The 70,089-nt window shown below is 52.8% G+C and overlaps 1 protein-coding gene across 3 annotated transcripts; it reads right to left on the reverse strand.

Annotated features, from left to right (window-relative positions):
• Window positions 1–502: 502 nt before the first annotated feature.
• Window positions 503–30,342, reverse strand: MTCL2 (microtubule crosslinking factor 2). Of its 3 annotated transcripts, none has more exons than XM_077187213.1 (16): window positions 29,505–30,342; window positions 21,355–21,579; window positions 19,745–19,903; window positions 17,235–17,297; window positions 13,419–14,636; window positions 12,308–12,427; window positions 12,029–12,154; window positions 11,470–11,700; window positions 11,215–11,322; window positions 10,808–10,975; window positions 9,601–9,852; window positions 9,404–9,469; window positions 8,964–9,034; window positions 7,299–8,739; window positions 7,062–7,203; window positions 503–6,114 (listed from the first exon to the last, which is right to left on the reverse strand). In XM_077187213.1, the coding sequence occupies exons 1-16, from the start codon at window positions 30,228–30,230 to the stop codon at window positions 6,086–6,088; spliced, it is 5,145 nt and encodes a 1,714-aa protein (XP_077043328.1). In that variant the 5' UTR covers window positions 30,231–30,342; the 3' UTR covers window positions 503–6,085. The 3 variants fall into 3 exon arrangements, with proteins under 3 accessions (XP_077043328.1, XP_077043327.1, XP_054500617.2); XM_077187212.1 differs by having other exon boundaries at window positions 9,404–9,475; window positions 12,308–12,424; window positions 29,505–30,341; XM_054644642.2 differs by having other exon boundaries at window positions 9,404–9,475; window positions 29,505–30,338.
• Window positions 30,343–70,089: the final 39,747 nt, after the last annotated feature.

Below are 70,089 nucleotides of genomic sequence, written 5' to 3' on the forward strand. Positions count from 1 at the left end.
TGTCCCCAGGCTCCAGAGCCTGTCCTTTCACTGCCATAAACGTGGCTGCCTTCTTTTGTCCGTGTTTTATTGAGCAGGGAGGGATCGCTGGAGCTCTGGTCAGGCCCAGGTTGAGGTGGTGTGGACACAGGAGCACATCCCACACTCTGGCAGATTGGGAATCAGCACCAGTGGGGCTGGGAGGGTGATGCCAGCATCCAACAAAGCAGCTCTGCTCTTGCTTTGCTTCCTTCTGGCTTGGCCACATCCCACCCCACGCCATGTGCTGGCAGCAGGATGGGATCTGCTTTGACTGAGCTGCATTTAAGGTGTGCCGGCAGCCAGGCAGGGCTGGGAGCAAAGGGACAAGGAGGGAAGGGACACGATGGGAGCAGGGCCAGCACGGAGCTGCGGTCGGTGCTGACACCAGAGGGTGGTGTGGTCTCACGCTGGAAATTCACCGCTGGAGACACATCCCTGCTCTGGCACGTTTGTAAGGAGAGGACTTGGAGACAAGCTCACATTTATTTTTTCATAGAGATTTTTAATGTTTATTTTTTAACAGACTCGGTTTAAATTTTTGTTTTCTACAATAATTCAATGTAAAAATCCCAGTACAATATACAACAATTTGAACATTTGGAATAAGAAATCCAGCTTGGGGAGACACATAAGTTCAGCTAGTTCCTAACACAGGTAGCAAATTCCCTCCACCCTCCCCCAGATTTCCCAGCCAGGAAGGCATATGGGCAGGAATGCTTTACAAATGTCACACCCACCCTATAAAGACACTGGGTGCTGTGTCCCTGCAGTGGGACATCCCCTAGGAAAGGGCATTTTCCCCTCCATGGGATGGCTGGGAGCCTCCAGCATGGCAAGGCAGTTTTCAGTGAAGTGAGGCTGGCTGGGCCTTGTGCGTGAGTGATGTGGGATGCTCTGAGAAGGTCCTGCATGCAGGTCCTGCAGGGTTTGGAGCTCCCTTGGCATGGAGAGGAGACCTGTCCTCTCCTTGGCAGCACTGCCAGCAGCCTGGTGCCCTACTGCAGCTGTAAGGCTGTTGGAAGGGGATGGCCCTGCAGGGCCCAGCCCAAGGGGCAGAAAACAAGGATGATGAAAGATCCCTGGCTCTTGGGTCTGAAGGGACATCTCAGGGATCACTCACTGGCCTGGGAGCTGGCAGCTTTTTCAGGAGGCCTCTTTGGGTTGGTCCATGGTACTCAAGCAGCCTGGGAATGGTCCTGCTTGAACAGCCTGGAGTGGTCCTGCTCAAGTGACATGGAGTGGTCCTGCTTGGGCAACATGGGAAGGTTCTGCTCCAACTACATTGGATGATCCTGCCCAAGCAGCCTGGAGAGGTCCTGCTTGAGCAGTTTGGGGTGCTGCTGATCAAGCAGGGTGGGATGGTCCTGCTAGAACAGCATGGAATGGCCCTGCTCAGGCAGCATGGCATGGCCCTGCTTGAGCACAGTGGGATGGTCCTTGTGGAGCATGGGATGGTCCTGCTGGAGCAGCGTGTGTGGTGGGTCTGCTTGAGCACCATGGAGCAGCTGCAAGTGGCAGGGATAGTTCTTCATGTCCTACAGCATCCCAAGCAATGCATTCAAAGCCATTCCTGGCCTTTCCTGCCCCTCTTGGAAATCCTTCACTGCTGGAAGTGATCCTAGGGGAATCTAGTCAAGCTGCATGTTCCACATCAGTTATTGCTAATGTTAGATTGGGACATTGGTGACTTTATCTGGCTGAAACCTTTATCTGGTACTGAAACCTTCCAAGGGCAGAGGTCATCCCCTTTCCCCCCATGACCAGTTCCAGCTGCACTAGCCCTAGGGAGAAGTGTTTTCTGATGTCAGGAAGGGCCCTTCCTGAGTGCATCAGGGGTGGCTGAGCTGGTAGTGGCTTTCCTGGGTTGGTAAGGGATGGGATATAAGGCAGGAGAAGTGGGAAGAGAAGCAGAAAATTGTAGCTGGAGTCAGATGGGCTGGAAGTAAAAGAGTGCAGGGAGGAATGGGAGAGGTCAGAGTGGGAGAAGATTGGAAGTCAGGACAGAGGTAGGAGATGAAGGAGAATGTAAGGCCAGTTAGAGAGGGAGCTGTGAGGTAAGGAAGGATGGCTGGAGGTCAGGGAGGGGTGGGGAGGGAAATCTGTGAGGTTGGTGGGACACTTAGAGGATAAAGAGGGATAGGAAGGTGGGGAGAAGTGGAGGAGCATAAGGAGAAACAGGGACACTGTGGAAGGCAACTGACACAGGATGGTGAGATAGGCAGAGGGCACGTGTGAGAGGGACAGGGAAGAGGTGAAATTGCAGGACAAAGTATGGGGAACAATGGGAAGTGAAGGGTCACAGGAAGAACTGAGGTGGAGGAAGAAGTATGAGATGGAGGGTGAAGGAGATGGAAGATGGTGGAAAAGACAATGAATATGAAAAGTGAGGTTGGGGAGGATGAGGAGACTGGGCAGATGGTAGGAAGTGGAGGGTGAGGAAGGACAGGCAAATAGTGGGAGGTGTGGGGCATGGGGAAGGATGGAGGACAGTGGGAAGTGGAGGATGAAGAAGGTGGACAAAATCAAAGAGGAAAACAAGAAGAGTGGAGGAAAAGATGGTGGGGGGAGATAGAGAAGAGGAAGGATGAGGAAACACTGTGAGATGGACATGGATGACAGGAGGAACAGAGAAACACTGAGGGGACAGAAGAAGACAAAGACTGGAGGGCAGTGGAGGAGGATGAATGAGGAAATGGGAAATGGATAAGCACAAAGAGGGACTGGAAATGTGGAGGTGGAAAAGGTAAAATTGGGTGAATTAGCAGTTGAAAGGATGGTGAAATGGTGGGAGGGTGGATTTTGGGATGGGGAAGTGAAGGAGGTTGAGAGAGGAGATAGGAAGAGAGAAGAGGATGAAGAAATGTGGAGAAGATGAGGAGTGGAGGAGGTTGGGGTGAAGGTGGGAGCTAAGGGAGAATAAGCAGGGATAAACTGATGGTAAGATGTAGAGGGCAGTGGTGGGGGAGCTGAAGAAGACAGTGAAATGTTGACATGAATATGAAAGGAAAAGCTGGAGGCAAAGCAAGGATGGATGGGGGAGGGTGAAGGTGAAGAAGGAAAAACATGAGAAGAATGTGGTGGTGAATGCAGGTAAGGAACAGGATGTGGTAAATGGAGGAGCAGGTTAGAGGAATGGGATCGAAGTGTGGCAGGAAGACTGGAGGGTGGGATAGGTGGGATATGGAGGGCAGTGGAGGAACAAAGGAAGGAGGGATGGGAGGTGGTGGGTGATGGAGCAGAACAAGGAGGGATAGGGTGCAGTGTAGGATGCAGGAGCACAAGAGGGTGGGAGGGGACATGGTGGGTAATGGAGGAGCAGAGCATGGCAGGGAGGGATGGGACACAGCTGATGGCAGCACACTGTCAGGAAGGAGTGTGGAAGGAGGGATGGGATGTGAAGGGAGTGGGGAGAACAGGGTGGGATTGGAGGTGGTGAGTGACAGTGGACCCAAGAAAGGACAGGACATGAAGGAAGATGCAGGACATGAAGGAGGAACAGGATATGGTGGCTGATGGGTGAGCACAGAAAAGGGCAGGACCTGGTGGGTGATGGAGGAGGGTGTCAGGGAAGGATGGGACACAGTAGATTACTGCAAGGAAGGAGGGATGGGTGAACAACAGAGGAGCAGTGGAAAAAGGGTTGGGACATAAAAGATAAACAGGAGGGATGGGGTATGGTGGGAACAAGGGAAGGAGGAATGGGATGGAGTAGCACAGGAAGGAGGAAGGAGGGCTGGGTTGGATTAGGGTTGATGAAAGAGCACAATAAAGAGGGATGGAACAAGAGCAGGGATGAAAGAGATAGGACATGAAGGATGATGGAAGAGCCAAAGAAGGAGGGAGGGTTTTAGTGGGTGATGGAGGACCTCAGGGTGGGAGAGTTTAATGGAATGAACCTGAGGGGAGGCTGGGACCAGCAGGTGATCAGGGAATCACAGAATCATTAAGGTTGGAAATGATCTCTGAGAGCACCAAGTCCAACTGAAGGGCACAAGGGCAGGGGGCCATGGGCAGCAGAGGAAGGGGGATGTGGGTGTGTGTGCAGGCTGGGGTGAGCTGTGGGCAGGCTGGCATGGCACATGGCAGCTGTGACAAACACCAGCATCACAGGGACAATGCAGAGCTGAGGGCAGCCTGGTGTGGGGTGACAGTGCTGGCAGTGAGGACCTGTGGGAGCTGACAAGGAGCCCTGCTGGTGTGGCACAGCTGGGGTCAGCACATGGGGATGGTGCCAGGGACAGACAGGTGGGTGAGGAGAGCATGGGACACCATGTGTGGGCTGGGCAGCAGGCAGGATGGCAGGAACAGAGGCACGGGATCAGGTCACCCCACACCTCCCTCTGCAGCAGCACTGCCCCAGACAGGACAGGCAGCACAGTCCCCCCCACCACAGCATGGGAAGGCAGCACCAAGGGTGGGGGTGAGGGGTTGCAGGGCCTTTATTCATCACACAACAAGCAGGCATGACACAGGGGTGCAGGATGGGGTGGGCAGAGAGCCTGTCATCGGGGCAGGAGGTGCCCTTCATGTGACCTTGGCATGGGCTCGTGAGAGGAAGCAGGAGGACAGGGCAGGGGCCAACGGCTTTACCCAAAACACCTCAGGTTTCACCCCAGGCTGGGCACTGGCATGTGGGCAGGGGCAGAATCCATGGAGGGGCTGGAGTAGAATCAGCCAACTCCACACCTCAAGCAAATATTCCCCACAAATTCCTTGCCGGCTTCATCTCAGCCCCCCTGTGAAATGCCCAGCACCGCTATTGACAGAGTAAGACAGAACTGACCAATATTACAAATAATTAAAAGGCAGTTTTAAAAATGAGAAACCACATTCCAAAAAAGTAGAGAGAGTCTTTTAAAAAAACCAAACCAAACCAAAACCCCGATTATCCATGAAAATGCTAAAAACCACCCCAAAAATATCTATGTACAGCAGGAGATTGCCCGTGGCAGTGCTGGACCCAACTCCTCCGTGGCAGGCAGGGACACAGCCCGGCCCTGGCTGCTGGTGAGGGTGGGCAGCACCCAGCTGGGTGATGAGGATCCCCTGGGGGCTGGCTGGGTGCTGCAGGAGCAAAAGGCCATGGGTAGTGGGCCTGCTGGGCCCTGGCTGATGCTGGTGTGTCCGGGGACACCGGCAGTGAGCGGCTGTCACGGAGATGCTGACGGAGGCTGCGACGTGGCAGTGATGCAGCAGCTGCTGCGGGCAGGAGAGGGCAGCAGCCTTGGCAGCACCGGCAGTTCTTAGAGAAACTGTGAGATGACAATGTGCAGAGGCCCTGGGAGCGGTGTACAGAGCTCCAGAGTGATGCACAGAGCCCTTGGAGTGGTGTACAGAGCTCCAGAGCGATGCACAGAGCCTTGGAGTGGTGTACAGAGCTCCAGAGCGATGCACAGAGCCCTTGGAGTGGTGTACAGAGCTCCAGAGTGATGCACAGAGCCTTGGAGTGGTGTACAGAGCTCCAGAGCGATGCACAGAGCCTTGGAGTGGTGTACAGAGCTCCAGAGCGATGCACAGAGCCCTTGGAGTAGTGTACAGAGCTCCAGAGTGATGCACAGAGCCCTTGGAGTGGTGTACAGAGCTCCTGGAGCACTGTACAGGGTCCCAGAGCAATGCAGAGTCCTTGGAGCAGTGGATGGAGCCCCTGGGGCAATGCAGAGCCCTTGGAGCGGTGCACAGAGCCCCCAGAACAGGGCACACAGCCCCAGAGCAGTGTAGAGCCCCAGGCACCTGCAGGCAGCTCCATCTGGGTGAATCCCTGCCTGGCCCCTGGCAGGCGGCTGGAAAATAGGTCAGGCAGCTGCCTCAGAAATCTCTGTTCTCTCCTGGAGCTGCACAGGGGCACCAAGGCTGCTCTGTGTGGGACTGGGTAGCAGTCCCCCAGCCCCAGGAGCTCTGCAGTGCTGTGGGGGCTGTGGCTGCTGCCCCCTCCCTCCCTGGGTAAGGCTTTTTCTGGTGGTGACAGAGGGATGTGCGGCGCAGACCACGGGCCACGCTGCAGCCTCCCAAACCACAATCTCTTAATCCAATTGGTGCCTCTCCAAAGTAGCTCATTTTGGGATTTTTAAAATGCACTTGGTTTTACATTGCAGGCTGTCCGGAGTTGGGCAGGGCCAGAAGTGGAGATACAAAAAAAAAAAAAAAAAAAGAAAAGAAAAGAAAGAAAAACAAAAGAGAAATATGTATATTCAGCACTTGGAGAAGAAATAACTACAAGTGGCCCCAAGCAGGGAGGTGGGTGCCAGGCAGGGGTACCACAACCCCTTGGGAGCAGGGGATGTGCGCACATACACACAGAGGCACAGGCCACCTCTCCCCACGCTGTGCACCCAGTGATCCCAACCTGCAGCTGGAGGAGCCCGGGCACCACCCGGACCCCTGCCAGCAGCCAAGGGCTTCAGCAGCACCCCAAGAGCAGGAGGGTGACCGAAGAGGGCCCCCAGCCAGCCCAGCCCGGGTGAGCACAGGGAGCCTCCCTCCTCCTTCCTGCTGGGGAAGCACACTCAGCCCGCGGCTGATGCAACCGCGCAGCAATCGGGCAATGGGCCCGGGATGCCGGCAGGATGCTGGAGCCCAGGCAGGGCAGGGCGGGCAGCAGCCACAGCCAGCACCCTCCATCCGCGGGGTGGCTGCAGCATCACCCCTCGGCCGGTGCTTCCCTATAGCGGCCCAGCCCTCCCTATCGACAGCAGCAGCGCCTCCCATGGCTGCTCTCCCTTTCTCAGCCCTCGGCATAGCAGGGTCTCGCTGACACTCCCGGCGCGGTGGCACCGCCAGGACCCCCGGTGCCGGTGCCGACAGCGGGTCCCTGCGCAGGCAGGAGGTGATGCAGCCACCCTGCCAGGGTGTCCCCGCAGCCCGGGGCTACCTCCGGCTCCACATCTGCTTCGTAAGCGTCCCCGGGTTCGAGGGGACGTTTAGGAGACAGATGAGCCCGCGCCGCCTCCGCGAGGGGCCCCGCGGGCTCAGCGCGGGCGCTCTTCCGGCAGGACAGTGGATGGCAGCCATGCTGCGTCCCCCGGCCCCCCGTCCTCACTCACTCGAGGCCCCCGGCTTCTCCTCTGCCCTGGGGGGGTCCGCGGGGTGCAGTTTGCACTTGGAGGGGGAGTGGCGGACCGCGGAGCGGGATGGCCGGGCAAAGCACGAGGTGAGGGACTGGGAGCTGCAGTCACACGCCGTGTCCTGCAAAGATAGACAGGGCACAGCGGAGTTAGAGGGGTCAGGCACCCTGTCCCCCGCCACGGCGGGACACCCCGGGGGGCTCCGTGCCTCGTTACCTCGCTGGCTAGAGCCGAGATGAGGTCGGGGTCCCGCAGGGCTGCGTCCTTACTGCCCTGGCCAGGGGACGAGGGCTTGGGGTCCTCGCAGCTGCCCTGCTTGAGGACCTTCTTGTTCAAGACACGGGAGATGTTTTCGTGGTGGGTGGCGGGGCTGGGGTGCTCGGCTCTCTTGCTCTCCTCCCCGGTGGCCTCCTTCTTCTCCTGGGGGGCAGTGGGGCTCTGCGCCCGCCCGCAGACGTTCCTGAAGAACTCCTGCACGAGGCCATACTTGGGTGCTTCGGGCTTGGCCCGGCTGCTCTCAGGGCAGCCCGGCTTCCAGATGGACTCGGTGCTGCCCGCGTGCTCCACCACGCTGAACAGGCTGGACAGGCCATCGTTGATGTTGCTGAGGACGGGGCTGTCGCGGGTGGTGGTGGAGCGGGCCCAGGCAGAGCCGTTCTGCTTGCTCTGGTGCAAGTTCCACAGGCTCCTGTCCTTGGAGGCGTCCAGCTTGGAGGAAGACCTCCTCTGGAGCTTCGGAGAGCCGTATTTTGGGGAGCAGCACGGCCGCTCGATCCTGGAGTGGACCTTATCCAGGGAGGAGGAGATCTGCTTGCTGCGCACGGACACGAGGGAGGAGCTGCGCGGGGACCAGCTCTTGCCATGCATGCCAGCGCCACGGGGCAGGTCGGTCTGCAGGCCCACGCTCACCGTCTGGATGGTCTGTGTGCCCACGTGGGCCAGCCCCACTGTCTGGCTGGAGGTGCTTTTCACCTTCCTCTCGAGCGAGCTGGAGCGGATGGCCTGGCGCACGCAGTTGGTGATCTCCTTCATGTCGTCGCTCATGTTGCCGGAGATCTCCAGGTCGTGCAGCGAGGGCGGGAAGCGTGGCACCGGCGGCACCGCGCTCTCCCCCGCGCCGCCGTCCAGCAGCTCCTGCTGCTGCTTGGAGAAGTTGCACAGCCACTGGCTGTAGGTGCCCTCGGCGCTGGCCGACTCCTCCGGCTCCTTGGGCTTGGCCATGGTGAACAGGAATCCGGGCTCGATCATGATCTTGCCCTCCTTGTTGTGCACCAGAGGCGCCTCCAGCCGCCGCACCACTGGCGGGCTGTAGTAGATGCGGATCCCCGTCTTGTCGGGGGCCGTGTAGCTCCTCTGGATTTGTTTCTGAGCTGGGTCGTGCCCGGAGAGGCTGCTTGCCCGTGAGTAGTCCCAGGAGGAGATGCCCAACTTCTCCTTGGCCAGGCTGTCGGGGGCAGGTTGTTCGATATTCACATATGTACAGTTGGAGGGAGGAAGGCTGGCGCTGTCCCGGATCCCGTTGGGCAGTATCTGGGTGGTTGAGGATGACTTTTTGCACCGGGCATGGTCACCCAGCCCTGGCACCGTCTTTCCAGAGAGGTAGGGAGAACAGTCGAGCAAGCTTTCAAACTCTGACATGGAGGAAACAGACTTGGTCCTGTGGGAAGTGAGAGGATGGGGATCAAAAGGGGGCAGGGAAGGGGATTGGGGGACAGCTGAGGCACATCCCCAATGGGACCTTCCTGGGCACCCAGTCCTGCTCCTCACAGGGAGCGCTTTGCTTCCAGGACTACCCTGGAACAGGGTTGTATCTCCCCTGTGACTCTCAGGCATGTCAAGCCCTCTATGTTCCAGGGACTATGGAGGCATCAGCACACTCACCTTTTGAGGTTGGTTCCCTTGGCTTCTGCTTCAGAGATTGTCTCCTTGTCTGTGATTTTCTCATTGAGAGCCTAGGAGGGCACAGGAGAAAGCTCCAGGGTCAGCCAAGCACAGCACCAGAACACAGAGATGGGCTGGAGCTCAGGGGCTGCATCCTGCTCCTCTCCAGCACCACCAGCTTCCCCACACACTGAGGCACAGCAGTCCCAGGACTGCATGGGGCTTGCTGCAACCACATCTATTTAAAACAGCTTTTTATAACCCCACAGAAGCTCTTGGGGGTTCAGCCATTTCCTTCATGCTCTCATTCTCCTGGTGCAGTCCCTTGCAGCCTTATTTGCTGTTTAAGGGGGTGTTAATTGGGGTTCACACATCCTCCCACCTAACCCTTAGCACAGACCTAGGAGCATCCTGAGAGCACTCCACCTTCTCTTACCCACCTCTTTCCAGTTGCTGCCGTGCTTCTCCATTTCAGAGTCCTTCAATGCCCATGGATTGGATCCTTTCTGCAACTGGAAAATGTATTGGTCACTCAACAAGTGCAGCATAAGCCTCTCTGGGCAAAGCAAAAGCATGAAACATTCTCGGGGCAAGCAGCAGAGGCTGGAGGACACGTGCAGGATGGGAGACACCATACCTGGTTGAGTTTGTTCTGCAGGTCCTTTGCTTGCTGCTCTGCCTGCTGCTGCTCCTCCTTGAAGCGAGCCAGCAGCTCCACCTTCTCCTGGTTCCAGTTCTTCTCGCTGATCTGCAGCTGCTTGGTGAGGTCCATGACAGCGCTGTAGGACTCGGCCAGGAGATGCTGGTGCTCCTCACGCTCCCTCTTCAGTGCCACCTTCCAGTCTGGCAGCGCACGCTCTGCGATCCCTTTGCCTGCCTTTGACTCCAGCTGTGGGGACATGGTGGTGGCTGTGAGGGACCCAGGGCTCCAGTGTGGTGCTGGACATCTCCAGCCAACGGGCAGGGCTGCAGTGCCAGTCCCATGCTGCCAGGCTGGGCAATAAGCATGTCCCCAAGGACGTGACACGCACAACATGGCTTGCTCATGGCACAGCCAAGCCATGGCCAGCCCTGGCTTGCAGCCACATCATGCCAGCTGGCCAGCAGATGGTCACCCAGCAGGACACAGGCTGAATGTCCTGCCTGCCTGGTTGTGCTCCTGCCTGCAGGACATGGCTCCTGGAGAGGGGCACCATCACCTGAGCAGCCCCCAAGGATGCAGCACCAGTGGGGTGGTGCCACCATGGCTGCTCTGCTTGCTTTTGAGGAGGAGATAAGGGAACTGGGGACTCATGCTCTGCCAGGAGAAATCCTGCCTGGAAAGTGCTGGCACCTGTGCTGGGGAGCAGAGCTGATGTACAGCCATGGGCTGCTGCCAGCACAGCATGAGTGGAAACCTCTCAGCACTGGAAGGGCAGGGCTAGGGGACTGGTGGGACTCATCCTACAGGCAGGAGCTTCCCCCAGTGCCCAGGCAGCCCTCCCTCCACCTCCTGCCTTCCCTGCAGCCTTGCATCCCTTCTGCAGCATCCACAGGGATCCTGCACTGTGACTTGGGGTGGGGGAGAGGTGGGCTCTGATGCTGCTCTCAGTTGCCTGTCCTCAGGAGGGATGCTGAGCCTCTGTCCCATCCCACCCTCCCCAGACAGAGGAATAAAGAGCATCCTCTGCTGCTCCACAGGCAGATTTCCATGCCAGCCCCGTTGCCATGGAAACTCTCCTGCCTGAGTGGCTGCTAATTAAGATTCCCACAGTGCCACCCTGCTCCCAGCCCAATGCTTGGCACAGGGCACAGGCAGGCCCCCAGCCCCCCAGCAGGCACGGGGGGGCCCTGGCACTGCCCACCTGGGCGATGTGGCACTTGAGCTCAGCACGCTCCATCTCCCAGGCAGCCTTGGCCTTGGTGAACTGCTGCTGCAGCTCGCTGGCACCGCGCCGCTCCTCCCGCAGCTCCGTGCACAGCTCCTTCAGGGTCACCTTCATGTCTGCCAGAGTCTTGATGCACTCGTTGGGCTGCAGGAGAACAGGGGTGAGCACAGGCAGCACGAGGGGACCCAACAGGCTGGGACTCTGTGGGAGCTGTCCTCTCTGCATCCCAGCCCTGCAGGCTGCTGCCAAGGGGAGGGACAGGGGAAGGCACCATGGCAGGGGACCATCCCCACCCAGGCACACACCCCAAGAGGAGCCACCAGCCACAGCAGGGGCTGATCCTACCCTGATCCACCCCCTGGGCTTGTGGGGACCCTGCTCACCGTGTTGGGGGTCCAGGTGTCCCCGGCACACATCTTGTTGTCTGCCTGTTGCTGTGGGGCTAGCTCCTCCTCTTCCAGCAGCAGGTACAGCTCCTTCATGCTGTTCACCTGTGGGTCACACCATGGCTGGGGTGATATGGGGACCCACAGCCCCTGGGCAGGGATGGGGGACACCCAAACAGCCCTGGGCAGGACAAACAGGCGTGAGGGACACACCCAACAGTGTGGTCTCCCCTCCAGGACAGCCCACTGTACCTCCAAAAAGTCCTCGCCCTCACTGTGCACCACCTTGCCCTGGCGCCAGCGCTTGAGGAACCACTTGAGCTTCATGAAGAGCAGGAGGAAGCTCTGCCTGAACTGCTGTGACTCCTGCACCAGCAGGTTCTTTTCCTGGCTCCAGAACTTCTGCTCCAGCCGCCTCTGCAGGTTGAGGCTCTGCAGCTCAAACTCCCGTCGCAGCAGTGCTTTCTGGTGGTCCTCCTTCAGCTGGGGAGAGATGAGTGGCTCCAGGACAGGCACTGGTGGCAGCCGTGTGATGCTTCCCCCCCAGGGTCTGGGCTGAGCCTGGTGCCAGCCCCATATCCCCATCTGGGGAAGCTGCACCACTCTGGAGCACGCTGGGGACAGCAGGGCAACGGGGAAACCCTGCATGGCTCCATGTACAAGGAGGAGTGTGCTCAGCCTCGAAAATGGGACATGCTGTGTGTGCTCCCAGGTGACACCCAGGTCCCCACATGGGTCATAGGGCTGGAGGTGGCACTGCCATGGGTTGAGGACAGCTGTCTCCCAGGGGCAGAGGCTGTTCCCTACTCACCTGGCAGATCTTCTGTGAGAAGTTTTCCACCTCGTCCTTCCTCAGCTGCCTCTCCTGTGAGAGCTGCTCCTGCAGCCCCCGCAGGCTCTCGTTGGCCTCGGACAGCACCAGCTGCAGCTCCTTCATCTGTAACAGCCCCAGAAGGGGATGGCAAAGCTGGCCTGCACTTCCCCGTGTCCCTCCCTGAGCAGGCTCTGCAGCTTCCCCTGTCCCCAGCTCCCAAAAGGCTGTCCCACAGCCCTGTGGCCGAGGGGACACGGCTCCCAGGCTGTGCCATACCTCGGTGGCGTAGGAGTCGTTCTCCTCAGCCCGGCAGGGTTTGTAGCTCCGGGCGTGGGCGGGGTCCGTGTCCTTGGCGTGGGGGATGCGGAAAGGGTCGGCGTCCCTAAAATCAGGCTGCTGCATGCGTGGGCAAGTTAATGAGAACAAACCAAAAGAGCGGGAAGGGGAAAAAAAAAACAAAACAGAAAACAAAACAATGGGTCTCCGAAACAGTAAAGAACTACAAGACAACAAAAAGGATGAGGAGGAGAAGGAGCTTCATCACCATGGCGGGAGACAATGCGGAAACCAAAAGGAAACACAGGATGAGGAGACACGTGGCCTGGATTGTTTGGGGAAAGGGGAAAAAAGAGAGAAAGAGGGAAAAAATGTGCAAACACCAGTTACGGTGCCATGCAGTGACTGGGGGAGACTGGGACCTCGGGCTGGGGGGACCACATGCAGAACAATAGGACTCTGAACAAGCGAGTGTGCTCCAGAAAGGGGCTTGTGCCTGCAGCCCCAACCACCACTGACACCCCTGTCACGAGCTGGGACCTCTGAGGACAGTGGGACAGCAGGGCATGAACTGCTCTGCACTGCTCCAAAGGTGTTCTCCCTTGGATGCAGATTTGCCCTGAAGCCTTTGCTCTCCAAATTACCCTGCCTGGGTGCCTCTGGGGACGGAGGATTCCTGCAAGTGGAGTGCCTACAATTTGGGCTGCTTTCGGAGGCTGCAGGCTGCTCTCCTCCCACCCAGCTCATCCCCAACAAGCAAAGAGCTTCTGAGACACAATGTTGGGCTAAGCCAGGGAGAGCAGCCAAAACATCAGCCCCTGCTAAGGTGGGATTGCACCTGAGACCCCTTGGCCATGGGCAGGGCAGCCTTGGCACAACCAGCCTGTGCCAGGGTGCCCACTGCCTCCTGCACTGGGCACACTCTGTTGGAGCAGAGTCCTACCTTGTCCCCGGTGCCACTGGCATGCAGTGAGGTGTTAGTTTGGATTTTGCTCTGGAGAGGCAGGAGGGAGGTTACAGTGGGGATCAGGGTTTGCTCCATTAAAGCAGGAGGAAACGTGGTGGCAAATAAAGCGGCAGCTGCTGTGAGGGATGTGGGAAGAAGCCATACCTGGAAGTCAGAGGCATGCTCTTTGGTGACATCGTGGCTGCTGGGGCTGGAGAAGGGGAATGAGTCCGTGTGCTCCTTGAAGCCACCGGTGAGGTGGTCCACCTTCCTCACGAAGCAGCCCAGGTCCTGCTGGAGCACGCCCAGCCTCATCAGCAGCACATTCATCAGCTTGGCATCGCTGGGGCTGTCACCACCGCTGCCCACCGCCTCGCCCAGCAGCACCCCCGCACACTCGTTGTCCAAGCAAGCCTTCAGCCCCGAGGTGAACCCGTTGGCATCCGAAATCAAGACATCGATCGCTTTACTGACCAGCGTCGCCTGGTCCCGGATGCCCAGCAAGGTCTCCAGGTCCTTGGGCTTGAGCAGTTTGGCAGGGCCATCAGGCACCTTCCCAGTGCCCAGCCCCCTGTCCTGCCCGTCGGCCTCGCTGCTGCCCACTCCATCCCTCCAGCCGGCGGTGGGCACGCACTGCGCCGAGTCGCCGGCCTCGGCGTCGGTCTCCAGCATGGGCCGGGTGCTCTGGCAGGAGGCCAGGTCGCAGCGCTGCAGGTTGGAGAGCAGCACCCTGTTCTCGTACTGCAGCTTCTTCACCTTGCCGCTGAGCTCGCTGATCTGCACCTTGGCCGTGGCCAGCTCCTCCTGCGAGGGCTCGCTGACCACCGAGCAGCTGTCCTCGGACAGCGTCACGTCCAGCTCGTGCTCCGACTTGTACTTGCTCAGCTCGCTCAGGAGCAGCTTGTTCTGGTCCTCCAGCTCCAGCAGCGAGCGCCTCAGCAGCTCGGCCTCCTCCTCCACGAACTGCAGGTGCCGCCGCAGCTCGGCCACCGTGTCCCCCGCGTCCCCGCAGCCAGAGACGCTCGCCAGGAACCGCGCGTCCTGCCCCGGCAGCTCCCTGTCCCCCTGGCCCTTCATGTCGTCCATTTCCGCCCGCAGCCCGCGGTTCTCCACCTCCAGCTCCACTATCCTCCGGCTGAGGATGTTGGCTTCCTCCTCCACCAGCTTGAGGTGGACCTTCAGCTCAGCCTCGCGGGAATGGGGAGAGTCAGCCAGCTCCTCCACAGAGAGGGAGCTGTCCAGGTCCCCGTACAGGGACCTGTACTTCAGCAGCTCCTCCTTCATGCCGTCGTTCTCCTTGGCCAGCTTGGTCAGCTTCTTGCACATCAGGGCTGACTCCTCCTTGGCAAAATGCAGCTGGCACTTCAGGTCTGCGCTGTCCTCCTGGGGAGCCAGAGGGGGTGGGTATTAGACAGATGCTCCCAGGAACCATGGTGATTCCCAGAGAGCCCTGGGGACATGCCACCTTCCCCCTCCTGGCTCTGCTCCTGGAGGAGGAAAAGCTTTGAGATCCATCCTGCAGACTTTCAGGGTGAGCCTGGAGATGGGACACGATGCCCTGGATGAGGAGACCTTGGGGTCCTGCCCTAAGAAGGACATTGAGCCACCAGCAGGGATGTAAGGACCAAGTCCAGCCTGATCCACAACAGGGCAGAGGGGCAGGGAGAGCTCTCAAGACTCCACAGGGTTATTAAGGCTTCCTCCCTAGAACTGCCACTGAAATGCTCCTGTCAGGGCTCTGCTCCCCTCACTCAGGCCCCAACCTCATCACAGGGCAGAGAAGCTGCTGAGAACCTCTCAAAGTCCCAACCCCCAGCCTTGCTACTACCACCTTGCCAGGGCACTGAAAACCCGGGCAAAGCCTCAGCACCAGCTCACCAGTCCCTTCCCAAGCCCCTCTGCTTCTCAGAACCGTTTCTCCGTGTGTTCTTTTTTTATTCAGCAGTTAGGATCTTGGCTGTCTGCCCAGACAGACCGTTTCTCAGCTCTGGGAGCTTTTTGGATGGAGGACCAGGATTTCCTGACGTCCAGCTCACAGCTTCCCGTGCCCTGGGGTCACCTGAGTGCTCTGAGCTGTGTCGTGGTCACTGCCAGGAGGGGACCTGCTGGGCTGTGCCCCTCACCTCCCTGCACCCACTGCAGCTGGGCAGTGCTGGGGGTGGCCAAGCCCTTTGGCTGGGTGGCTGCTGGCCCTGGTTGCCCTCTGCCTGGCTGAACTCACCCCCTTTCCCCTTTCCTTGGCTGGAAAAAACAAGCTGTCCCCTTCTTTGGGTGCTCTGCACCCCGAGCCCCCCCAGCCACACCCATGCTCACCCCAAACCCCACAGCAGTATTTACTCTGCTGACTTCCTGCACTGCTCATAACAAGGCCAGGGGTGATGGAAAGGGGGTTCCCATGAGTTTGGGGTGCCATTTTAGTCCCTAAATGTCCTGCAGTGACCACAGGAACCACCCTGCTGCACTTCCATGCTTGTGCACTGGGACACGACCTCACTAAGGCGCATTAAAGCTGTGCCCCCCTAATTAGGTGAGGAGATTAGGGGAGGGCTGCTGTGGGCAGGGCAGACATGACCTCAGTTCCTGTTTTTCCAGGGGGAAAAAAAAAAGCAGCAACCCAGTGTGTCCCTCTATGGCATCAGCAAGGAGACACACACAGGTCCCCAAGACCATCTGGAGTGCTCCTGGGGCCTGGGGAGACCTCAGTGTTCAGTCTGTCCCCTCAGCTCCGTTTCTGGGGAGTGCTGAAGCTCAGCCAGCACGGCCAGGCAGGAAAGGGGCCCAGGAAGCCACAGATGAGTCACAGCATCTGAGCCACAGGGCCACCAGCCACAGCTGAGCAGGGACAGGGAGCCCATGGGGGCCACATGCAGGGGCATCTGCAGCCAGGGAAGCCCAGAGTTCCTGGAGCATTGGTCCCACCACAGAACCGAGCCCACCCTGACCCCAAGCTGAAGGGTCTCAGCTCCATGGGGAAGCAGAGGGGGCTGGGGTTGTTTCCTGCCTCAGGAGGAGGCAGATGAGGGGCTTCAGCCTCAGGAAAGGGGTGATGGAAGAGCCCCCTCAACTCAGGGCAGAGCTGGCTGTAAGAGCTCTCTGGGGAATTGAGGGGAAGGATGCTGGGACCATCAGCTGGCCAGAAAGGGCTCTGAAGAATGGAGTTAAAGGGAGGTGATAAATAAAGACTGAAAGGGAAAGTCCTTGAGGGCCTGGGTGTCTCTGTCCTGTGGCTGCACAAAAGGGCCTGTGCCAAGAAGGACACAGGTCACCCAAACCCCTTGGGCTGCTCAGGGTTCCTGTTGGGAGACACTGAGCAGCATGTCAGGAGTGTCCTTCCATGGTCTGCCTCTGTGTTCCAGCTTTTGGGGAGCAGATCTGTTCCCCAAAATAAACCCTTCAGGTCTTTTGCCTTTGAAAGAGGATTTTTCCTCTTGCCTTTCTATCCCTGCAACAGCAGCTCTGCCTCTCCAAGCCCTGGTAACAGCATTAGTGAGTCACAGCAGCTCAGCTCAACAGCAAGTGACAGCTGAAATCCTGCTGCCACTGGCAAATCCCCTGTGAGGGCAGGAGTGGTGTGGCCTCCAGCCATCCCCACAGGGACCCTCTGCTCCCCCCAGACCCTGTGAAGCTCCCAGAGCACCCTCAAGCACAGCTGGAGGGACACAGGCTGCAAGAGCCACAGGAGCAGAAGCAGCTTTGCAATGTAAAAGCCAAACTCCTTCAGCTCCTTACACAGGGAAAGGGTTAAAGCCACTGCTGCTCCATTGATAAATGAGACAAGGGAGCGAGTGAGGACAAAGAGGATGGCCCAGCACATCAATCCCTCCCTTATGCAGGCGCTCTGAGAGGCAGGAAAGCTCTGCAAAGCCCTGCAAGGAGGGGATGGCGCTGCCATGCCCGGATTTGCTCCTGGCCTGGGCTCAGTCTCCAGCTGGCATCATGAGCTGGGGGGTCACTGTGCCCTGGGTGCCCTGCTGCTGGTACCTGCACTGATGGCTTCTTCTCAGTCTTGCCCAAGGAGCGAGAGCCCCGCTTCTTCAGGGAGTTCTGCAGGAAGAACAGAGAGTTATGACCCACAGCGATGGCCCTGCACCCCAGCAGTGACAGACAGACAAATCAGTGTGGATGGACATTGGTGCCGACATTCCCAGATGCTCCTGGACCCCAGGAGAACACCCTAGCCCTGGTGGGCTGAGGGAGGCCCTTTGCTTTGAGGGAGCTGGACTGGCAAGCATCACATCATGAGGTTTGGCCAGAAATTCCCCCTGCAGGCAAAGGAGCAGTGCAAAAGCAGGAGTGAGCAGGAAATGAGCCATGGAGAGTGGAGAGGCTGAGTCACTGTCCCTGTCAGGGCTGGATGGGGCAGGGAATCCAACCCCCAGGGCAAGGGACAGCTCTCAGTGTGTGAGATTCCAGGACATTCCAGTGTGGGAGCAGCAGATGATGACATTCCCCATCACCTTCTCCCCAAGCAAGGGATATGTCCTGCTCCCTCAGCAGCATGATGCTGACTCTGCAGTCAAGGTCACAAGGGGACACAAGGGACAATGTCCAGGCTAGTGAGGACAGCTGGGAGGTGGGGAAGGCAGACAGAGCAATAAGGCAGACCAAAAGCATGGTAAAAATGGAGGTGCCCAGAGCAGAGCCAGTTATCTGGGGAAAGACCCTCAAGAACATCCACAGAGCCTCCCATGAGTGCTGGCTGATCCATGCAGCTGCCCTGGACCTCTTTCCAAGCTGGTGCTGAGGCCCACAGCCAGAGAAAGCAGCTGTGAAATGTAAGCTGCTGCCTGTGCCAAGGTGCAGGGCTCCAGGCTTTCCTATTAAGGCCACGACCATCCCTGGAGCTGCTGAGACTCTCCCAGGGGCTGCTTGTGCCACATCACATCCCGCTCACCTCCACCCTGCTGGGGACTGCAGCTGGCCAAGGGCAGCCCCAGCCCCAGAGAGCCCCAGGCACAGCACCCTGGGGCAATGTGGCTGTCACTGCTCCACCCTGGGAGCAGCCTTGGGGTCCCCTCAAGGCCAGGTTTGGTGTGGCAGGCTTGGCATGGGGTACCCAGATTGATGCCACTTTTTCTGACCCCTTTAGGAGACAGGAGAGGGGGGAAATGCCTGTGCCTTTGGGAATGATCCCCAGACAATTATCCAGTTATGGGAGAAACCTCTTGGAAGGGAGGAATAATCAGCCCCTAGGGGTGAGTGCAGCCCTGCACAGTCTCTGGCTCTGGCTGCTAACAAGCTCTGCCAGGCTCTGTGCCCTGCAGCAGCAGGGAGGAGGAGGGCTTTTAGCTCACTTTGTCTAATGTTTGCCTAATTAGCACTCTGCAATCAGCGAGTCACCCCAACGCCCTTGCTAGCCTGGGGATGTGCCATCCTGAGCTGGGGACCATCTCTGAGCCTGTGCCAGCCAGCAGTGTCCCCAAGGCTCTGGCAGCTGCAGGAGGGGCTGTGTCCCACCCCAGCCCCTTCAGCCAGGGCAAGGCAGTGCCTGCCTCTCAGAGCTCCCCACAGAACCATTTTCCCTGCCTGTTTTCCAAGTGAGGGAGAGCTCCAGCCCAGCTCCCACTGCTGCCATTTGTTATTCAGCCCGTGCTCCCAGCTGCAGGGAAACCCATTTCACGGCTGTTAGCAGGGCTGTGCAAGGCACCAGTGTGGGGGATGCTGCTGAGTGTCACCAGCACGGCCATGGCTGACAGGGGATGGCTGCAGCTGGATCCTGCAGCTTCCCAGGAGCTGGGCTCAGCAGAGATGCCGAGCTGCCTGTGCAGGAAGCACAGAGGGGGAAGTGAGAGCCTTCCCTCGGCTGGGCCTCCTCCCCCACACTGCCCTGATGGCTCAGCCAGAGATGCATCCCAGGCTCCCCGGGGACCAAAGGCATCCTGGGCAGTAGGGAAGTGGGTTACAAGGGCTGCAAGGGATCTCAAGTCCATGCTGTCACCAGGATGCCTTTCCTGTCACCGAGGTTGACACAGATCCCAGCCAGAAGCTGGTTCCAAACAGAGCATGACATGGAGTGCCCTGGACCTGTGCATATGGGTACATTTGTGACTGCCCAGGACACAGAGGGGATTGTGCACCCACCCAGCTCCACAGCACCACTGGGACACTGCGGGGACCTGCAGGATGTGGTCAGGATACAGCCAGCAGCAGGCACTGTGCCAGGGACAGGGACCCCACACATCACTTGGAGCTTTGCCCAGATGGAATTGGGCAGGGCCCAGGGGGCTGGGCAGAGCAAGTGGCCAGGGACATATAAAGTGTCCCCAGAGCAGTGGGGAAGTCCCACAGCCCCCCCTGGCTGGGGCAGAGCCAGCAGGGAGGGATGGAGCACGCTGAGGGCAGGTGCTGCTCGGGTTTCACAAGCATCTGTAGCACGGTTTGGGTTTCAGTGACTCAGGCAGGGCTGGGGGTTCCCATGATCCAGGGCCAGGACACCTGCTATGAGCAGAGCCTAGGGAACACCTCCTGGTCCCCTCCCATGTCCCACTCACCTCTCTGAGCTTGTCCATCTCGTTCTGCACCACCTGCTTGGCCAGCTCGGTCTCGATGAGCCGCTGGCGCAGCTCCTCGTTCTCCTCCTCCAGCCGGATCCTCTTCTTCTCCACCACCTCCAGCTCATTGTGGAGCCTCACAGAGACGTCCTTGGCCACCTGGGGACACGGCAGGGCTCTCCTCAGACTGGGACTGCAGCTCCTGGGCACCCACAGTCCTCATGAGGAGATCACCAGGCAGTTACTGAGACCCTCTGGAGGAGTCTCTGTCCCCTCAATCCTGTGCTGTGACTGTTCTTGTTCCTTCACCAGCTCCAAGGCTGCCCTGCATCCACATTCCCTGGCCAAATCCTGCCTTCCCCAGCCCTAGCATGATGCTGGGAGACATTATTCACCTTTTTCCCATACCACAAAGCTGGAGAAGCCCCCAGCAGGCTGGAAGAGCTGGTAGGCAGCAGCAGAGCAGGCAGCCTGTCACTGCAGGCAGCTGGCCAGGAGAAAGAGGAGCTGCTTCATCACATTACAGAAAAACCAGCAGCTGCCCCAGGGTGAAGGGTGCCTACATCCCCCCCAGAGCTCCCCCTCTCCAGATCCCTGCACAGGAGCACTCCCCAGCATAAAGGGAGCTTAGTAACACAAAACACACGCTCCTGCATTTGCAGGACAGCAAAAATTGTCCCAAATGCCACTGGTCTCCTGCACAGCCTGGGATATCAGCACTGTGGAGGCAGCAGCAAGCCCTGCTGCAGGATCTCAGGCCATGGGGCTGGGCTCCTGCTCCCCTGAGGATGGGCTGTGCTTTCTTTCCCAGAAAGGGAGAAGCTGGAGGGGGTGTTTTTGGCAGCAGCCACCCAAGCTGAGGGGGGAGCTGATGGGTGGTTTGGGGAGGGGATTGGGGCCCCAGCAGGGATGGGCAGTGAGGCGGGTTCACAGCCCAGCACTTGTGGCACGTCTTGGCTCCAGGACTGGCTGTTTTCTGCTCAAAAAACAAAGTTACTCCTCGAGCTGTTGCACATCCATCCCGAGCTGTCTCCGAGTGCCACTGCACCCCCTCTTGGCAGCAGGCTCGGTGGTGAGAGCCCTCAGCAAACACTCACCAGGCTCCTGGAGGGCGAAGCAACGTCACCCTGCAGAAATCCTCCTGTCCCTGCCCCAGCCCCACGTGCCACCATGCCTGGGGCTCTGCAAGGTTTTCCTGAAGGCCGAGAGAAGCAGCTCCCAAGCCTGCAGGGTCCCTGTGCTCCCTGCACACTCATGATGTTCTGTCCTGCAGTGGTGGCCCCATCACATCCCCACAGGAGCAGGCTAAGGGAGCTCAGCCCCAGGGCACAGGGCTGGGCTGGGCTCCAGCCTGCTCACATATGGCACATTCTCAGGCAGTGCTGGCCCTCTCCACCACCAGGACCCCCTCAGACCACCTGTGAGCTGAAAGCCCTGCTCCCCACTTCCCACATCAACACTGCTAGCAGGGAATTATAACACCTCCAACAAAACTGCACATCCTCACAGAGCTCCCTGTACCCCGACATCCCCTGCCACCCCCATGCCCACAACTCATCAGAGCCCCCTGTGGGGGCTGTCTGGGTGGGGAGGTGCCCTCCCAGGCTGACCTTGACGTCCTGCTCGAGGCTGTGGATGAGCTCGCCGTCCACCTGGCCGGTCTGTGCCACGCGCAGGCTGCGGCGCTCGGCCTTGCGCAGCCGGTACTGCAGGATGCGGCACGTCTTGCTGGCCTGGTCCAGCTGCTGCCTCAGCTCCTGCAGCTGGTACACGTCCTCCTCCATGTAGACATCCCGCATCTCCAGCATCTCGGCGCGCAGCTCCTCGATCTCATCCTGCAGCGAGATGTTGGGTTAGACCCTGCAGCTTGCTCTGCTCGCTTTCCACCTGTGATACATCCCTACCATGGCTCTCCATTCTCCATCCATCATCCATCCATCCATCATCCATCCATCATCCATCCATCATCCATCCATCCATCCATCCATCCATCCATCCATCCATCCATCCATCATCCATCCATCATCCATCCATCCATCCATTTATCTGTCCATCCATCATTCATCCATCATCCATCCATCATCCATCCATCATCCATCCATCCATCCATCTATCATCCATCCATCCATCATTCATCCATCATCCATCCCTCCATCCATCCATCATCCATCCATCCATCCATCCATCATCCATCCATCATCCATCCATCCATCCATCCATCCATCCATCCATCCATCATCCATCCATCCATCATCCATCCATCCCATGACCCATTTTCACAGGTCTCCAAGCCCTTGGGCCAAGCCCAATCCTTGCAGGAGCAGGCTCAGAGCCAGCTGGATGCCGTCACCCAGGGGTGAGCCAGTCACGTGGGGGGAACAGCCAACAAAAGTGCCTGAGAGTCTTTGTGGTAAAAGAAAGAGGAAGGTGGGGGAGGGAGAGGAGCTGCAGGAGCAGCTCAGGCAGCAGCCACAGGGAGAAAAAATTAGGTTATGTTTGGAAAAGATGTGTCAGGGAGGCAGGCGAGGGAAGGAGGAGATGGCAGGCGAGGACAGCTCTGAGGGGAGGCAATGTGGGGACATGAACCAGATGCCACCAGTGCTGGGGATTGTTTTGCCACCAAGCAGCAGTCCTTGGGCTGGGTCCTGTGTTCCACCTCTTCCCAGTCTCATCAGCTCTCCCAGCACAGCAGAGCCTCTGGCACAGAGCAATTGCATCACTGCCACAGCAGGGCCAAGGGTGACATCCCGCTGGCACCAACACTGGCCCAGAGCCTCCTCTGGGGATATGGCACACCACTACTGGGGGGTCCCCAGTGCCACCTCCTCATCCAGAACGGGACTGTGGTCATGGGGATGCTCAAGGACTGTCCCCTGTGGTCCCTGGGGACTGACCAAGCTCTGTCCATGTCACCATGAACATGGTGCCAGCCCAAATCCCCTAGGCAAACACTCCACCCACCACACCAGCTGTCCCTCCTCAACCAGACCCAGTGGGACCAGGGATCCCTCCTGGGAGGGATCAAGCATCTGCTGTCCTGCCAAAACCCCTGCCACTAAAGACCTCCTGACATTGCCAAATGCAACTGGCACTTGAGAGTGGCTCACACTGCCACTCTGCACCATGGCATGGCCAGGCAGGGAACAAAAGGATCTGGCAGAGGATTGGGGATGCTCAGCCCTGATTCCCCCTGGGCAGAGGGGACAGGGGACTGCCCCCACATTGCTGTGACAGTCCCTAGAGCCCGAGATGGCAGCTCTGTGCTGGCTCTGCCAGGCGCTGGCACAGTGGCTGCCACACTCACCCTGCCTGACAAAGCCCCAGCTGCAAGAACTCCCCGAAAGGAGAAGCCAAGCCTGGGGAAAGGGCCTGCAGCTGCAGGGACAAGTCACAGTCGCTCACTGTTGGCTTTAAACACTTTGTAACAAAGAAAGAACCTCAATTAGACAATCCCGGATTATCTCCTGGCCTGGGAGCCCGGTGGCACCACGGCCACCAGGGTCCTGTCACCCTCTGCTGCTCTGCTTCCACACAGGGGGTCCTGAGAACAGATCTGCTTCTGTTCTGTCTCAGAACAGAAACAGCCCTGAGGCTTTTAGATGAGCACAGGGGGTCCTGGGGACAGACAGGCTGTTCAGGGACAGCCAGAGACTGTCCTGTGAAGGGGCAGCACTGCAGACATGTTTGAGAAAACCTCCTGGACACGTCAGGTGTGAAACCCCCCAGGGACAAACCACACGTTCCTGCAAGGGCTGGGATGCACCATGGAGTGACAAACTCGGTGGGAACCCCCCACCAGCACTGCCACCTCCCACCCTGGCAGGGCCACAGCAAAACCCCCATAAACCAAACCAGCCTGGAGAGCTTGTTTGTAGCATCCATTCTTTGGGAGTTTTCACAGAAAAAAAGGCATTATGGATTGCAGGTGAGCAGGCACACTGCAGTGGGTGAGGAAAATCCTTCCTTTCATCACCAAGGAATCGTGGCTTGAATACAGCTGCAATCCTCCTTCAGTGCTGACCATTCCAGCTCTCACTTGCCATGTGGCTTTCCCAGGCAGCAGCTGAGCAGGGCAGCAAGCAGGGACCTTGGAAAAAACCCAACCACATCTTGCATTTGCTGGAAGAAAGCCTGGGCTTGCCCTGCTAAGAGCTCCTGCTTGTTTATGCTTTGGGTTGTAGCAACCGTTATTTTAGGGGGAGGCTGTGTCCAGCCTGGGCAAAGCCTGGAAATGCAGGCAGGGATTGGGGCTGGGGGGATTGCAGGAAAGCAGTGCCTGTCTTTGCTCCAGCTGCAGGAATTCACTCACATCCCATAACCTGATAAATTCTCTGCAGGCATCCACAGCCTGCCCCAGTTTGCCCCATGGAGGTAAAGCATGCTGCTAAGCCACGGTAAAGGGATTAGGATTGGAGAGTGGAAAAATGCCAGGGAGAAAGCTTGGAGGACAGAGCTGATCTGCTAAGGCAGCACATGAGGTGCACTGGGGTCCCCTCACAGCTTCAGGGGTCCCTGATGGTCACAGAGCCTCACCCTTTGCACATTTTCTGGAATTAATGCCCAACCCAGTAAAAAATCCGTTTGGATTAAGGTGAAAGCAGAACCAGGAGAGGGGAGGAACCCCACAGAAACATCCCATATTCAGGGGTGGCATTGAGCACTGTAAGGGATGTTAAATGAAGTGTGACACGGTGACAGGTGGGCAACACTGAGGAGGAGATAAATGACTTCTCTCCCCCACAAATGCCCTGGGGACTGCCCTGCTGGGCCACTCACCCTGTAAACAACAGAATGCCCAACCCTATGGGAGTCACAGCCTCCCAGCACCCATGGGCTGCTCCCCTGCTTGTCCTCCAGGGTCACCCAGTACTGCACCCTGCTCATCCCATCTCTGCAGCAGCAAAGGTTTCACAGGTTTTTCAAATTCCAAGTTTTTTTTTACACTAGAAATCTCCTGTCTCAGAAAAAAAACGCTGGGAAGCTGCAGTCCAGAGACACTCATTTGAATGGCCCAGGGATTGTGTGCAGAAGCAAACAGCCCATTTTGTGGCTGCAGGAGCCAGGTTATGCTCAGTGGAGGAGCTCAAGAGACAACCTACCTTCAACCTCCTCTGCACAAACCTCAGAGACACTGTCTCTCCCTGGGGAGATTATTAAGGAAACTAAGGAGTGGAAAGGTGGGATGCAAAGTGCCTGTTTCCAGCTCAGGAAAAAGAAACCATGCATTTTTAGAGAAAGAGGAGGCAACAGCTCTGTCCACACGTGCACTTGAAGGACATCAGCTCTTTCAGGAAGGGCTGAGCTTTGGGGTGATGACCCTGAGCAGTGGCAGGGCAGGAGAGGGACCAATGGAGATGGCAGAGCACACCTCAGAGTGCAGACCAGACCAGAAGCAGAATTAAACCCTCAGATCTCCTACCCAAGGGGAGTTACACGCTGACTTTGGCTCCTGCAGGAATGCAGCAAGCTCTGAGCAGAGCAGGGGGCACACACTGTGCAACCCAGCAGGACCTGCTGTCTCCAAGGAGCAAAAACAGCAAGGGACACAAAACAGACTCATGCAGCTCACCCACTGCTGGCTGTGGCAACCTTGGCACGCACAGCCAAGCAGCAGCAGCCTGCCCATGGAGGATGGGCAGCATTTTGGGGGGCACACCCTGCAGTTTCATCCCCAAACCTCAGCAGAGGAGGAGGAAGGCTGGGAGCAGGCTGGGTGTGTGGCAGAGGAGCCTTTGTGCAGAGCTGGGCTGTGCTGGCAGGGCTGTGCCTGCGGCTGGCCCCGTGCAAAGATGGGGATTACAGTGCAGGACAGCAACAAGCACGGCTTCCTCCCAGATTACAGCACAAAAGCAGCAGCTTTCAATTAACTCTGAGCAGGCAGCCCGGCAGGCAGCACAGGGAATTATGCCTGAATTTGTCAGGGGGGGGAAAAAAAAAGAAAAACCAGAGGGGATTTTTAAAGGAAACTGCCCAGGGTGCTCAGGCATGTGTCCTGCCAGCAAGGGGAATGCAGGAAATGCAGCACACCACAAGCCCATGGCAGGGTGCAGTGGGTGGAAGGATGGGCAAGGCACACCCATGTCACACACAGGGGCTTCTCTGGGTGCATTAACAGCAGCTCTGGCCAGCTCTGACAGCAAACACCGGCCATCCATGTCATGCAGGAGCTCAGTGTGTGCTGAGCCCTGCCCCTGGCTGGCATGGCAGCTCCCCCTTGGTAATGGGAGTGAGGGAAAAAATCAACATTTCTCAGCTTTACACCTGCCCCCATAAATTACCAGGCAAGCAGCTGGGGGCTCTCTGCAGCCCATCCCATGTTGTGCAGCATCCAAAAAGGCAAGAGGCTGCAAAACCCCTTCCAGGGTGGCTGCTTGACAGAGCTCTGCTCCCCAGCTCTGCAGGTGGCTCCTGGGGCTCCCAGGCATGGTCCCTGCCCCTGTGGCCAGGCAGAGCAGGGACTCAGTGCCAGCCAGGCTGCTCAGACACAGCCCCCATACCCTGTGGGGGCTCTCAGAGAGCCCTCGCTGGTGGCATGACTGCCTTGGGGGAAACAAGGCACCCAGCCACATTAAATCTTTCTCCACAGAGCTGGGAAATGCATGTGAGCCCCGGGGGATGTGGGATGACTCAGGGCAGGGAGCAGGAGGGGGACAGGCAGCAGGAAAGGGCACTCAGATCCCAGCGTTACACGGCTCTTGCTTAAACCCCTTCCCGAGGAGAGGAGAGGGAGAGGAGAGGGAGAGGGAGAGGAGAGGGAGAGGGAGAGGGAGAGGAGAGGGAGAGGAGAGGCTTTGCAGGCAGCCCCTCCCCTTGCTCCAAACCCTCCCGTGCCCACTCTTTGTCTGCCTGTCCCTCTGCAGCTGCTGCCGTATCACATCTCACATTTTCCAGCCTGCTGAGCAGGGCTGGGAGCTGCTCTCCATCACACAGCTCAGCAACAGTGAGCTGGGGCAAGGACACCAAGCCACCTCCTCCCTCGCCAGGCTGCCAGCCTGCCCGTGAAAACAGCCCTTTTTGGGGAAACACTCAGAATAACCCCTTCAGGGGCGTCACAGCAGGTGCAGAGACCTGAGAGCAGGGACAAGAGGAGACCCCAGCACACCCAGAGAGGGAGGAGGAAAGCAGAGCCTTGCACGAATGTGGGGTGCAAAGAGAAAGGGGTGAGATGTGCTTAAACAAGTGGGTTTTATCAGGGCAGCTGAGGGAGGATGGGACGTGAGCTGGCACTGCTGGAGCTCTGCTGGGAAGCTCCCAAGCCCAGCGTGCACCACACGGGTGTAGTAGCAGCACACACGTCTGGCTCGTGCCACAACGTCACCAAACCTTCCCTCCCGCCCCCAAAAATCCTCATCTCGCTCCAAATACGCACTGGTGCTGATGAATACGTGAGAAAAATATTCATCTGCAGCTTTTTGGGTGAGTCCTAGGAAATAAGTCACCTGGGATAAGTCTGATTCATCCACACCTGAGCTGCATGGCAAGATGGGCAGTGCCAATCCCTTGGGTCAGGGCTTTATTTTTGTTTTTAATCCTGAAATGCCTGAATTTTTAGCACAGATGGCACAAGCCAGCACTCTGCTGCAGCCCAGCCCAGTTTTCTGCTCCTTGCTGGAGAAACTAGGCAAATCTTCCAACATTTTTTGGAGCACAAGAGGTGTGTGCTCTGGGCTTCTGCCCAGCTGGAGCCAGGGTAGCACCCCAGCCACCTCCTGCTCCAGAGTCAGGAGAAGTGAGCTACAACATGGAAACACAGATAGAAGCAGGATGCACACGTCAGGGAGGGGACACAAGTGCTGGCAAAGAAGGGATGATGCCACCAGCATCCCCATGGTGCACACCTCCAGCAGCTCTGCCCTCTCCCACTGCCCCTGGCCAGGGGATTTCAGCTGCCAGCCCTCAGGGCAGGTAAATCACTCACTCCCTGCTGGCCTGCAGCTTGCCAGGAAGGACATCACGTGGGAATGGAGGAAGCAGGAATGGCAGCACTCGTTCTTGGAAACCCAGGGGCCTCATCTGTATTTTTCCAGCCCCCAGTAAATCAAAGCCTTTGAGCTGTTGCTGCTAATTTTGGCAGGAGTTGGGACACCAGCTGTGCACTGGGGCTTTGCTAATGGACAAAGGGCCTGATTGAGCATCTTCCAGTGCATCGCCCAATGCCCACCTTGAGGCTGGAATCCTGACACTTTCACAAACTTGGGCAGCAGCAGAGGAGAGCTGGCCTGACTTCCAGCCTACAACACCCAAAGAGCAGCTGGGGAGCCTTGGTACCCAGCCCTGAGCTTGCCAGCAGCTGACTGCCCAAACAGCTCAGCCACAGCTCCACCATGAAGGAGAGCAGAGGGCACAAAATGCCTGCAGCCAGCCCAGGATGTGGCTCCTGATGGGTGCTGGTGCCCACCAGGCTGGTGTGTGACCAGAGGTGGGACAGCTCTGTGTCCCTGTCCCCTCACAGCACGTCTGCCCCTATGAACCAGGCAGACCTGGAAAATGGCCCCAGGGAGCACAGGAACCAGGGGAAGAAGAGAGCTGGAAAATGTCCCCAGGGTCTGGCAGCTGCAGCAGCAGGCAGGGAGAGCAGCAGGGAGCCATGCCCCACTGCCAGGCCATGCCCAGTGCACAAGGTCAGATTATGCCATACTGTGTCCCAGGCTGAGCACATCCACACCATGCTGAGCTGTGCCAGCCCAGGCTGTGCCAAGCCTTGCCATGCCAAGCTTGGTTGTGCTGCACCCAATGTGCTGTGCCAGGACAAGCCATGCCCAGCTGGGTCACGCCTGGCTAACCTGGCCCACGTTGTGCCAAGCCATGCCATGGAACACTGAGCTGAGCAGTGCCACACCACGCTGGACCATGCCGAGCTGGGCCATGCTGAGCCAAGCTGAGCTCTGCCCTAAGTTCAGCATAGCCATGCCAGGCTTAGACAAGCCAAACCCTACACCCAGTCATGCTACACTGTGCCAAGTCAAGCCCAGCCACAGCATGGCAGGCCAGCATTCCCTGGCTGTGCCATGTTCAGGGATGCCATGCTGGGCTGAGCCGTGCCAAGCCCTGCACCCAGCCATGCTGTGCTGCCCATCTGAGCCATGCCAGGCTGAGCTGAGCTGTGCCCCATGCCCAGCCATGCCCTGGGATGCTGAACTGCACCAGGCTGGACCCAAGGATGTTGTGCCACATGGAGCTACACCTTGGGATGCAGTGCCATGCCACGTCATGCCATTGCCAGGGATGCTGTGTCATGCTGAGCCATGCTGAGCCATGCCGTGCCATGCCATTGCCAGGGAAGCTGTGCCATGCCATTGCCAGGGAAGCTGTGCCATGCTGCACCGTGCACAGGGATGCCATGCTGTGATAACCACAGATGCTCTATTGTGCTCAGGGATGCTGCACCATGCTGACCCCTGCCCTGGGATTCCAGCCCGAGCCATGGTAAGGCCAGGGATGCTGCACCATGCTGAGCCATGCCCTCAGATGCCCTGCAAAGCTCTGGGGACGTTAAACCACGCTACAGCCAGGGGATGCTGACCCCTGTACAACAAGCCCTGGGATGCCATGCTGTACCACTACTGCCCAGGGATGCCATGACACACCGAGCCGTGCCACGGATGCCACTGCACACCGAGGCGTGCCAGGAATGCCACACCGAGCTGTGACAGGGATGCCACACCGAGCCGTGACAAGGATATCACTGCACACCGAGGCGTGCCAGGGATGCCACTGCACACCGAGGCGTGCCAGGGATGTCACACCGAGCCGTGCCCACCTTGAGATAGTCGTTCTCGGAGCGCAAGTCCTCCAGCTCGCGGAGGAGCCCGTCGGTGCCGGCGTCCAGCATCTCCTCGGTGAGGTCGGAGAAGGCGAGCGAGGTGCTGAGCTGCAGGCGGCTGCTGGCCACGGAGGCGGCCGAGGGCTCCTCGGGCAGCGGCGACGCCTCTCCGGCCGAGGGCGGCGGCGGCGGGGCGCTGCCCGGGGACTCGCCATCGCTGCCGCTCAGCCCCAGCTCCAGCGACAGCAGCTTCGCCTCCTCCGAGGCGCTGCAGTCCGACACCTCCGAGCTGCTGTCGGTCAGCCCCGAGCCCGGCCCGGGCGCGGCGGGCACCGAGCGGGGTCCCGACCCGCTCCTCCTGGCCGCGGGGGCCGCCGTCTCGGCTCCGTGCCGCCGGCCCTTGGGCCGCGCCGCGCCGCGCCCCGCCGGCCCCTTGCCGCCGGCCCGGCCCCCCGGCGGGCCCCGCTTGTCGGTTCGCCCGTCCTTGCTCCCGCCCGGTCTCCGCGGGTGCGGGTGCGCGCCGCTCGCCGCCAGCCGCGGGGCCGCGCCCGGGTGTCCCCCGCCGCCGCCGCGCCGGCTCTTGGCCAGCGACCAGCCCGGCACCTCCTTGGGGCGGGCGGGCGACGGCGCCCGCTGCGGCTTCTTCTTCCTCTCGGGGAGCAGCGGCGGCGGCGGCGGCGGCGGCGGCGCGGGGGGACCCGGCTGTGCCGGCGCGGCCTCCATGTCCCGCTGCGCTGCGCTGGGCTCGGCCCCGGCTGCGGCTGCGGCCCCGGCCCGGCCCCGGCCCCGGCTCCGCCCGCCGCCGCCGGGCGGGGACGAGCGCGGGCGGCGAACAAAAGGCGGCGGAGGGAGTGTGGGGGGAGGCGGGGGGCGGCCGCGCTGGCGGCAACAGCGACCCCTCCGCCCGCCCGGAGCCGCACCATCCCACCCTGCCCCGGTGGATGGAGGCATCCCCGGCGGATGGGGCATCCCCGGGGTGAGGGATCCCCCGCGGGTGTCTTCAGCAACGCGCGTTCTTTGGGGAGCCGTGACATGGCAGGCTCTGCCCAGCGGAGAGCCCCTCGTGTGTCCCCTGCAGAGCGGGCCGCTGCGGTACCCCTGCGGAGGAGGGTTACACCGGGGCATTTCAGCTCCGGGGACACCCCTGAGGGTGAGTGTCCCTGAGGACAGCTCTGGAGAATGGGGTCCCCAGGGTGTCCCTGTGAGCGCAGCTCCTCCGGGGCAGTCTCAGAGGTGAAGCTCCCCGAGGGACACTGTGTGACTGTCCCCCAGGGCACCGCTGTCACTGCAGGGCATCCTCGGAGCTGGATGTGCCCCGTGGCTGGGAGCTCCCTGGCCCCCCGGAGCCAGCTCCGCTCCCCTGCACGCTGCCCAGGGCCGCTGCAGCCTCCTCCGGAGCAGCGGGAGCGCAGTGCCTCTCCAGGGGGAAGCCTGGAGCAGCGAGTGCCTGTTCCAGTCTGCTCCCACCCACCCGCCGCGTCTGCCGTACGTTACCAGCCGGCCCCAAACCCACTGCGGAGCATCCCAAGGCTCAGTTTGAAAAATGCTCCTCGGCTGTATTTGTTAAACGCTCCTCTGCGCTTTACCGCATGGCCTCAGCACGGGAAGCGATGCTCTGCTGCATCACACAGAGCGTGGGACCCCCTCGCTGCTCAGATTCCATTCCTAATGCTGGGCAGCACAGCCCCAAGGCAGCGCCTGCTTCTGCCCGGGGCAAACCCGAGCCTGGCAGAGGGGCAGAACCCGCTGCACATCTCGGTCTTAATCGGCCCAAAATAAACACACGTGGGGTTTATTAGGACGTTGCTCAATACCCCTCTCTGTTCAACCCACAGCCCCCTGCCCCCCTCCCCAGACATCCTCTGGACACAGGCTGGGATTGCACTGCTGCTCTGCCCTGAGCCAGCTGTGCCTCCAGCACAGGAAAACCAGGATTGTACAGCAAACCAGGGCTGTACAGCAAGCCAGGATTGTACAGCAAACCAGGGCTGTACAACACACCAGGATTGTACAGCACACCAGGATTGTATAGCACACCAGGGCTGTACAACAAACCAGGGTTGTACAACAAACCAGGGCTGTACAACACACCAGGGTTGTACAGCATACCAGGATTGTACAGCACACCAGGGTTGTACAGCACACCAGGGCTGTACAACACACCAGGATTGTACAACAAACCAGGGCTGTACAGCAAACCAGGATTGTACAACACACCAGGGCTGTACAGCACACCAGGGCTGTACAACACACCAGGATTGTACAGCAAACCAGGGTTGTACAGCATACCAGGATTGTACAGCAAACCAGGGCTGCAGTGATACCTTTTGTTGCAGGTATCACTCCCTGCGGCTGTGGAGCTGTAAATCCGTGTGTGCCTCTGGCCAAGCTTGCTGAGCCCCCGGTGGCTCCAGGAATGCCAAGGTGGTGTCTCCAGCCTGTCAGCAGCTTGTGAGCATGACAAGGGGGGTGTGGGTGGAATAAGGGACCCCAGGAAGATGAGAAGGGCTCTGTGTCCACCCTGCAGCACAGCCACTGCACTGGGAAAGGAAGGTTCCTGGGCATCCTGCCCTTTCCAGGAAGATTTGCAGCCACAGGTGCCACTTTCCAGGCTCTGGCACGTTGCCTGGCACCACACCTTGCAGCAAAGCAGGCTGAGCAGTGCCAGGTCCTGCCCCACGAGGGATGGAGGGCGGGTGGCACAGCCCTGCCTTTCTGTACGTGCCCAAGGCCAGGGCTAGCGGCAGGGCTGCCCTCCCCGGCATCATTAGCAGCCCTGCCGTGACTCAGTGCTGCTGCATGACTGCACATGCCCCGAGCGGGACAGGCGCTGACCGAGCAGCGCTGCCTGCGCTCATTAACGATCATCATTAGTTCTGCTCCCGGCAGTGCTAATTGCGTAACGCCGGGCACACGGTGGGCTGCCCTCGAGGAGCCACACAGCTGCAGGGCAGCGAGGGATGAGGGCAGCCTGGCCCTTGGGAACAGCCCCCAGGATGTTGGGAACAGCCCCTGGACCTTGGGAACAGCCCCCAGGATGTTGGGAACAGCCCCCAGGATGTTGGGAACAGCCCCTGGACCTTGGGAACAGCTCCCAGGATGTTTGGAACAGCCCCCAGGATGCTGGGAACAGCCCCTGGTCCTTGGGAACAGCCCCCAAGATGTTGGGAACAGCTCCCAGGATGTTTGGAACAGCCCCTAGGATGTTGGGAACAGCCCCTGGTCCTTGGGAACAGCCCCCAGCATGTTGGGCACAGCCCCCAGGATGTTTGGAACAGCCCCTGGTCCTTGGCAATGGCCCCCAGGATGTTTGGAACAGCCTCCAGGATGTTGGGAACAGCCCCTGGTCCTTGGGAACAGCCCCCAGGATGTTGGGAACAGCCCCTGGTCCTTGGCAATGGCCCCCAGGATGTTTGGAACAGCCCCTGGTCCTTGGCAATGGCCCCCAGGATGTTTGGAACAGCCCCTGGTCCTTGGGAACAGCCCCCAGGATGTTTGGAACAGCCTCCAGGATGTTGGGAACAGCCCCTAGGATGCTATAAGGAGGGACAGAACATGCCCCAAACTCTGCCTGGGGCTGAGCACAGGGTAGAAAGGCTTTCCCAGAGAGCAGCCCCCCTCAGGGAAGCCCACCTCTGTCAGATCTCATCACTCACAGCTCCCTTGCTGGAGCTGGGGACTCATCCCTGCCCTCCCAGCCTGGCCCTGGCTTGTCCCCACTCCTATCAGGTTGTTGTACCCCTACTGGGCTTGTGTGGCCAGGTTTTGGCAGTGGGCAGAGGGCTACAGGGGTGGCTTCTGCTTCCCCCACATCCAGCAGAGCCAGTCCCTGGTGGCCCCAAGGTGGATGTGAACCCTGGCTGTAAACCTGGCCAGTGCAGAGGATGTGAATCCCATCCCAGCAGGAGGTGCCTTCTGTGGTAGCTGTGCATCCCCACAGGCAGGTTGTGTCCCACCCCTCTTTGGAGGCAGCTGAGGGCTGGGCCCCATTCTGGGACTGCTGCCCAAGGGAACAGGGCTCAAAGGCAGGAGCAGGTTTGGGGTGGAAGTGGGAGGGATGTGAACAGACCTCAGAACATCCCCTGGGGCTGGAGGCAGTGCAGGCAGCCAGGTTTAGAGCTGAGCCAAGCCAGGTGCCTGGCCCTGTGCTCACCACCACCCTGGCACTGCCACAGAGCTGTGCTGGAGGGGACAGAGCCCTCAATGGCCAGGGCTGTGCCAACTGATCTCATTGATGGTCTGCTGTAGTGGCTGGTCCTGAACTAGCTGTTCCCAGGGGAATTATTCAATAAATTTGAATTAAATGTGGGCAGGCGGCTTTCTGAAGCCTCTGAAAGGAAAGCAATGAGCTTAAGCAGCCCCCTGGGCCCTCGGGAGGTCTGGCTGGCAGCCAGCTGAGCCAGGATCCAGCACAGCCCTGAGCAGCACCACGCCTGGAGCTGGGGCTGGGGCTGAGCAGGGCTCTCCTGCCCACCCAGCCCCTGCTGAGGCTCACCAGGGCCTGGAAAGGGACACAGGAGAGGGCACCAGAGCAAATATCAGCCTGTAGAGAGATCTCAGCTGTCACCTCCAGAGCCACCAGTCAATGGCACCGTTGGTGTGCACAAGGGCAGGAGCACCCCAGGGGCTCGGGGGGACATCCCAAAGCTCTGTCCCCAGTGCAAAGGGCAGGGCCCAGGGGAGGAGCAGGAACCAGCAGCAGCTGTTGACACCTGAGCACCCTTCTGGACCAGGCTCTGGGCTCTGCACACTCCCTGCTCCTTCTCTGGCTCCCAGAGGCAGTGCTGGCCTGTCTCCAGCTCTCTGATGGATGGGGCTGTCAGGGGCACCACAGGTGAGGGTGCTCAAGCCTGTAGCAAAGTGCAGCAGGGCCTGAGCCCTCAGTCCCCAAGGTGCAGGTGGACCCAGTGAACCTGGCCCAAGCTATGGTGAGCAAAGCCAAACCCCCTCTGCCTTAAGCTGATGATTCTACAGTTTCTTAGGGGGAAAAGAGCTGTAGAAATGGTTGTCATGCTCAGGCACCATTCAGCCCCCTCCTAGTTCAAACAGCATTTGCACCTGCTCTCCAGCACTTCATACAGACACTCACACACTGTTTGAATGACAAACACCCCAGGTGCATTATTTTTAACCACCCACATGCATTGTTTACTGTTTACTGTGCTCCCCCTCCCCAGTGCTGCTTCCCTGAGGGGATTTTGCTGCCAGGGAGGGCCCTGAGTAGGGACACGAAGCCAAGCAGCCCAGGGGAGGCTGTGGCACCCCAGGGGACTCTCTGTGGCCTGCCATGGCTTGCTCACACCTGGGGGATCACTTTGCTTTCCAGCTGTGGCACATCTGCTTGCAGAGCTGCTGAACGTGTTGGATCAGGATGCTCTGCAGCAACCATAGCAACGGGGCTGCCTTGGATTTCCACCTTCCCAGCAGAAATGATGCTGATTTCCCCCAAATTCGCTGCTGCCTGAGAGACACCAGCAAAAACCTCTGGTCAGGCAGGGGAGAGGAGTTCTGGGAAGGTGCCCAGGTTGAGGCTCTGCTGTCCCCTCTCAGGTGAGGACTCTGGTGCAGTGAGCAGCTCCAGAGGCTCCAGCCAGTCCCACCTGCACCAGCTGGACCCTCCCCAGGACCTGAGCTGCATCCCAAAGTCTGGCTGCCTCTCCCAGCATCAGCAGGGTGGGGAGCTTCTGTGCCCTACAGCTTGGATTGCACAGGAGGAAGCACCAGATACCCACCACCTCTGGGCTCAGCAGCAGCCTGTGGATGGAGAGCTGTGCCAACCCAACAGCAGAGCACGGGGGCATTGCCCTCTGAAATGGCTGCTGGCCTCTGGAGATGGAAGCTCTGGGCCCAGGAATGGTCACAGGGATTTAGGGAGTCAGAACAGCCCTCCCAAATGGTGAGGGCTCCCTGGATAAGGGCAGCACCCAGTTTCCATGGCACAGCACAAGCTTCTCCTTGACTGGCAGTGAAGGATTAAAAACCTGCAGGTGTAGGGAAAAAACCAAACATGAGACACTCTGGGCTCTCCTTTCCTGGCCCTGAGCTCACCCACTGCTCTGCCACAGCCTCTCCCTGAGCCAATCTCACCTCCCAGCACTTTGCAGCTCTCCTGTCATCACAGCTTCCCCAGCCAGCCCTCAGAGCGAGTCCCAGAGCTCCACTGAGCCCCCCAGCCTGCTCTGCCCTCCCCTCTGAGCTGTGTGGCTGCTGCTCAGTGCTCCTGGGACCTGCTTTGGGGAGCAAGTGGTGGGTCTCTTACTTTTGGGCTACAAGATCACCACACTGAGCTCCATCCTGCTCTGCTCACCCCCACCCTGGGCAATGTGGCTCTGCAGGGACAGCACTGCAGGACCCTGGGCTGGCTGTCCCCAACACCAATGTGGCAGGGTGGGGATGTTCCTGAGCAGAATTCTGCTCCAGGAATGCAGCACAGCCCTCAGCACATCCCACTGGTGTGGGACCAGAGATGTGCCACACTGGCAGGACCTTGGCAGGCAGCCTGGCTCTCCCAGGCTGGAGGTGATGGCTCTTCCTGGCTGGACATGGCTCTTCTCGGGTTGGACATGACTCTCCCAAGCTGGAGGAGATGGCTCTTCCCAGGCTGGAGGAGATGGCTCTTCCCAGGCTGGAGATGGCTCTCCCAAGCTGGACATGGTGGCTCTCCCAGGCTGGACATGGTGGCTCTCCCTGGCTGGATGTGGCTGCCATGGTCCAGGAATGCCTGTGGGAATTTAGGGCAGCAGAGTGGCCCTAGAAAAGCTGAGAGCTCCCCCAGCCCAGCTGTCAGTGACTCCTGTTTGGGACAGGGACAATGGCCATGCGCCAGCTGGGTCCTGTCACCCTTGAGTCTTCTCCTACCCAAAAGCCCAAAGCAAACCGAGGCCTTTAACAACGGAGTTGTGCAAAAAAACCCCAAATTTGCGTTTTCTGCCCCATTTCTGCTGGCCGGGAGCTGCGGGGCTGCGTCGCCACCTGGTGGTCACAGGGAGTAGCGCAGCCGCCTTGGCGCTGCTGTCGGGAATGGGGAAAAAGATGGAAAAAAAGGAAAAAAAACGGTGAAAAGAGTTTTGAACACTCTGCAGACACAGCAGCGTTGTAGATGTACGGTTATAAATCGTTATCCATATAAATGTTATTATGTTTGCCTTTATACATAAAAGTGATACAAAGTTCCTTCCGTTTATATCCAGTGTTTAATTTGAATTTTGTATCCCTGTGCTGGAGACCTCCAGTGCTTTTGTGCCTTTCCCTTGGAGAATGCAGCTGTGCTCCAGCCCTGCCCAAGCACTCCAACCTGTTTTAGGCACTACCAGCAACATTTTAGCAGGGCAAGAAGCCTTCCCTTGGCTCCCACCACACTGGTGGGTTTGTGCAAGGAACATTAACACAGCAAAGATTGGGCTCATAGTGAAAGGATACAAAATATAAATTTATCTTTTTGTCTGGATACCCAATAGAACATTTTAACAAGACTAGAATTGTAAAACCCAATCAGACCTGAGAGCACAGGCATCCATCTCCCCATCAGCCACCAGAGACACCTGAGGATGTTCAGCCAGGGGTCCAAGCTAGGGAGGAAGGACAGCAACTCAACCAAAAGCTGGAGAATACATGAAGGAAAAAACCTAAATAAACTCTTTCCTGTTGTTAACCTGGTCACTGAGAAATTACAGCCTTCTGTTTTGTGAAAATGTTCAAGGCTGGACACTTTCATTGATGCACTGACCCCAAATTGGCTTTTGAGAAGTCTCCAGCATGCATAAGAAGCTTTTAAAAAATGTATCTGTCAGAAATGAGAGAACTAAACAATCAAAGCCTGAGGTTTTAGCAATATTCTGAAGCCATTGCAGTATTCTGTAGCTACAGCAGTGCCCAGGAGCTCTGACCCCGGCTACACTTGCACTCACCCTTCAGAGAAGACTTTGTAATCAGAAACCCAGGGCAGGACTGGAACAGTGATAAGGAAGAGAGCTCCTGAAACCATCAGTGCTGTTCCAAGGAGAGGTCTCCTAAGAAAAGCAAGAGCTGCACTTTGTAGCTTCAAAAACAAACTGTCAACATTGACTAATTGGACAGAGATAGCAAGTGATCAGAGAGGAGAAGGAAACAACCCACTCATGTTTCATCTTTGTTGGGATTCCCGAGGTAATTTGGTTTTCTCTGCCAGCTGCACTGACCATTCTGGGGGCTCAGCTCATCCAAGCAGGGTCATTGCCTACCCAGCCAGCCCTGGTGAGCCTGAACTCCCCCAGAGCCCACCTGGGACCCCACTCCCACCCTCCACACGTAGTCCTGGAGTTTTATTTAAGTGCAAACCCCGGCTCCTCCTCTCAGGTCTTGCCCGTGGTGCTTTCTGGGCTGGTTTCTCTCTCTGACTGCTCAAGGGTGATGCTGTGAGGGAATTCCTCTGCAGCCTTTATCCACCTGGGCCGTTGTACAACAGGCAGGGAGTGTTGCAATGGCTTTGCTGTTTGCTAACTGGTTTGTGAACAGCCACATTTACACACAAAGGAATCGTTTGCAGCTGCCAAGGGCAGTTTCCAGCCCTAACCCAGCTGTGGGCCAATGCTATTCCAGTGGGAAGCCCTAGGGAAGAGCTGTGCTACAAGGAGCATTTCCCCCACTAAGAGATAGGGGGAAATTCCTGTGGTTGCTGTGCTGCTTCTCTCCTGTTTGGTGAGTCCAGGGATGCACATCCTTGGGCAGCTCATCCTGGAGCTCATTTGGATGAGCAAAGGTCTTGCTCAGCCTGGCCTTCCTCTAAGGAAAATCTGGGTACAAACTGGAAGGGCTCAGAAGAAGCAGGGAATGGTTCCCACACCACTGTGGGTGAAGCTCTTAGTGCTGATCAGGCTCAGAAAAGAAACTTTCTGTCACCTTGTGGGACTGAGGGCTGGGCCAGCAACTTCTGTAATTTTTTGGGGTCCCCCATCATTGGGAGGAATGATGAATCTGACTCCATGTTCTTAGAAGGCTCATTTATTATTTTATGATCTATATTATATTAAAGAATACTATACTATACTAAAGAATAGAGACAGGGTACAGACAGAAGGCTAAAAGATAATAATGAAAACTTGTGACTCCTTCCAGAGTCCTGACACATCCTGTGATTGGTCATTAGGTTAAAACAATTCACATGATGGATAAACAATCTCCAGCCACATTCCAAAGCAGCAAAACACAGCAGAAGCAAATTAGATAATATTGTTTTCCTTTTCTCTGAGGCTTCTCAGCTTCCCAGGAGAAGGATCCTGGGCAAGGGGATTTTTCCAGAAAATGTGACTGTGACAAACTTCCTGCAAGGAAGAGGAGTGAGGGTGTCCATATGTGAGGAAGAGACTGGCTGGATGTGAAAAACAAGCAAATAAAGTTTAAATGAGTTGTAAATTTAAATATGGCAAGGAGGTCTCTTCAATCAAGTGAGGGGGCCTTGCCCTGCTCCATTCCCTGTGCCCTGGATGAACCATGTCCTCCTCATCTTTCACATCTGTTCCATGTGTTGTTTGAAGAGTGTTTCTAATTAGCAGAGCTCAGACAGCAAAATCCAGAGGAGACCCAGTGCAGAGACCAAACCCTCAGAGTTCAAGGGGATTTAGTCCAGCCAAAACTGAATGGCACACTTAGAAAATTCTCCTGAATTCAAGTTTTGATCAGTCTGTGTCCCAAAGTGCTTGCATTTGGAGTATGAGGAAGGCTCTGTCTCTGGCAATTTTTGAGTTGTGACCTCTGCAGCAGCTGGGTCCTGCATCCCTGTAGGAGCAGCACTGGCAATGTGGCTGCAGCTCTTTGGGCTGTGCTCTCAGCTCCTCTCAGCCAAGCTCAGCAGCTTTGTGCCAGTCCCTGGTAACCAGGAGAGCTGGGATTTCTTGGGATGAGTGCCTCTCCAGAAATAAAACCTACACAGGCTTGGCTTTTTCTTGAGAGCTCGAGCAAAATGGGATTTTTACAAATTTTATTCACTGTAGAGCCTCCAGACCATGCAATACCAGCAAAGCCAAGGCAACTTTAAAGCACTGGAGCAGATCCATGTTGAATAAGAAACAAGTAGTTAATGTTAGGTAGAGTCTCAGTATAAGGGATAAGAATTCTCAGCTGAGGTATAAGAATAAAGTAGAGAATTCTCAGATAAAGTATAACAATAGGGTATAAGAATAAGGTCAATTCTCGGGTTTTTTACACCTTAACCCCTGGGTTGCCTGTCTCAGCTCTGCTACTCCACCTGTGCCCTGTTCTGTGCAGTGTGGGGAAGGCCACCTTGCTGCTGGTGACAGGGACAGTCCAAGGGAAGGTGCCTGCAGTGCTGTCTGCCCTGAAGGTGGCAAATGAAGCCCCTGTAATGAGCTGGCCAGGGCACAAGGGCACAGCCACCACCCCTAGATGGGATTGGAATTGTTTGGCCTTGGGCAGCAGCCCTAATTACTTCTCATTAATGGAAAACCCTTTTCAGTTGAATTGCTGAGAGTTTGTGCTCTGATTTACAGGGTTTGGTTTCTGATCCCCTGCTCCAAGCAGGTCCTGCAGTCTAGAGAGGAACTGCAGCCTCCATCTGGCCACAGCAGACTTTGAAATGTGACTAAAGCTTTTCTATGCTGGGCTGTAATTCCCAAAGATCTGGATGGCAACAGAAATCCTGTGGTGGTGTTCACAGGGGTCCCAGATGAGGGAAGAGATGAGAATCTTGACTCCATGTTTCAGAAGGCTGATTTATTATTTTATGATATATATTATATTAAAAGAATATGATATATTAAAACTATACTAAAAGAATGGAAGAAAGGATTCATCAGAAGGGAGCAAGGAAAGAAAAAGAATGATAATAAAATCTTGTGACTGCTCACAGCCTCGACACAGGTGGCTGTCATTGGTCATCAAGTAAAAACAATTTCCCATGCTGGGTAAACAATTCTCCAAATCACATTCCAAAGCAGCAAAACATGGAGAGGCCGAAGCTTCTCAGCTTCTCAGGAGAAAAGATCCTGGCAAAAGGATTTTTCATAAAATATGTCTGCAACAAAATCCTTTCCATCTTTGCCTCTTAGCCACTTCTCTGAAAAACAAAGCATCAGCCAGGCTTGATTTCAGTGAGTTTGAACGGTGGAAGCACTGGGGAGCTGATGGGCTGGTGGTGTGATAAATAAATGGGTTAATAAGTGTTGGAGAAAGCCCATGGGAGTGAACCCTTGGAATATTTTGGGAGGTTTCAGCTGGTAGCTGACTCCCTGTGCAGGCAGGTCAGCCTTTCCTGGGTGGAGAGGGCACAAAATGCTCGTGGCTCAGACAAAAATCTGTGCAAAACATGAACTAAATCAACTTGCCTGCCTGGGCTGGCTCCTTCAGGGGATGGAGGAAGCTGTGGGATGAACCTGGGCTCTGCCCTGCTGAGTGGACTCACAGAATTCCCAGGATGACCAGGCTGGAAGAGACCTCCAAGATCATCGAGTCCAACCCAGCCCCAAGCCCTCAGCTCAACCCTGGCACCCAGTGCCACATCCAGGCTTTGTTAAACACACCCAGGGATGGGGACTCCACCACCTCCCTGGGCAGCCATGCCAGAACTTTCTCACTCTTTCCATGAAAAACTTCTTCCCAATCTCCAGCCTGTATTTCCCTTGGTGCAGCTGGAGGCTGTGTGCTCTGGTTGTGTCAGTGCTGCTGGAGAAAGAGCCCAGGGCCAGCTGAGCACAGGCACCTTTCAGGAGCTGTGAGAGTGATGGGGGCAGCCCTGAGTCTCCTTTTCTCCAGGCTGAGCACCCCCAGCTCCCTCAGGGCTTCCTCACTCACAGGGTTTGTGTTCCCAGCCCCTCTCTGGCCTCGTTGCCTCCTCAAACATCTCAACATCCTCAGCCTTGCAGAGCAAAGAGCGCCTGGTGCAGAAGGGGAGGATGGAGAAACCCCTGCGGGATCCTCTGTCTGCTGCCCCCTCTCAGGGCTGGAGGGGCAGTCAGGGCTTGGCTCTGCTCCCTGGGCTCAGGGTGCTCGGTGCTTTCCCCAGCAGCAGCTCAGTCTGTTTGCAAAAAATGAACCATCCTGGAGGCTGGCTCAGCACGACACCTGGGAGCTTCCTGGCTGCCTGACACACCACGTTTCTATGTGCTGGTGGAAAAAAACATAAGAAATGGAGAACAGAAACAAAAACAAAACAAAAAACCCACCCAAAAAAATCAAACAAACAAACAAAAAAAAGAAAACCCAAAAAAACCAAAAAAAGAAGAGGAAAATAAATGGAGAACATCAATAACCCTCAGCACAACACCTGGGAGCTTCCTGGCTGCCTGACACACCACGTTTCTATGTGCTGGTGGGAAAAAACATAAGAAATGGAGAACAGAAACAAAAACAAAACAAAAAACCCACCCAAAAAAAATCAAACAAACAAACAAAAAAAAAGGAAACCCAAAAAAAACCAAAAAAAAAAGAGGAAAATAAATGGAGAACATCAATAACCCTCAGCACGACACCTGGGAGCTTCCTGGCTGCCTGACACACCACGTTTCTATGTGCTGGTGGAAAAAACATAAGAAATGGAGAACAGAAACAAAAACAAAACAAAAAACCCACCCAAAAAAATCAAACAAACAAACAAAAAAAAAGAAAACCCAAAAAAAAACCAAAAAAAAGAGAGGAAAATAAATGGAGAACATCAATAACCCTCAGCACGACACCTTGGAGCTTCCTGGCTGCCTGACACACCACATTTCTATGTGCTGGTGGAAAAAAACATAAGAAATGGAGAACAGAAACAAAAACAAACAAACAAACAAACAAACAAAACCCAAACAAACAAAAAAGAGAAAACCCAACCCCCCCCCCCAAAAAAAAAAAGAAAAATAAATGGAGAACAAAACCCCCAAATAAATGGAGAACAAAAACAAAAATAAAAACAAACAAAACCACCCAAAAACCAACCAACCAACCAAACAAAAAAAGAAAACCCCAAAAAAAACAAAAAAAAAGAGGAAAATAAATGGAGAACAAAACCCCCAAATAAATGGAGAACATCAATAACCCTCAGCATGACACCTGGGAGCTTCCTGGCTGCCTGACACACCACGTTTCTATGTGCTGGTGGGAAAAAACATAAGAAATGGAGAACAGAAACAAAAACAAAACAAAAAACCCACCCAAAAAAATCAAACAAACAAACAAAAAAAAGAAAACCCAAAAAAAAACCAAAAAAAAAAGAGGAAAATAAATGGAGAACAAAACCCCCAAATAAATGGAGAACATCAATTACCCTCAGCATGACACCTGGGAGCTTCCTGGCTGCCTGACACACCACATTTCTATGTGCTGGTGGAAAAAAACATAATAAATGAAGAACAAAAAGAAAGAAAGAAACAAACAAACAAACCCAAAACAAATCAAAACAAAAAAAACCACCCAAAAAACAAACAAACATACAAAAAAAAAGAACCCCCCCCCAAAAAAGCCAAAAAAAAGAAAAGAGAAAAATAAATGGAGAACAAAACCCCCAAATAAATGGAGAACATCAATAACCCTCAGCAGGACCCCTGGGAGCTTCCTGGCTGCCTGACACACTACATTTCCACGTGCTGGTGGAAAAAACCATAATAAATGCAGAACAAAAAACAAAAACCAAAAACCCCAAAAAACCAAAAAAAAAAAAGAGAAAAATAAATGGAGAACAAAAACCAAAAAACCAAAAAAACCCCACAACAACAACAACAAAACCCCAAAAAACCCCAAAAAACCAAAAAACCAAAAAAAGAGAGAGAAAAATAAATGAAGAACAAAACCCCCAAATAAATGAAGAACATCAGTAACCCTCCAAGGCTGGGCTCTGGAGGAACTGGGAGCTCCTACAGCTCCAAGCTGGAGGCTGAATTCTACTTTTGGGTATGGAGGTGGGAGGTGCAGCCAAACATCTGGGGCTCCTGCCTTTGTGTGCAGGCTGCTGCTCCCAAAGGGATCCCAGGGCTGGGGGCTGTGGGGGGAAGAGGCATTAGCTGCTAATTTGATGTGCTTTATGTCAAATGTTTGCAGCAGAGAACAGCTGTTTGCTACTCCCACTGCTCTCACTGCAGCTAAGAAGGGTGAGAGTTTCTGAACAGGGTGATAATTTGATTAGAGATGCAGCAGAAGATGTTTTTCTGGGATATCTGTGTGGAGGCCCATCAGGGGAAGCAGTGCTGTTGAAACAGGCTTGGGTGATGCTTTTCTGGCAGGTGGAAGGTGTTGGGTGTCTCCATGGCCAAGGTGGGACTCAGCTGATGTCCTGCAGCACCCAGGGTTGGGAGCAGTCTTTCTCCTCTATTTTTTCCACTATCCTGTAAATCCACAGCTGAGATGGAAAGAATGCTTTTTCCACCTAGAAAATAAGAAAAAAAATCATTAAACAATGGTTTTTAACATGGTAATTCAACCTTCCAATATGGAAACCTCAGGAGGAAGAACAGCCTGGCACATTCTCTAGGCAGGAGCCTCCCCAATATCCAGGGTCTGGACCCCTCTTCCCTGACACCCAGCAGTGCTGCCATGGAAAATCTTGTCAATATTTGAAAAATCATCCCAGCAATAGCTGCTCCACTTCAGTCACGGCCTCCAAAAGATGGAACCACAAATACAAACATATTCTTGAGATGATGAAAACTTTCTCTGTTCTAAGCTTCTCTTTGGGCACATGGTTTTGGGTCCACTGAAAGATCTCCCAGACCAGCCAAGGAGAGATTTTATGAAATTATTTTATGGCTTTGGAGATTCTTTTGGATTCTTCTCTCACTGATCCTGTTTTGAGAGCTGAGCAGGCAGCACTGCAGGGTCTTCTGTGAAGGGTGGAATTGCAGTAGGGCTCTTCAGAGATGGGCTAAATAGTTCAAATAATTCAATAACTCAGTAATAATTCATGTTTTTTAATAGTTCAGTAATTCAGTTTGGAAAAGCCTTTTAAGGTTAAGTTCCAACCATTAACACAGCACTGCCAAAGCCACCACTAAACCACATCCCTAAGCACCACATCTGCACCTTTTAAAAACCATTTCCAGGGCTGATGGTTCCATCACTGCCCTGGGCAGCTCTTCCAATGCTTGACAGCCCTTTTAGTGAAGAAACTTTTTGTAATATCCAATTTCCAATTTCATATTGAAATATCCAATATCCAATTTTGTAATATCCAATGTAAACCCCACTGGTTGCAATTGAGGTCGTTCCCTCTTGTCCTGACGTTTGTTACCTGGGAGAAAAGACCTGGATTTCTTTGAAAAGATCCAGGTGCATTTCTGCACTTCTGGTCCTGGAAAGATAAACTCAAGGTGAGGCTATGCCATGGAGGTGCTTCCCTGTCACTTCTTGATGTTTTAGGGGAAACACTGCAAGCCCTGCAAAGATGCAGCGTTTGTCCTGCTGTGCAGAGATTTGGAGCTGAGGGAAGAGCAGTGGCTTCCTTGAAGTGGATTTACTCCAGGCTGGTGGTTTTGCTGGTGGGTTTTTCCAAGCTGCAGTCTCCCACGAGATGGTGCTGTGGGATAGGGGACACTGTCACCCAGACACGACTGCAGGGCCTTCGCTGCAGCTTCTGGCTGTAACAGAAAATTAATTTGTGGCTTTGTCAGAAAGCGAAGGTTTTCTTTGCAAAGTCTCTTCAGGGAGAAAAATGGGGAGTGAGTAACATCAGCTGCTTTCCTTCCCCAGGAGAGCCCACTCAGAGGGAAAGGAGTCCCCAAATCCCACTAAACAATTCACAAATGGCACCTTGTACTGGGCCACTTTTCACTCAGAAATTAATGCTGCTAATGTTGTGCTTTTCACAGCATCACAGAGGGTTTTGGGTTGGGAAAGGACCTTTCAGATCATCCAGTCCCACCCCCTGCCATGGCAGGGACACCTTCTACCATCCCAGGCTGCTCCCAGCCCTGTCCAGCCTGGCCTTGGGCACTGCCAGGGATCCAGGGGCAGCCCCAGCTGCTCTGGGCACCTGTGCCAGGGCCTCTGCACCCTCACAGGGAAGAATTTCATCCCAATAGCTCTGTCAGTTTAAAGCCATTCCACCTGTCACTGCAGGTGAAAAGAAAGCACATTTAACATGTGAGGAAAGCCTCACATATTACTGGTATGTGCAATATCTTAGCAGTTTATTAGATAAGTTTTTACAGGAAAACAATTGAAGTATTTAGACATGCACTTGGATTTTACCCCTCCTTTGTGGGGAGGGGTTTATGCTCATCTCTGCATCTCTTCCCTGGCTGGGGAATGAACCCCCTGGTGGTTTCATTCTGGGAGAAGTGAGGGATGTTACAGCAATTTGCCAGTTCCTGAATCCTTTGCTAATGACGTGATGTTCTCAGTGGTGATTTTGGATTGCTTGCCCAGGGCCAGTTCTTTGTTTGCTGACACACCTTTACACCTCTGCTATTTCTTTATTGACTTTAGAGCACTGCTGCTTCCTTCATGGTCTGCAGCTGAGTTATATCTAAATTTATCCCATGCACTTTTCATGCATTAGTTGCTGATTCTGCTGCTTCTAAACCCAACCCTGCTCAGCTCTGGGGCTGCATTTCCTTATCTGACCATTACTGAGGTGTTTGCAGTCCCCAGTGCCAGCCTGTGTCCCAGCTCCTGGCATCCTCTGTGCTGCAGCCCATGGCTCTGTTGCAGTCCTGTGTCATCTGTCACATTTTCTGGAAAAATCCCCTTGCCCAGGATTTCTCTCCTGGGAAGCTGAGAAGCCTCAGAGAAAAATGAAAACAATAATTATCTGATTTGCTTCTTCTGTGTTTTGCTGCTTTGGAATGTGGTTGGAGATTGTTTATCCAACAGGTGAATTGTTTTGACTTAATGACCAATCACAGTCCAGCTGTGTTGGGACTCTGGTGAGAATCACGAGTTTTCATTATTATATTTTATTTATCTTCTTTCATTATTATCCTTTATCTTTCAGCCTTCTGTCTGTATCCTTTCTGTATTCTTTCGTATAGTTTTAGTATAATATAATAATAAATTAGCCTTCTAAGAACATGGAGTCAGATTCCTCATTTCTCCCTTCAATGGGGGTCTCAGAAAATACCACAGTCCTGGGCTTTTCTTAACTTGGTACAAAGCTTTTGTTGGTGATGGCATTCCTGGGTTCTAGGATGTGTGCTTATTCTGTGGGATTTCTGTCCCACAGCCCTTCCGTTTCCTTTTTCCTCCACTCATTTTATGCATCCAGCACATTTCTGGGGCTTTTTCAACTCTGAGCTGCTGATCTGAGAGTCTTGTTAGGGGAAAAATGATTTTTTTTGAACATGCCCTGTCCAGTGATGCTCCTTGTTAATAATGACACCTTTGATCAGTGCCATGGAAAATGTGGACAGTGCCTAGATTTGGTATTTTGCAGAGAAACTGCAAGAAAGTGAAAGAATGGACAAATATTTGCCACAGGGATTCTGCTTTCTGTTCAAGCAAACATCTGGGTTATTCCAATTTAAAAAAAAGGTACTGTGGCAAATATGAAAAGGTCCAGGAATTTCATGTCAGCCTGTGTTTTTATTCTTTAATTTCAGAGCCTCTCCATCTGGAAATAAAAGTATTACTGAGGTTTGATCTGGAGTCCTCTGAAGTCAAAGGAAGATTTCCCCTCTGAGTGCTTCAGTAACAGTAAATGCTGGATTGAGAGAGGCTGAATAATTTAGGCAGCAATTCCCAGTGCTGTGTGCTTGCTGTCCAAACACACTGTGAGCCAAAGGTGCCCTGAGATGCCCATGAATACAGAGCTTCCCTCCACTTCCAGTGCCCTGGCTGCTTCCAGGAGCAGCTGAGTCCCTGCCAGTCTGCCTGGCTCCTTAAACCTCCCTTTGTGGCAGCTCCAGGCTTTTGCCCGTGTTCCCACCATGGGGATGGGGTGGGATTTGTCCCTCCTGGGTGTAGATTGATGATGGGCAGAGCTCTGTGCTCTCACCAAGTGATGTTGGTGTCTCTGTAGCCCAGGGGAGCTGTGGGTGACTGCCAGAGGCAATGGGGTTGCACTGTGCAATTAATTCAGTCAGCTGAATTTGCCTTTTTCTGTTTGTTTTTATTCTGAGGAAGAGGCTGGCCATCTAACAAGTAAAACACAAGTTGCAACCTACTCCTGTAACGTGCCAAAAGCAAAATAATCTTGGTTTGGGGTTTTTCTCTTGCTCCTGTTGATTGGCAGGGCCCTTCATTACTGTTCACGCAGTTATTTTAAGCTGTGCTTCTACAGCAGTGAAAATGATGATCAGTTGTATTTTTCACCAACAAATGTGATTAATTTATCTCACCCAGTCACTCAGGGGTGACCTTCCCCCAGTCTTTCCTTAATGAACTGTTTTGTGGTATAATGCACCTCTGCTCCAAGGCTCCAGGGAACTGTTCCCTGCTGCAAAGGGGGTCATAGTGGATGGGGCTTGGAGCATCCTGGGGCAGTGATGGTGTCCCTGTCCATGGCAGGGTTTGGAATGAGGTGAACTTTACATCCCTTCCAACCCAAACCCTTCTGTGGCTCTAAGAAATGCTCAGCTCCTGATTTTGTGCAGATGAATTCTATCTCTGACCACTCTGCTTGTGTTTCCTCTGTCCATATAAAAATCTCAGCCTGTCTCTTCAGTGTCCTCTGGAGTTACAGCCATCAGCCCAATCCCCACATGGCAGAGTCCTCTGTGCCTCTTCCCTGTGCCCTTCCCTCCTTGATCTGCTGCCAATATTGTGATTATCATTCAGGTCAGCTCCCTGTTGCTTCCTTCGACTCAGATTTCCCTCTGGGTCCTGATGTTGAAGCTACTTCTGAATTTTGCAGAATTTCTGCCTAACCTTTCTATAATCCAACCCTTCTGGTCCAGCTGTGCAGGGGTGCTGTGTGTGCCTGTCAGCTTAGCTAGGAATCCAGTGTTTCTGCCCCAGTGCAGGGGGAAGAATTAAAAACTTCCACAGCCACAGTGAATGTGGGCCTTCTCCAACTTACTGCAGGTTTGGAGGTTCCTCAAGCCAACTCTAATTATTTCTCTTAATGGACTTCCAGAGAAATGCAAACCTGGACAATGTTGTGAATCCTGTTTTCTTCTCCTCACCAAGACTTTTTTCATTGAGATGGAAAGGAACACCACGACTAGGTGTTCAGTAAACCCAGATATATCAGAAAATTGGGAATGTGACTTCACCTCTGGTGTTGCCCTGTTCTTCCCTCAGCAAATGCAGTCCTGCCTCACTCAGCTTGGTTAAAGCTTCCCTGAGAATCTTGTTTCAGCAAATTTTCTAGGATAATCCCCTCTCTGCCTGCACCCCTGCAGCTCCCTTCCCTGCCACAGCAAAAGCTGTTGTCTTCAGCACCAGAGCTGTTGTTTTCACTCTTCAAGTGTCTCCAAGTGCATCCCTCCCCTGATGCTGATCTGCCCTCTGGACAAGCATCTCTACAGCCCCTCCTCAGCAGCCTCCCACAGCTGGATAAACTCTGCCTGTAAAGAATTCCTAGATTCCTCACCATAGGCCTTTTCAAATCTTGACACCAAGTAGAGCACCCCAATGGGATTTTTGTCTGTGGGGCTGCTCAGTGTAGTCCCCCTGGCTCCTTACTGCTCCTTTGCTCTCACTGAGGGCAGCAGGAGGTCATGGGGAATGGCTCATCACAGAATCATGGCATGGTTTGGGTTGGAAGGGACCTTTAAGATTGTCTTGTTCCAACCCCCTGCCATGGGCAGGGACACTTTCCTAGATCAAGCCCTGCCCAGCCTGGCCTTGAACTCCTCTAGGGATGGGGCAGCCACAATTTCTCTGGAAACCTGTGCCAGTGCATCCCAGTTGGCAATTTCTTCCTAATATCCCATCTAAATCTCCTTTCTGTGGGTTTGAGCCCATTTCTCCTTGTCCTGTCACTCCAGGCCCTTTAAAAACTCTCTCTCCATAGTTTTGTAGGCTCCCTTCAGGTGCTGGAAGGCAGTAATTAGATCACCCCAGAGCCTTCTCTTTTCCAGTCTGAAAAGCACCAACTCGTGGGATTCACATTCTCTGAACCTGAGAGAAGCAGAGAAGAGAATGATCAAAACAATTCTTATCTCATTGGCTGCTCCTGTCTTGTGCCAAAGCAGAATGCCATGTGGAGATTGTTTGCCCACAGTGATGGTGTTTTGTTTCCTTGGCCTGTCAGGGCCCAGTGTGTGCAGGCTGGGGTCAGCAGCACTCACAAGATTCTGGGCAGTTGAGTGCTTGGGCAGTTTCAGTTGAGATGTTGTGTAATATAGTATAGAATAATATAGTATAAGAAAATAATTAATTAGCCTCTTGATATCATGGGGGAATGGGTTCAAACTCCTCATCATTCCTCCTGCCAATCAGGTGAAATTTCACCAATACCAACTCTCCCAGCCCTTCCTCCCAGCAGAACTCCTCCATTCCTCTGGTGATCCTGTTGCCTCCTCTCAGCTCTCCAGCAGCTCCACATCCTCCTCATGCCCTGTGATGGAAGGAGCTCACACCAGCTCCCTGCCCTGTGCTTCTTGATGCTCCAGACCATGGCCTGGAGATGTGTTCCCAGTTCCATGGCGCAGACCACGGCCTGGGGACCTGCTCCCAGTTCCATGGACTGGAGACGTGCTCCCAGTTCCATGGCCCAGACCACGGCCTGGGGACCTGCTCCCAGTTCCATGGCCTGTAGAGCTGCTCCCAGTTCCATGGCCTGGTGACCTGCTCCCAGTTCCATGGCCCAGACCATGGCGTGGGGACCTGCTCCCAGTTCCACAGCCCAGTTCCATAGCCTGGAGACCTGCTCCCAGTTCCATGGCCTGTAGAGCTGCTCCCAGTTCCATGGCCTGGGGACCTGCTCCCAGTTCCATGGCCTGGAGACCTGCTCCCAGTTCCATGGCCCAGACCATGGCCTGGAGACCTGCTCCCAGTTCCATGGCCTGGAGACCTGCTCCCAGTTCCATGGCCCAGACCACGGCCTGGAGACCCACTCCCAGTTCCACAGCCCAGTTCCATGGCCTGGAGATGTGCTCCCAGTTCCATGGCCCAGACCACAGCCTGGAGATGTGCTCCCAGTTCCATGGCCCAGACCATGGCGTTGGGACCTGCTCCCAGTTCCATGGCCTGTAGAGCTGCTCCCAGTTCCACAGCCCAGTTCCATGGCCTGTAGAGCTGCTCCCAGTTCCACAGCCCAGTTCCATGGCCTGTAGAGCTGCTCCCATTTCCATGGCCTGGACACCTGCTCCCAGTTCCACAGCCCAGTTCCATGGCCTGGAGACCTGCTCCCAGTTCCATGGCCTGTAGAGCTGCTCCCAGTTCCATGGCCCAGACCATGGCCTGGAGACCTGCTCCCAGTTCTCTCTGCCAATCCTACCAGTTTGGCATGTGATGCCTTCATCATGTGAGGCAGAGCCTCCTTTGTGCTGGGAGCACCCGAGCCACCGCCGTCCTTCCCGGCATTTGCACAAACCATCGCTAATTGCACCCCGAGGCTCTGGCCTGCTTTCCTGCAGGCACACGGCCCTGGCGTCAGCATTGTGAAAAATGCCTATTTTATGATTGGCTTTTCACAAATATTAAAATGAATATTATATGTGTTATGTTGGAAAGTTATGCTGCATTAATTTTCTTAAGTAGTGTGTTAAATATAGTTTTAGGTTATAACAAATTGTTAAAATAGAAACTATGCTATGTAAGATACTTTTTTAAAGAGAGGACTCGCACTGAGATAGCAGCCACAGGACACCTAAATCTTTCAGAGAAAAATTTATTGCTCTCTTATCAAGTTTTTCCCGCCTCTCTCAGCCCTGAGATGCTGTCAGGATTAAGAGGAAGAAGTTGACACGGATCAGGCAGAATCCTGTGTTTGAATGGAATTTATGCATCATGTATGAGGTGTATGAATATGCAACAGGCTGTTGCTTTTAAGGGTTAATCCTCCGTTAACATGGATCCTTTTTCGGGCTTATGTTGCCCAGAAAAAGGTACCCAGACCATCCATAACTCTTTGCTTTTATTGTCTCGTATTATCCTAAATCCTAATTGTCCAAATTTTTATTACTCTAATTATATTACTATTTTTATAACCATTTTATTACTATGAAACTTTTAAAATTCTAAGAACAAGTGATTGGCGTTTTTCACAAGCATGCAGAGGGAAATTGGTGTGCTGGACAGGGCTGGTGCTGGCCCAGATCTCTCTGATGTTCTTTGTCTCTGCAGCTCCCAGGCTTTGTTTGTCCGAGCTAAGTCATGATGCAAAGTGGAACAGTCCAGACTGAGGGAAACTGGGTCAAACTCCTAAGGAGGAGCACAAAAGCCTAGTGTGTGAGCCTGGGAGGGCAGAACAAACAGGCCAGGGCACAAAATGGAGAGGGAACTGGGAAGGACAGAGAGGAAGAGGCTCTGCACCAGTGTGTTAGACACAAGAGGCAGCTGGGGAAGTGTTGGGCTGGTCCTCAGAGCACAGGGAAGGTTGTAGAGGAGCAAAGCCCAGCTCTACTCTGTTGATGTTGAATTGCTTCAGATTCAACTCAAATGTGCAGCTGCCACCAGGCTGCCAACATAGGAAAAAAGAAATTAAAAAGCATGGATTGTTGTTCTGGAATCACGTAGGTGCTGGGGAAAATCACCACAGGGTGATTTGCTCCACCATGGAGCTGCTCACCACTGGTTCTGAGACATTGCAAAGTGTGGGTAATGTGTCCTGGCAAAGATAAAAAGAAAAATTTCCCATTCAAATGGGGTTAAGGAAGCTCCATGTACAGACCAGCAGTTTAACTTTATCTGCCAAGAAAATATTGGAGCAAACAATGAAAATGTTAGCACATAGTGAGGAGGTCAGCAGCATCCTGTGGGCTTGTCTAGAACAAGTGGCTTCCAAAACATTTTGATTTTTCTCCTGTGACAGTATAATTCAGTTTTAAGAGTAAAAGAAAAGCAGTGTTTTTTGAATAAATTGACATTAATAGAGCTTTTGATTTTCTCCAATTATGTTTTTGATAATCAAGATAGAGAAACCTCATTAGAAGAAAATTTTCATTTGGTGGTTGCAAAAGTGGTTGGAAAGCCATGCTGGAGAGTTGTTTCTTATCAAAAGAGAAAACTTCACAAAGTGGGGTTCTGCAAAGGGTTTGCTGTCAATCAGTGTCTTCATTAATCATCTCAAGGATGAGATAAATATTTCTCTTATTAAATTTGCAAATGAGGTCAAGCAGAAAGTCTAAGCTGCAAATATATCAGAGAAGAATTAGGATATAAAACTAATATGCTCTCTTTGCCCACTGTTCATGGGAGGAGAAGTCATGGGTGTAGGTTCATCTATTTAGAGCATTGAGTGACACTTCCCAACAGGAAGGATAATCCAGGAATGGCACCAGGGGCCTCAGGGCACTTCAGCACAAGCTTGGTGTCAGAAAAGGGAATTAAGCTATGCCTTGTTGTAAAGATGATCCTCCCCCAGTGCAGAGAGCTGCCCTTTGAGGTCTCTTCCCACCTCATTCCTGGCCTGTAAGGTAGGAGAGGGCTCCTGGGCTGCTGCCTGGGATCAGCCCCAGCATCAGGAACCAGGCCTGTGTGTGGGTGCTGGAAGGCAAGAACCTGCAGGTTCCCCTGCCATGACTTCCAGATCTTTTCTTCTCTTTACAGAGAATCTTCTGCTGCCTTGAGGACCACCAGGGCATTTAAAACTGCTTTTGCTGTTCCTCCAAATTTCTTTGGTTGTGGGGGTGAATGTGGGAATTCATAATGTGTTTTATCAACTACACAAGTTAATAATGTGGATCTTGTGTAATTTGGAACACTACCAAAGGATGAATCAATGATGCACAGTTCTAAGTTCACTAAATCCCCAAAAGTAAAACTTGTTCAAAATGTATCTGTATCTGGAATAGTGTTGTCTTATCCTTTACACTTGTGTTTCTATTTCTGTACTGATACAGCTCATATAAAATTTCATTTCCCGTTTTGAACTTGAAATGCAGCAAGATGAAAAACTGATTTTTGGTAAACAGGGATTTTTATTTTGGATTCTATAGAGAGAACAAAATTGGCTGTGCGTGGAAGCGCTTGCTGCTTTGAAGTGGTTAATTTGCCTTTATCTTCCAGACACATGACATCAGATTGGATCCAAGTGTGTTCTTAAGCAGAGATGGATGAAGCCCTGACACCCCCTAACTTTGGGTACATTTACAGCTGGGTTATACTCCTGCACTAGAAAGGAATCCTCACTAGGACCAGGCAAAACCTACAAGCCTTCCCCCAAACCTTGGCTTCAGTGGGTTTTTTGAAACTAGACCTGACCTGGATGCTAATTTAGCACTATTTTTTTGTGCTTAAAGGCAATGTATAGGCAAGGAACATATTGTGCTCTGTTGTAATAAGATCTGAGTTTCATCAATATTCAGTACTAGCACATGCTGGGTGGTGTTAGGGACTGAGCAGATACTGCGAGCACCAGCTGCTGCTTTTATGCCAGTTTTTCATGCTGAACAGTAGGAGACTAAACTCTAGCATCATGCAGAATGGAGAGCTATCAGGAGCTGGGAGCAGCCCAGGGAAATGCATGCAAATCCCCCTGTGCTCGTTAATGGTGTCTGTGGTTGGGCTGGAGGAGGGTGCTGGGGGCTGTGAGGGGCAGAGCTGTTCCCCTGTGCTGTCACAGTGGCTGTGCCACCCCAGGCATGTCTCCAAGGCATAATTATTTTGAGATATTGAGGTCCACAGAAGGCTTTACTTTAAGGTTGACTAATGCATTATAATGTCTTTAAAAACTCTGGCCCCCGGCCTTCTTGGTGGTGAGTCATCTGACTAAAAGCATCTGGCCATGTGCTGTTCTCTCGTTGTGGGAGGGTCTGCAGCTCTCTGGGCCCTCAGCTGGTGACACAGGGCTCCTCAGGGCCTTGTCCCAGTCTGTACCAGCCCTCAGGGCAGGCACAAGCAACCTGGCAATCTGCCTTCCCTGCCTCTCCCTGCCTTCCCTGCCTTCCCTGCCTTCCCTGCCTCTTCACTGCAGCCATTTGTTTGCCTTCATTCTCAACCCTCTGCTTTGCACAGTGACCTTGTAGGTGCTTTTGTCCTTTTCCCAGGTACTTTGAGAAAAGATCCTGCTTTAGATGACTCCAAAAAACCACAGGAAGTGTTCAAGGATGACAAGTACTGGGTGTGGAGGCTGTGCTTTATTCTAGAGGGACAACCAGCCAAAGACCTTGTGGTTGTCACACTGCCTGCCCTGGGGCCACCACCAGCAGAGGCAGGTCCAGTGTTATCACCAAAGGGGCCTCCAGTTATCACCAAAGGGGTCACCAATTATCACCAAAGGGATCACCAATTATCAGCAAAAGGGTATTGGGGACAGACAAAGCTGATACAGAGACTCCATTATCAGGAGGCAGGAAAAGGCACTTTTTTATTAGAAATTCACAGTTCCTAAAGAAACAACGGTGGACCTAAGACCTGATTGGCCTTCAGGAATCTTCTGTCACCCATTGGTCAAGAAGGGACAACTCTTCCTTGTAAACATCTGTGACAAACAGAAGTTGCTTGCCAGGTGTAGAGATTGAGATAATAATTCTTTTAATTCTTTCTCTGAGCTTTCTCACAGCTTCCCAGGAAAATCCTGGGAGAGCTGTGTCTCTCTCTGCTCAGAGGATATGTGATTACCACACAGTGTTACCAGAAGATCCCATCATTGTGCTGATGATTTCTTGACTGACACTGCACCAGCCATCCAGCCCCCCAAGATCTCAGCAGGTTTTTGTGGAGAGCAACAGTTGTCATTTTCCACTCTCTGTCTGCCTTGAGCCGTCAAATTGAGACATCCCATAGTGGGATGTTCTTCTTCCAGTGACTGATCTATGGGAAAGCTCAAATCTTGGTGGCAGTCAGGGCAATTTTAGGGCTCCTGGGGTTAAAGTGTTGGGACTAATGGCTGGAGAACAGTTTTTTGGTCCTCTAAAATCCAAGCACAGCTGTTCATCCTCTTTCAAACTTGTATTTACAAAGGATATATCATAACCTTAGGAAATTCTCCTTTGACTAAGAGTGGAAGTGCTCTGAGATTGGAACCTGCTTTGATTATAAGTCTGTAGTGTGTGGTCAGAAATCTCAATCTTTAATGATTAAGACATTTTTTCCCCCAGTCCTGTTATTCCTAGTGGCAGCTTCTTGCCACAATATAGAATTTCAATTTATGTATATGGTTTTTTGAGAGCAGGTCCCCACGTTGAATGCCTTTAGGCTAACTGAATTCAGTCATCAAATTACAATTAAACCACAGTTCAGAAATGTCTGTAATTAGGACTTTTCAAGGGTTATTATTACTATTTTTGTAATTCACTATACAAGAGTGACTTCTACTACCATGTTAAGTTTTACTGTTAATTTTCCTATCCTGAAAGACAGGAAGCACTGTTGGATTTTATCTCTGATTTGCAGGAGTGAGGGAGGTGGCATCAAACAGCAATTTCCATCCTGTCTGGTCCAATGACAAGATGGTGAATCTGCAGGAATGGGAACACACTGGGTTCTGTGCCATTTGCCAGGGGAGGAAGCAATTTCCTGTGGAGTCTGAAGGCCTCTGTTCCCCCAGCAAGGTCAGCAGAAGCATTTGCTGCCTTTGGCTACATCATAATTGCATTAATAAAGACAGCAGCTCCCATGGGGCAAAGGCTGCAATTAGCAGCAGCATCAGAGGTTTCATCCCTTCCTCTGCAGTGCTCCCCTGCAAGCAGAGAGGTTCTGCTGGAATTTATTGATGCCATTCCCTGCCTTTGAATGAGCAGCTCCCACTGTGCTTTCACCACCCAGCAAATCTCTCCACAGCTGGAAATGGGCTCTGGGGGTGCTAATGTGGAAATCAGGTTTGCTCCCTGCAGCCCCCAGCTGGAGGAGGTGCTGGGAGCTCTCCCCAGTCCAGCACTGGCAATCAAATGATTTGGGGAATCATCTGGATCTTGCAGGGAAGGGGATGATCATGAGCAGCTTGTTGTGGTTGTCTGGCTGTGTGGGGTGTCTTGGTGTAACTTCTGCCTGCTCTGCCTGCCTTGGATGCTCTTCCAAGTTTAGGATTGGTCAGGAATGGGAATATGTGCCCAGAGCATTCTGCAAGAGTGACAGAAGGAGAATTAATCTATGCCTTGTTGTAAAGATGATCCTCCCCCAGTGCAGAGAGCTGCCCTTTGAGGTCTCTTCCCACCTCATTCCTGGCCTGTAAGGTAGGAGAGGACTCCTGGGCTGCTGCCTGGGATCAGCCCCAGCATCAGGAGCCAGGCCTGTGTGTGGGTGCTGGAAGGCAAGAACCTGCAGGTTCCCCTGCCATGACTTCCAGATCTTTTTTTGGGAATGGTTTGGGTTGGAAGGGACCTGAGAAATCACCTCATTCCAACTCCCTGCCATGGGCAGGGACACCTTCCACTATCCCAGGCTGCTCCAAGCCCTGTCCAGCCTGGCCTGGGACACTCCCAGGGATCCAGGGGCAGCCACAGCTGCTCTGGGCAATCCTTCAAGCACACGGAAGAATTTTTTCCCACTCTCTGATCTAAACCTACTCCTTGTCAGTTTAAAGAAATTCCCCTTTGTGCTGTCACTCCATGGCCTTGTCCAAAGTCCTTCCCCAGCTTCCTCAGAACCCTTTAGGCACTGTAAGATGCTCTCAGGTCTCCCCAGCACCTTCTCTTCTCACATCTGTGCCTTCACAGAACCCACTTAAGTGACAATTCCTTGGCAAACCTTGGCTGGATTGCCATCTTCACTTCATTGCAAAAATAAATAGAATACAACATTTGAAGACCCACAGCCCATGACACTGGCTGAGATTTTGGGAGTGTGGGCCTGTTTGAGCACACACACATGATCACAGAGAAAGGCACAAGCCCCACGTGGCACTGTCAGTGACCTGCCAGCCACAGCTCCTGCACCATGGCTGGGAGAGCTCTCCAGGGGAGCTGCTGCCTGCCAGGGCTGCCACTGAGCTTTTCTTTCTGAAAACTCCCTCCTCTGTGCTACTGCCTGCTCAGGAGCTTATTAATTTTCTCCAAAAATTGAAGATACTGGGGAGCTCTTAAATAGCTTCTTGATCTACCCATTGCATTTTGTGGAGTTGCTGCTCTTCAACATTTCAACTTGAGTGAAACTCCTTTTAAAGCAAAGGAAAGGAGTAAAGTAGTGTGGTAGTTTACTCACTGCTTCCATGTGGGAAGTGTGGGTAGAGTGGAGCAACGTGCAGGAGAGCTGATGGGCTCACAGCTCGTTAGCACTCCCCTCAGAGCTCCATTGAGGAGGAGCACAGCAGGGATGTGTAGGAGACTTGGACTTGACCCATAACTGGAGTAAATCAGCCAGATCTTTTGTTGGATTCAGCGGAACAGAACATGAAAAAGCTTCCACCCAATAGCAGGAGTATATTCCCATCCAGGGCTAACTTTGGTTAGCCTGCAGTGCTGCCTCATTCCATGTCATACTCCACAAATGGAGGAGAATGCTCCTGGTTCCTCCCCCTGCCACATCACCACCCACCAAGCTGCTGCACCACACCACTCCTCTCTCCCTTCTCCCCTTGCCAGTCTGAGAAACTTTAAATGGAGAAAAAAAAAAAGAAAAAAAATGATGAACCACCATCTGGTCCCCACGAACAGGATCAGCTCTCAGGCCATTTCCTCAGCACAAGCTGGCACAGTTCCCTCCTCTGCAGCAGATCCACTCATCTTGCTCTAGCTTGGGCTCTGCTCCCATATGGTCAGTGCCTAAATTATTGATATTATTTATATTGCTGTTGTGCCTCAGGTCCAGGGCATTTTTGTGCTGGCTACTGTGAAGAATTAAACAAAACCAGTCCCTGCTCTGGGATCTAATACCTGTTAGTACCAATTATGCTCAATATCTGGCTGTATTTTTAACAGTAACTTTCCAGGAGCTTCATGCTCTTCCTCTAGACAGTGCCTGTGGCTCACAGCTTTTCTTCAGCAGCATTTGACCATTTTCTTCAAGTCCCAGGTGGAGTCATGCACTTGTATGAAAATTACTGCTTTTAAAACAGGAAATTGAAGTTTATTTCACTATAATTGTTGTTATGAAAACTTCATATCCTAAAGACTCAAACCTCAGGGGTTCCAGCAAATTGAATGAATTTCTTATAAGGTTAAGTTTAAGAAGACATTGACTTCGTCAGTCTCAGCCTGAGGTGAGAATTGAGATTTATAATGGCAATTCTGTCCCAGTAAAGCCTGTTTATCATGGAATTGTACACAGTATTTAAACTGTGTGTTCTCTTATTTACCTAATAATTTGGGACAAAAAAAAAAGGTTTAAATGATGTTCATCAAATGAAATATCTGGAACTCTTTGCCCTGTAACAGCGAATGAATAAGCAATTGGAAATGGATTCTCACTAAACCACCTGGGTGTTCAGGCTATGCTATATCTGTTCTTTCAAGATGTCAATAATAAAGTGATCTGGACCAGTGGAAATTAAATGGCAAAGAGTTCTACCCTTTGATGAAAGCCTGGGTCCTCCTGGTGGCAGCAGCCCCAGCCCATGAACACAGAAAGCACCACTGGAGCTGTTTTACCTGCAGGAACCATGTGAAAAAATGGGTGTTTCCACATCCAGAGCCTTCTGAAGGATCTTGCTGACCATTTCTAGAACTTGTTGCCAGGGTGGTCTTCCCCATTTGGCAGCTGGAGGGTGGTAATGGATAGAATTCATGAAAATAGAGAAGCCAAAGCCCAGAGGATGCTGCTCTGGAGCCTTAATGAAATCTCCACAAGAATTTGGAAATGGAGAAATTGTCTGGAGTGAGGGGAAGAAGAGAGGATTACTACAAGAAAAACTCAAAAGTTTTTGTTTTGGTGGATTGATCAAATTTAGTGCAGTTAAATGGCATTTATAGCCCCTGAAAGCAGGAAAATAACTTCAAATTGAATAACCTTTGATTTTTAAACAAACACTAATAATAGTGGATCAATGAGTGAAAGTCAATTACAGTTCAGTTAAGCTGTGCCCTTTAAAACATCCCAGAACTGCTCTGCTGTTCCTGCAGTGATGTACCACAGCTCCCAGGGCTGCTCAGACAGCAGGAACCCTTCTTTAATTCCAAAAATCAGAAAAAGACAGTCCTGAGCCTCTTTTTCTTCTATCTTCTGAAAGAGGGAAGGGTTCCTTAACAGCTGAAGAATTGTCAAGGGAAGAAGTGATGAAAAAACCATGTGCCCATCTGAAATGGAATACTCTGACATGCTCCCCTGCCATTTCCCATGGGTATTTCTATAAGTGACAGCCACTTATGCCTTTAGAAAGGAAACTCAGTCACTGACAGGGCACAGCAGCACAGAAGGGCTTAAAATAAAAGGAAATAAAAAAAAAATTAGTGACCTTATGACCACAGCCCTTCTGTATAATTTCAGATTCTACTTTTTGCCCCAGTTATGTTTATTTACTCTGTGTTTCAAACCATGTTTTGTAGGATGTTATGGAAGCTTTTCAGTGGTGCCACATCTTTCCTTCATGATGGAAGACAGAAATGCCTCCTGGGGATGCAACTGGATGTGGAAGGGCTTGAAAAGGTTGATATCAGGATATTTCCAACAAACCTGTTTATTAGCAACATGAAACGGTCTTTGTAGACATCAGGCTTTTTTTTTCATGTTTAATTATATTAAAAATCAGTCTTGTACACAATGGAGCCAAGTTGGAAGGGAAGAACCTTGTGAAACCCCCAAAATAAAATCTGCTAATGGCCTTGTGGGAAACTTGGGTTCACCCAGCACGAGATGAAGTGCTGTAATGATGCAGCAGAAAGCACAAAACTTTTAGATTTTCTTTGTGCTATTGAACTCTTGGCCAGTTTTGTTGTATGAACTGCATGTAGGAAGGCTCAGGAGGAGATGGGAGGAATGAGGCACCTTGAGCCTGGAGTGTGGTGTTTCCATCATTTCATCCCTGTGAACCATGAAAATCCTTTTTTTTAAAGTTTTGCCTCTTCAAGGAGCCAAAAAACTGTTTGAGAGGACATCATGGTTGAGGGAGAGTGCATGGCACTGCATTGCAATTACCACGAGCCAGCAAGTGCAAGGAGGTTTCTGCTAATCCAAAGGCTGAATTTTATCTGTAAATTTGGGGATAATACAGATGTATAAAAGTAGTAGCATGTTACAGTGGAATGATTTTGTGGTTAAGCTTATTAAAGAACAATTTCTCAGCTAGTCAGTGTCCCAGGCTGGATTTGCTGGGAGCTTTTTTCCATTTCCATCTCCTTGTGTGCATTGGCCAAGATGGAAACATCATTTTATGTGTGGGACAGGCTGGGTCCTGATGCTTTTTTTGATAAAGAGAAGACAGATATCTAAGGCAGAAAGAGTTAATCCATTAACATCCTTTAATTGTGCTGCTGCCAACCAGCCTGGTCATGCACCTGACCAAGTGAACCTGGGGTGCTTTTTATGCAGCAGAAAAAGAAGCTTCTGGAAAGTATATCAACTGTGGCTTTCCAATTACTGCTGCCCTTTTTGTGCTTTGTTCATTTTGCATTAATTTAGATGAGTTCAGAGATATCAGGTTAGCCAGGATGATAAATAAATTAACCTTTATTAATTAGACTCTTTAGGACTGATTCATTTATTTTGTTTCAGCATTTGTGATTCACCACAAATGAATGTGCTCTGTCTCACAATCTGTTTGTCTTGAATTTCAGTTTATTGTTGCATCTGTTTGGGATCTTTCAATATGGGAGAGAGCTATGATTTAAAGATTATAAACATGTATAAACAGTGCAGGAATAAACTGAGAGGCTTGGCATGTTGCTTTGGGCTCTGTGCCCTGCTAATGTGACTATTGGGTTTATCTGGTCTCGAGCTGTCTCATATCTGTCTGCTTTGGGGATGGTAAGAGCAGGCAGCTGTTTGTGTCTGTCCATGCTGAATCACTCCTCCCTTCCAAAATTAAGCAGCACTCCCTGCTGAAGCACCAGGAAATAGCCCAAGCTGCCTTCCAGTGGCCAGAGTGTGACTCTGGTTTTGGTTGGATGGACACACACCCTGCAGCAAGTCACAGACATCTTTTATGAAAAATCCTTTCCTTGGGATTTTTCCTCCTGAGAAGCTGAGAGGCCTCAGGGACAAAATGTAACCCATGGTTATCTGTGGAATGCAACAGGTGGATCTGTGACTGGTCTCATGTGGTTGTTTTTAATTAATGGCCAATCATAGCCCAGCTGGCTCGGACTCTCTGTCCAAGTCACAAGCCTTTGTTATCATTCCTCCTTTTTCTATTCTTAGCCAGCCTTCTGATGAAATCCTTTCTTCTATTCTTTTAGTATAGTTTTAATATAAAACTATACTAAAAGATAATAATAAAAAATTTAATATAAAACTATAAAATTTTAATATAAAACTATACTATATTTTTATAATAAAATAATAAATCAGCCTTCTGAACCATGGAGTCAGATCCTCATCTCCTCCCTCATCCTGGGACCCCTGTGAACAGGGTCACAGCACCATGTCTGTTGGACACCCCTGACACTGAGCACAGCATTGCTGCCTCTCAGCTGCAGCAGGCTCCAGGCCTGCTAGGGCCCCATGGAGGGAAGAGGCTTTAAGATAGGAAATGCCATGTCCTGGTGAAATAGCAAGAAGCCCCTCTCTTCCACCTTTCGACCCCAGCTTATCTCTCTGTAACCCCATAGGTCACTTTCCCCTAACCCCTGGCTTGTGGGAATTGCAATGCAGTGCCATGCACACTCCCTCAACCATGATGTCCTCTCAAACAGAGTTTTGTGGCTCCTTCAAGAGCCAAAACTTAAAGAAAAAGGATTTTCATGGTTCACAGGGATGAAATGATGGAAACACCATGCTCCAGGCTCAAGGTGCCCCATTCCTCCTATCCCCTCCTGAGCCTTCCTACATGCAGTTCCTGCAACAGAACTGTCCAAGAGTTCAATAATAGCACAAAGAAAATCTAAGTTTTGTGCTTTCTGCTGCATCATTACAGCACTTCATCTCGTGCTGGGTACAAATAGCAAGAAGCCCCTCTCTTCTGCCTTTCAGACCCCAGCTTATCTCTCTGTAACCCCATAGGTCACTTTCCCTTAACCCCTGCTATTGGACAATTTCTGATCCCCCTACACCCTCTATTGTAGGAGCGATGGGGGTGGGACGGTCGGGACAGACGGACACGAGAGATCTCTGCAGCCAGGGCTGGAACTTGGGGTTATTGCAAAGGGCAGGGCCCTACTGGGAGCTGCCAGCCACAGCCCAGAGCAGGCCTGAGAGAAGAGAGGGGGAGAGAGGATGGGAAAGAAAGAGCGTAAAAGGGTAAGAGAGCAAAAGCATAAGAGAGTAAAAAGGGGTAAGAGCATAAAGGGGTAAGAGAGCAAAGTTCCCATTACAACACAATAAATCTTCTTCTGTGTTGAATATTCTAATTCTCACTAACCAATCTAGTACAAGATAGAAATCCTATAGCATTTACATACAGCCTGTAAGAATCATTACATTACCATCCTGTGTTACATTTTAAACCCTAAAAACTCCTCTTTGGGCCCCTTCTGCCCAGCCAGTGGGGTCTGCTCTGAGCCTTGGGCCTGTCTGCAAGCAGAGGGTGTTGTTCCATCAAAAGGGGATCACCTTCAGCTGGCCATGCCATTGTTTTCCAGTTGTTCAGTAACTGGGGTGTCTCAAAGCTTGCTTTCATTTCAATCTCGCTTATAGTTTCCATATTCTCAAAATCTTTTGCCAGACAATCATATTGATAAGGCTTTCCTGTTTCATCTTCCCCAACACTATATAATGGGCTGTTTTAGCCCATTCTGGTTAGAAGGGTTAGAAGGGCTGGAACTCTTCACAGACCCCCAGTAAAGCCATTGCTGTGGAACTCCAGAGCAGCCTCCTCCTCTCTTGCCCTGCAGCACCTTAGCGAGCAAAAGAGCTAAACTCAAAAGAGCTGACAATCACTAAAGAGCTGATATCCCTTATGCTTGCTGAAGGCAGCCAGCAGCTGAGAGCTGTTTGGGTTTCAGGCAGTCTGTCCCATAAAGGACTGAGCTATCCTGTGCAGCCTGCTCAGGAACAAACCTGCCCACAGCAGGAGGCTGGGACACTCAGCCTTGCACACTGGGGCTGAGCATGGGCTGAGCTCTATTTCTCCTCTGAGAAGAGGAGCACAGCTCTGATGTGCCCTGGCTGGACACCAGCCAAGCCCCTCAGAAGACAGAAGGCAGCAGTCAGGCTGTGCTGCCCTTTCCTCCTGCTGCTGGGGCTGAGCCTGTCCCTGCACTGACTCTGTCACACACACTCTATCTTCAGCATGGCACCAGGTTTGTGCCTTGACAGCCCCTAATAAAGCCATTTTTCTTTCCCAGACTCCACCAGGCAGGCCTGCTCTGGATGCTGATCAACAATTTAGCTTTACTTGGGTGACTTGGAACAATCCTGGCTCTTTCAAGGCTGAGTGGAAAAATGTTCCCAGCATGTCTAAGGGAAGACCTCGAAGATTTGTCTACAGTTCTTATTGCTGGTGCATCCCACTGGGCATTTGATTCCCACGTTGAAATTCTGAGCAGAAAGCACTTAGTCTTCACCAGAACAGGGTTTTTTTTGCAACTCCACCAGCATATCAGAGAACAATATTAATGCTGTAAAGTGTAAGTCCCTGACACCCCAGCTCTGCCTGGAGCAAGCAGCAGGCTAAAGCATCCAGTGGCAAATAAGCTCAGAAGATTCCTGATGGAAACAGAAGGGGCACGTTGGGAAAAAAACCCAAAATGTTTGTGAAGCCATTTGACTTTGTAAATTTGCTAGAAAAGGACATGATTTCCACATAGCACTTTTGGTTTGCAATTTGTGTGTCTCCAGCTTTCTGCTTTGCTCATGTCAATGTTGGTTTGTCCAACAGAAGGTGTGTTGTACCTTGCCAAAAATTCCCTCACTCTCTAGGCAGTGCCATGGTATCACTGCAGCCCAAGTAGGAATTCCAGACTTTGTGTGTGGTTTCACTTTTCCAGCATCTGTCTTTAGACATCCCTCTAAATAAACAGGTCTAAAATATCTCAGGCTGTTTTTATGTAGGGAGCAACTGGGCATATAATGCAAATTTTGTAAAATACTACTGGGATGAGCACCCCTATTCCCTCTGAAAGAGGATGGGATTAATTACTTTTGGGTAGCAATAGCTGCTGGGCTTTAACTCCATCAATGACTCTGTCTCAAGTTTGAAGTTTCCTTTCTTATTAAAAAATGGCATTAGGACTCAGCTAGAGTGAAACTCTCAGAAACCTAACCTTGGAAAAGGATAGCTTTCTTTCCTGGAAAATACAATAACTCACAGTTGTTTTCTTTTAAATGGATAGCATAAAGGGACATGTAAAAAAACCCCCTGATTTTACCTCTCAACAATTTTGAAAATTACTTGTGGAATGCCAAGGTTGTTTATTGTCAAGACAGGCTGGTGAGACATGAGCTTGTATCAGCGATGTTTGTAGTTTTGTGTGTTGAGTAGAAGAGAGGGTAAAACAACATAAATAGAGATAGTTTGGGCAGATTTGTTAATGGGACTGGTAACTTCCCCCACCCACTCATCCCCTTCCTACAAGTTCTCATAGGTAGAAGTCACAAAGCAGAATTTTTTTCTCTTCCTGCCTGTCCTTTACAACTTACCTTGAGCTGTGGAACCATCTGGAGCCATAAAACAAAGAGCAAATCCTCACTGGAGCTCCTTTGCTTCTGTACATGTCACTTTTATGGGCAAATAATTAACGCCATGTGGGATTCGAAAACAAAGGTGATAGTTGCAAAAATATTTGCAGGCTGTGGTTCATTTCCAGCAGCCTTTGCTTTATGCCCCAGGACTGAGCAGCAGAGATTGCTCCTCTCCTGAAACAGCCCCAGCCAGACGTGCCTGAGGTGTTTCAGCAGCAATACTGAGGAGGAATTGCTAATGTGCTTTTTCATCTCGAGAGCGAGCGGCTTCTGTTGCGCGTGCCTTGCAATTAATAGGCACAGAGACACCTTGTATGAAGCTGGCATCCTCAGACTCCAAACACCACCCCTGTTAACCATTCTGCTGCTGCATTTTGGTTGGAATGCCACTTCAAACCCCCCAAAGACAGACACAAACATATGCTGCGATGCAAAGGCGCCCTGAGCCTCACGTCCGCTTCCTCGCGCTCCACGGAAACAAAGGACGAGATTTTGATATGCAAATCTCTCCCCTCATTAAAATATAATGCTGGCTTGTCCTTTATCAACAGGCTTGTTCATCTCTGAGGCTCAGCTTGTCATATCTAATCGTGTGCTGTATCAGCTGGCCTCTGGGGAGGGGGAATATTGAGACCAGACAGTTGGTGTTGGCCAGCCACATCTACTTAGATCTCAAATATTTCTGCCTGTGCCAGCATCAGTGGCCTTGTGGAATGTCCCTTTCTGGCCTTGCAGCCTCTCTTGCTTCTCTGATTTCAGTGAATTGCTCCTCACTTGGCTGGAGCTGCTCTGATCTGTATCTGTTAAAACCAGATCAAACTCCAGCACTACTTTTGCCTCCTTAATTTGATTGATCTACCCCAAAGTTTCAGAAGAACCAGCTCTGTTCTTGCAGACAGGCATGGGTGTGTAATTGCAGAGAATGTGACATCTTGCACAGGGATCTGTCATCTCAGAAATTCCTCTACAAAGTTTTTTTGGCATTGATCTCTCTCAGACACAGCAGTTCCCAGCCTCCAACACCACATACCTTAGGGCAGACTGGATTGCAGATTATTTTCCTACCATAACCATTCCTTACATTTTCCTCTGGCCTCTGCTGTGATTCCATCACATGATACAGACACTGCTTAGGAATAATTCATTTTATTAAACTCATCCAGAGTTAACAGAAAGCAAATCAAAAGCTGAAACTTCTCATACCACAGGCAGGTGTGAGCAGCACATTCTCCTGCCATCAGCTCTCCAGGGATAAAACCTGGAGAGCACCATGCAGACATTTCCGGGCTGATTTTATCTCCTGGGAAGGATTATTGGAACAGCAAGACAAAGGGAGAGGAATATTTCCTGTCACATACATTGTGAATTTGCAATGAGTGTGTAGAGTGGGATTATTTTAGTTTATATGCAGTAAGATTCCCAGCTCCACGCTTTCCGTGCTGATATTTGTGACCACACTCATCCTCTCTCCTCTCCTATTTATCTCCATCCACGTGCTTGGTGAGTTGGTGGCATCCCTGCCCCAAAAGCCTGGCTGGGCACCAGGAATGACACCCAGGGAGGCAAAATCCATCCTGCAGTGCCCTGTCCTCCATGTCTTGGCTGAAGGTGGGTCAGGCAAACAGCCCTGGCCAACAAAACAAATCCTCCCTGAGGAGCAGCACGTTGTCCAGGTCTGCCTGGTGCAAAGTGCTATTGATCCCACATTAAGGCATTTAGGAATGGCTGTAATACAGAGGAATAAATGTCACACTCATAAATAAAGAGTTGAACTAATTTGAATTATCCTTGCAAGACAATTAGAAGCTGTGCCAGCTCTGGATCCGTGTGCCCCATGCTTGAGATAGATAATTTGGAAGCAGACAGCCCCTTTCTTCTGTGTTTGTATTTTTTTGCAAACTTTCAAAGGGCATGACAGTAATATTGGATGGAAATGAGAAAGATGCTTATAGCATGGATTGTGCTTTCCTATCTGGCATCTAGGAAAAGCTCTCTCCTCATTCCATGTCAATAAAAAAGCTAAAGATAGAGGGCAGAGAAACAGAGCCTTAAGCTTTCAGAAGCAATCTTTCTAAACTCGCTATCCCATACTGGCTTTTAAATTAAAAATTTATCCTCCAAATTACTTCTGGTTTCCATCTGATTTCGGTTTTTATTTACCTTTTTTGACTGGCTCCTATTTTGGCACGTGCAGCAGCACAGAGAGGGCTGAGGGTCAGTCTCTTCATGGGTGTGGGTGCCTTCCCTGTTTACCTCCAGCCTTGCATCTCCCTCCTCTGCTGCATATGCTGAGCATCTGGCAGCTACCCAAACATGTTTGACTACTGTCTGCAAATAACAGGATTCCAAATATAAAATATTCTGTGACTTGCATTAATTACAAACAGAAAAAGAACAAAAGGAGGGGGGGGAAAAAGGAAAGAAAAAAAAATTAAAGGAGGGTTCTAAAGAACTGGAAGTTTTTCTGGGAAGATGAAGACATCTGCCATGAGCCAAGTAAAGAACAAGATAAATCCACAGAGGAAAAGAGAAGTCTCAATTACAGTCTCAAAGACAGTGAGCTGTGTGTTTTAGATAATAGATTTAAAATTATACTGTTTTACAGTAGTCTCTGATCACATCCCACCTTGCCTTGCACTGTGCCCTTTTCCAAAGCTGAGAATAAGCCAAATTTATTTGTTGGTGCTTGGCAATGTAGCTACTAAACCATTTCAAATTTATTTTGTGCATCCACATTTCTTGACGGTTGGGGTATCATTCCAAATTGCTGCAGGTGCCCTTTCTTCTGCCCTCCCATGTTAGGAACTGTGACTTTTCTCCATCCCTCTCCCAGACTGCCTGGGCTACCTGTTTGCAGGGAAATCTAAAACCTCCGTAGAAAAGCACATGGAGAAGGTCACCCTCAGTGAGATAAATCCTATTTTCAAGCTTATAGTCAAGTACTGCAAATAATTGCTAAACAGAGCCCTGTTTTTATGTAGTTTGTGTTATTTTAATGTGCATTGATTAGTGCTTGCTCCAACATTTTGCCTGGAAAATTCAGTGGAGGATAATCCTGAAAGGTGCCTGTGCTCAGCTGGGCTGGGCTCTTTCTCCAGCAGCACTGACACAACCAGAGCACACAGCCTCGAGCTGCACCAAGGGAAATACAGGCTGGAGATTGGGAAAAGTTTTTCATGGAAAGAGTGATAAAGTTCTGGAATGGCTGCCCAGGGAGGTGGTGGAGCCCCCATGCCTGGGTGTGTTTAACAAAGCCTGGATGTGGCACTGGGTGCCAGGGTTGAGCTGAGGGCTTGGGGCTGGGGTGGACTTGAGGATCTTGAAGGTCTCTTCCAACCTGGTCATTCTGGCAATTCTGTGAGTTCTGTGAATTCTGTGAACCCTGTGAATTCTGTGAGTTCTGAGACTTCTGTGAGTTCTGTAAATGCTCATTCACTCCAGTTCCATGGGCAGGAACAGATGCTCAGGCAATCCAGCCTCGATGAGCCTTTAAAGCAGGTATTGTTATTGTGTGCCTCTCAAAGGCTCACGGGGAGGAGGGAAGGAGCACTCTGAGACAACAGTGAGGAGCTGCAGTGAGGCAGGCTGGAGGTGCAGCCCTCCCAAGGCCAGCTGAGCATCCACAGCCTGCATGAAATGCAAATGATGTGGATGAAAGGAGAACATCTTGCAGAAACAAAGGAGAGACCAGAAAAGGCCAATTAAAATGAGATGGATGCAAATCTTTGCAGGGGTTTGGAAGGGAATCAGGGCTGAGCTGTTTTGTCAGTGTGGATGCTTGCAGAACTGTTTGCTGTCAGATTGGCAGCTGGAGTGTTGATCTCTTCAAAAAAATGCAAGTTTTGGTGTGTTTCTGGGATGTCTTAACAGGCTTACAGGGCTGGATGAAGCAGAGACTTGTCCTTCAAATCAGATACCAGGTCAGGCTTTCTGTACAAACACTGCTGAACCTCAGTTAACTGTTTTTATCCGAGGAGGTAACAGCCAAAAAATTGTATTTTAAAGGTCACACTAGTTTGTCCTGTCTGTACCACAGTACAGCCTCTCCCTGAGCTGGGAGCTGCTTTTCAAAGGATCATAGAATGGGTTGGGTTGGGAGGGACCTTAAAACCCATCCAGGGCCACCCCTGCCATGGCAGGGACACCTCCCACTGTCCCAGGCTGCTCCCAGCCCTGTCCAGCCTGGCCTTGGGCACTGCCAGGGATCCAGGGGCAGCCCCAGCTGCTCTGGGCACCTGTGCCAGGGCCTGCCCACCCTCACAGGGAACAATTTCTTCCTAACATCAATTCTAACCCTGCTCTCTGTCAGTTTAAAGCCATCATCCCTTGCCCTATCACCCAATGCCCTTATAAAAAGAGTATCTTTGGATTATAATGGAAACAATAAAAAGTGCATCCAAATGTTGCACTACCCTAAATACCACGGGGAAATGGCAGCACTGGGCAGAGAGGTGATACCCCAGTGTTTTGGGGGCTCAGGATAAACGAGGTGTGAAACTCTCCCTTGAGTCAATCGTCACTGAATGATTTTTTTTGTCCTGAATGCCCTTTACTTATTGAAGTTGTTCATGACTCGGAGGGGGTGAGAACTCGAGGATGTAATTAAATGTGCATTCATCACTCCTGCTGCTAATTGTTTTCTAAGAATGCACGAGAGGAGCATGGATTGCTCTCTCAAGTGCCTCATCCCGCTGCAGGTACCACTCACCAAGCACGTGGAGCCATGAGCCCAGCTGGGGCTCACCTCCAGATGGACCCCACTGCTCTGTGTCCACAGGAAACCTGGGAGCCATGGCAGGAACAAGAAACACCCCGGGAGGGTCTGGTGGCAGCATTCCAGCTCCTACAGAGGGCCCAAAGAAGGGTGGACAGGGGCTGTTGGCCAGGGCAAGCACTGATAGGACAAGGGAGACTGGTTTAAGGTGAAAGAGGGTAGATATTGATTCCTTATCTTCTTTTCTGCCTGGGTCAGGGTCAGGAT

This window comes from Agelaius phoeniceus, chromosome 17 (genome assembly GCF_051311805.1).
Source record: "Agelaius phoeniceus isolate bAgePho1 chromosome 17, bAgePho1.hap1, whole genome shotgun sequence".
Classification (NCBI taxonomy): Eukaryota; Metazoa; Chordata; class Aves; order Passeriformes; family Icteridae; genus Agelaius; species Agelaius phoeniceus.

Excerpts from the sequence above, each read along its gene's own strand:
- MTCL2 (XM_054644642.2), bottom strand. The coding sequence starts at position 30,230 with ATGGAGGCCGCGCCGGCACAGCCGGGTCCCCCCGCGCCGCCGCCGCCG. Across the intron at positions 17,298-19,744 it reads AGATGGACAAGCTCAGAGAG|AACTCCCTGAAGAAGCGGGG; the intron begins GTGAGTGGGACA and ends TTCTTCCTGCAG. Across the intron at positions 12,155-12,307 it reads ACGACTCCTACGCCACCGAG|ATGAAGGAGCTGCAGCTGGT; the intron begins GTATGGCACAGC and ends GGGCTGTTACAG.